Source organism: Alosa pseudoharengus, unplaced genomic scaffold (genome assembly GCF_046254945.1).
Source record: "Alosa pseudoharengus isolate Yale_2024_CS ecotype anadromous, Long Island Sound unplaced genomic scaffold, YU_APseudo_1.1 YU_APseudo_1.1_scf_3, whole genome shotgun sequence".
Lineage (NCBI taxonomy): Eukaryota > Metazoa > Chordata > Actinopteri > Clupeiformes > Clupeidae > Alosa > Alosa pseudoharengus.
The window spans coordinates 13,393,898-13,454,845 of NW_027468718.1; the positions used below are offsets into that span (position 1 = coordinate 13,393,898).

Genomic DNA, 60,948 nt, shown 5'->3' on the forward strand with positions numbered 1-60,948 from the left:
TCTCTCCGCGGTCAGACAGCTCAAATGGCAAAATTTGATAACCCTGGGAGGGCAGGGGGAGGGCTGAGAGATGTCATTGGACTAGCCCAATGTCCGTCAAGAAAATCAACCAATGGGCCGCGTTTCGTGTCTCAAATACCGTCGCGGCCATATTTTTTTTTAAATTATTAATCAATTATGACAGCCCCGGCCCAAAAATGTGCGTCGGCCCACCGGGCATTGCCCGGTACGCCCGATGCCCAGTCCATGCCTGCAATAAAGAGACCAAACAGTACGAGAAGGAGTTATAGTGGGCTACTGACTGTTGTCATTACATGAATGCAGATGGGCATTTTTCACAGGTAATGTGGAACTTCCTAGCCTGGCGGGCCATCCTATATCATTGACATGTATAGTCTGGCATCGAATCATTCACCTCGCTTAATCCAAGGGGCGGGCAGAGAATTGTCTTTCAAACTGCCTAGGCATGCAATAGGCCAGCGCTACGACCATATCCGTATCCGGTCGGCAAAACGGCAAATACATCCTTCTTCGAAAGGAATGACTTAAGTGCATTGTGTTGATCTACTTTCAAAGAAAAGCACAAGTCCAACTCCTCCAAAGTTGACGCCAACGCCGATTCAAACAACCGCTCTTCGTTTGCCATAGCCACCTTCCTTGTTGTTCACCGTCGCAGGATGTCGTTATCCTGTTAAGCCCGCCTTAAGACTCTCTAACGAAATAGAGCGATGTGATTGGCCGTCATCCACGGTGTTAAGCCAATAGAAATTCCTATGGTTCGATACTAGACGTACAAGCTGAGCAAATTAATTTGCCGCCGCTAGGGTGCGTCTAGATTTCTAGGCTAGGAACTTCCCGTTTCTTCTGTCACAAATGAATGTGTTAATACATGTTGCCTAACAAAACATATACAACAGAAAACGTTCTTCTTAACCCATAAATTTGCTAAATCTACCGAAATTATTTGTATGTGGTCGTCACGTTATCTGTCATTGATTTGGGCTACAGCGTAAAACTTTATCTAGCTAGTTTATAAGGTGACCAGTCGGCAAAAATGCTTGTTTGGTGCTGAATGAGACATTTTACTGCACAACAAAATTGATATATGTTGGGCTTAGAGCATTGGATCTCAAAGACTGGGTCGCGACCCACGGGTGGGTCGCAGGAGATTTTATTTGGGTCGCCAGCACAATTTATGTTGTGTAATAGGCCTAGCTTATACCATTTAACCAGGAAAGCTATCAGTTTTCTATTGGGATATAGTTTGTTTACCACAGTGACGGCCCTAGAATAGCTCTATATCTGGGGGTGAACGCGTCGCAGAGGGGGCAGCGTGCATCTCACTCGCAAAAGGAAACATTTCTGTGGGGCGCCTGCTATGGACCTCGCAGTTGCAAAATGCAAGAAACATGAATCAGCAGGGCCGTAGTCACCATAGACATTGAGGGGGACGTGTCCCCCCCAATATTCAAATATGACTAAAATGTCCCCCCCAATATACGGACATAGAAAAATAAAGAAAGAAAAAAGCGCTATACTAGGCCTACAGGAAACCAACACGCACCACCATCTGAAATGTAATCAAACGTAACTTACGCACAAATTAGTGACCTAGTGATGGTTCCAGAGTAGTCTACACCCCTGAGTGGTTTGTCCTGGTGGTTTTCCGTTTTTTCGTTAGTGGCGTGCGCTATTGAAAGCTTCCATTTACTGCACCCTACTGCGTGAGGTAGGGTTGTCAACAATTTCGCAAAAGCTATGCCGGTACAATTTTCACAAAACTTGTTGGAAAGGTGTAGCACAGGCTAAGGAAATCCCATACATTTTTGGAGCCGATCAGACTCAAAGGGAACTTTGAAACATTTTCCATTGTAGCCTATTCTGGCAATGATAGCGAAAGTGAAACGTTTTATTTTAAATGATGCATTTGTGAAAGCCTGTGTCATTCATTTCTTTCACATGTCTTTCAACATAAATAATGCATTCATATGCTAGTAGTACTGCCAGAAATTGCCGTTTATAGGGCTCTTAGAAATGGTTGTTGCATCTTGCATATTATTTAGATGCGCACTCAATCGCGCATCCATGCAGGCAAAACGTAGGAATTAAATGTGGCGATGGCACACAAGTTAATGTGAATCACGGACAATAACCAAAGAAAGGAATTTGCACCTCCATTCACCAATTAAAGGCTGTAGTAGGCCTAGTGTTTCTACATGTTGGCACAAAACATAATTTCTGTCAGAAGCCAGTCTATAATGCAGGGGGTAACATGAGGTGAGTCAGACAGAAGAGGGGCCTGTGTTAGTAGCCTATTCCTGAATCCTGTCCCTTTCAACGTTAAAATTGTGTGATTAGCCGCCAGCATAATAAAATCTAAATTAAAAGACAAAATCTTATGAGCCTAAACCTATGAGTCTAAGCCTTAGTTAAAAAAAATCTTCAGGTGTAAGTAATAAGTCAAAGAACCACATTCTGTGTAATAATATAGAGGTTAACAAAGATAGTCTAGTTTGTCATTTCTTTTTAAGTATACATTTTGAAGACAAATGGAGTCAAACCACAGGTCCAGGGATGGACTACTGAATGGGCTTACTGGGCCCAAGAGCTCAGGAGGTCCTGAAGCCCAAGCCTCTGTGTGAAGTTGCACCAGAAGTCATAATTTTAAGGGTCATTTAAAAAAAAGAAATCTTCCGAGGGAGAATGCCTCAGGACCCCTCTATCTGGAGCTGGAGGAGGGGTGGGGGGCATCTGTGCCCAGGGGTTCATAATCCATCCATGCCATGCCTATATCCGTCAAAAGTTTGGAATACTCTAACTGACTGACTTAACTAACGACTTGTTTGTGATTTTTAATAATACTTTTTGCATGGTAGGAAATGTATTGAAATTCTGTTTGGTGGTCCCACAGACCCCACCACAGATTTGGTCCCCCCCAATGTTGACATCATGACTACGGCGTTGTGAATCAGCATGAACATTAACGGACAGCTGTTTCCGTTGACCGATTAAAATCTAGTCATTTCACATTCTTACAACATAGCTTGTCACATCATCAAAACACAGCCTTAGTATAAGGCCTACAAACAAGCAAACGTTTAACTTGCGGATTCAATTCAACTTTCCAAAGAAACCTCCAGGCTACAATATAACGACTTGAGTTATTTGCTATGTTTACATCGGAATTAACACTGTTATGGATCCATCTCTCTTTAGACATACAGCAACAGCTTAGGCTACTATGTTGAAGAGTGACGATTGCGTAGAATGCAAGAATATCCCCAAACTCTCGGATGCGCATTAAAACGTTATCTTTTAGGTAACTTTCCACGCTGATGGTGCTCAAAATGCAACACAACTGTGTTCAAAGCAGGATGAGGAAAACCTGAGGTTGTGTGTTTGTACAAAACTGAGCGAGAATTTATAGCTTTGAAAATATTTCACATTGTTTCATGTGTAATTGAGATTGCAGAGTTGTGGGAAACTGAGTCATGCATCACCAAACCCTGTAATAGTAGTGGTAGGCCAGACCTAGTCGCTATTATGTACATACGGCAGTGTAGAATGGTTAGGGGGGGCATATAAAAGTTTGAGAACCTGTGGCCTAAAACAATATTGGTGGTTGCATGTTAGATCTGAAGTGAAATGGGTCGCCATGGTCTGTCATTTTTAAAAAGTGGGTCCCCAGAAAAAAAGTTTGGGAAACACTGGCTTAGAGGGCAAACTGTAAGATTTTGCTTGATCTGTATGTTACCTGGCTGATGGGGCACAGGAGAAGCAGCCTGTCAGCAACCATGCCTGTTATCTGAAGACGCTTACTGAACTGCTATGGTGCTGCGCATCTGGCGTGCCCTGCGCACGACCGCGCGAGTTCACGTAAAGGAAGAGAGATAGGCTGGTCGGGTGTGCGCAAGGAGGTGGCTCATTTCGGGGCATTGTTTCAGTCGTTTTTAATGGATCAGGTTTTCAAAAGATAATTTCAAAACAGACCTCAGTAAAATCTTAATAATATTAATAATTAAAAAAAAAAAAAGTTTCAAAAGGGCATTTTCGTTGATAAAGGGCAAACTTCCTAGTGCTTTAGCACCACCTAGTGTCTATGTATGCACGCCTATGCTGAAAACTGATTGGTTGATTTAGCAAAACAGACCAAGATGCTCTCTGTCTTGGATGCGCTTCAGGCACAAACGCACCACTCCTCTCTCTCTCCCTCTCCGTTGTGTTCCTCCGTTGTGTGCGCGTTAAGCTCATATGCACACGCGATTTGAAGCAAAGATTCTAGAATCTTTGATTTGAAGTCCGGTCTGGCTTGCGTGCTCTTGTTCGCTCTAGGTTCCGGGAGATTTTATGTAATTTGCCGGCGTCAGGAAGCCCTCAATATGTGGGAGACTCCCAAAACTTCGGAAGACTTGGGATGTCTAGCTAGACAGCACTTTGTCGCCAGCACAGAATGTACAATGTACCTTAATGTTGTCATGTTTAGCTGACACAAACTCAAAGTAATGATTGATGAAATGTGCATCTCTCTCTCTCCCTCCATTGTTGTTGACGTTTGTGTCGCTGGTTTTACACGTGAATTGTCCTCATGCTGAAAACGTGAGCATAGCCTACATTATTACATTAATACACAGGATTAGATGTTAAAATCCCTTGTGCCAAAATCCAAGGTAAAAACACATTCAGAAGCCCCTGCTCAAGTTTAACTTTAAAAAGCACACTACCCACAAATCCGCCAACAAATGGTCACAAGCACAATGCAAATGGCCTATCCAACAGCAGTAGCCTATATAGTATGCGGCATGTCATTGGGGTTATCAAGTGGGCACCCTCATTCACCGATGTTTCGTTAAGTTAGGCCCACGACACCTCATGAAGGCTTAACAGTGAACCCAGCGTCCTGGAGACACTCCCCTCCATGCTGCCACCATATTACCACATTGCTACATTCTGCTGCGCCTGGCCATCTAACCCCAGGCCTATGAACATTAATCTTCTCCCTCCTTGGCTGACTGAAATATTTCACATTGTTTCATGTGTAATTGAGATTGCAGAGTTGTGGGAAACTGAGTCATGCATCACCAAACCCTGTAATAGTAGTGGTAGGCCAGACCTAGTCGCTATTATGTACATACGGCAGTGTAGAATGGTTAGGGGGGGCATATAAAAGTTTGAGAACCTGTGGCCTAAAACAATATTGGTGGTTGCATGTTAGATCTGAAGTGAAATGGGTCGCCATGGTCTGTCATTTTTAAAAAGTGGGTCCCCAGAAAAAAAGTTTGGGAAACACTGCTCTAAGCCCAACGTGTAATCATTTTGTTGTGCAGTAAAATGTCTCATACAGCGTCAAACAACTAAGCATTTTAGCCGACTGGTCACCTGATAAAGTTTTACGCTGTAGCCCAAGTCAATGACAGATAACGTGAGGACGACCACATAGGCTACAAATCAATTCGGTAGAGTTTGCAATTGCAAATCTATGTGTTAAGACGAACGTTTTCTGTTGTATAGGTTTTGTTAGGCAACATAAATTAACACATTTTGGTCTCTTTATTGTCTTAATTGTATATTGATTTACTAATTGCAGCACAAGTCAAATTTCATTCAACATGTGCGTGTAATTTTTTTTTATAATTAAGTGTTCCACGTGCACTAAAAAGTATCTCCCCCCCCCAGCACCTGCCCCCCAAAATGTCTGTGCACGCCACTGGTTTTCAGTGTAAGTGTGCTTACAGTATATCTCTTTTCTCCCAAACATAATTAATCAGTTCAGTCAGCGTATCTAGGAACAGGAGCGTCATGGCAGCATCAGTGCCCCTCAAAAAGGAAGATTTAAGACCCATTTCACATCAGACTACACAAAAGTGTACCCAATTGTCTCAAAAGATTAAAACATAATGATAATCTTGCACACTGCACTGTTTATAACAGCGACTTTAGCATTGCTCATGGCGGGTTACATGATTGCAAAAGACTTGTTGAGGTGAGTTTAACAAGTGTAATTTAATTTGCATATTACTCAGGCCTATACAAGATGGCTAGTTGCCAAGGCTACATGAAAAAAAATCTACATATTTTACTATAACAATTTCTATCAATAGGCCTTCCTTATTTGGTGTACTTAGACATTATTGAACAAACATCTGAATTTCAGTATCTAAGTAGGTTAGGTTGGGATGTCTGCTATACATTGCTGTTAAAATGCACTTCCAGTATAGTGAGTATTGGCAAAATCATTTTTATGTTGAGGCGTTGGGGGTGTTGTCGGCAGCTGCTGAAAGTAACTAATAAAGTAACTTGTAATCTAACTTAGTTACTTTCAAAATCAAGTAATCAGTAAAGTAACTAAGTTACTTTTTAAAGGAGTAATCAGTAATCAGATTACTTTTTCAAGGTAACTGTGGCAACACTGGTCATCAGCAAATTTCACTATGTGATTGTTGCTGTAGGTTGCAGTGCAGTCATGCGTCAGCAGGGTGAAGAGCAGCGGACTGAGCACGCAGCCTTGATGGGATGATGGCTTGCTTCAGGGAAGTGTTAAAGATGTCTGTGAAGACATCCTTAAGCTCCTCAGCGCAGTCCTTCAGCGCACCTGGGGTGTTGTCTGGGCCTGTTGCCTTACGGGTGTTGATAGCAGCAAGTGTCCTCTTCACGCTGTCAGCAGAGAGGCACAGGGGCTGCTCATGTGGAGGGGGAGCTGTGATGGTGACTTATAGCCTGTGACTGTCCGTGCGGCACACCCTTATTCAACATGACTCCTAACTTTGGTTGAAAGATTACAGAAGCTAGGTTAGCTGTGACAATATCCTGGGTAATATCCTAACAGCTAATGCTATTTTACACAGTAAAATCCGCATTTGAAAGCCTGGTCACCAGTTGCAAGTTTGTATGGCTAATTATTTTGCCTAGACTGCAATGAAAAAGCTTTGTATTTTTGGGTGGCATAGCTGATCTACAAACCACAAAAAGGGGCAAACATGTACATGCTGAAGGGCAAAGGGAATATCACAATGTTTTACTCTGGTCTTTTTTGGGATAGGCTATGTATTGGCAGACAGCCCTAACTGTTGTCGTTGACACACCCGCTCGCTTGACTGCCGGTACAAACAAGTACAGTAGCCTGTGCTTTGACACTCTCCGTGCGTGTATGCCTATAGCGTGCATGTCAGATAACCCTTCCTTCCCCCTCCCCCTCTGTTTTTCAGCAAATCATATGACGACGTTTCTTGTAGGCCTACTGTTGTGCTGGCTGTTGGAATGATCAGCAGCACAAATAAGTTTGCCAAAATATTGGTCGGGACAATTTTGTCATCTTAAATATTGATTAGGACTAGTCCTTAGCGTCCCACCCTAAATCTACGCCCATGCATTTGCCATAAAATGAACATTGTTGATTTGCATAACACATCTCAAAATTTTTAAATTTTCTTTTTATATTCATTTAGTAGATGCTTTTATCCAAAGCCACTCTCATATGGCAATTGTGGTCAGGAATAGCCTGGAAAATCCAGACCCTGATAATCTAGAAAGATTAAGGGTCTGGCCAAGAACAATGTAATGGCCCAACTCGAGGGGCAGCAACAAGCATGCATTTCAAAATCACACTGCACGCAATCGGATAACACTACGACCAATGTGTACTCTCCTCCAATGTTGCAACTCTGTCTTCATCAATTTAGCTGGTTCCCCTGGAATGTTGGGGTAAAAGTATGTGCATCATTGCTCTTTGCCAGAGTGTCTCGCAGAGACAATTCCATTGTGCTCTCGCGAAAACTCTGGATTTCCAGGGTAGGTCAGGAATAGGTTATTCCAAAAAAAGGGATTTGGATAGGGCACAAAGTATGGCACTGAACAGCATCAAGGACTATGTCAGCTGTGGCAAGGGGCAGCCTTGGCCTACTGATTAGGGCTTCAGCCTTAAAGGGATATTCCACCATTTTCCACCTCCCCTTGAGTTAAAGGAGAATTCCGGTGTGATTTTTATCTTCTCGAAGTTTAGCGTTTGCAGCCATCTTGAATTTAGTCACGATAAGTCAAGCGATGAGTAAGAATGAACAGGTATGATAAGGGATCAGATTCCAAAAATAATTCCGTGGAAATGCATGGATTCCAGTTGCTGCTACTGGAAGAAACTGTAATCCATGCATTTCCACAGAATTATTTTTGGAATCTGATCCCTTATCATACCTGTTCATTCTTACTCGTCGCTCGACTTATCGTGACTAAATTCAAGAAGGCTGCAAACGCTTCGAGAAGATACTGTCTGTATAAATCGTCTTGTAAGTAAACTACCAGTGCTTTTTCAAAGTTCTCAATGTCTCGTTTTAAATGTCAGGGCCCTTGGAAGTCTACCAATGAAGTGTGGAGATACATTGAGCCTCGTAAATGGTGTAAAACAGTGATTTATTTGCATGGCTATGCCGATGCCGAGGCACCACCATTGACCGCCTTGTTGGTAGCATCGGCTAACTAGCGCCAGATTTCGGAGTGCAGGGGACAAGCTGAGATGGGCTATGAGACATACGTTCACACTCGGTATCATGTTTCAAAACACTTTAGGTCAAAATCACACCGGAATTCTCCTTTAATTGCTTTTTACCTTTCTCCAGTTCATCCAGTCGTTCTGAGTCTGCCGATACCAGTTTTAGCTCCAGCCTAGCATAGATCATTGATTAGACCATTAGCTTCTCGCCTGCTAGCATCACGTTTAAAAGTGACTAAGATTTCCGGTAATTTTCCTATTTAAAACTAGTCTTCTCTCAAATTAAAAAGTCGAATAAGACCAATGGAAAATGAAACATGGCGATTTTCTAGGCTGATTTGACATGGAACTCTCATTTAACTGCGTTCTAGCGGCTCCGCTGTTATCTTCCAGCTGCAGCTGGACAACCTGGTGGTGCAGTATATTGTCGGAGACCTGCAGCCTTTGAGTAAAGTGGAAAGGCCAGCTTTCATAAACTTAATAAAATATTGCTGATAAAATAATCTGTGGTTCTATATGGGCTGTGGCAATAATTTTGAAAAATAATAGCTCGCAGCAACATATGGAAAAAAGAACTATGAACTAGTTCATTTTTGGAACTGTGAACTTAGTTCAAAATTTTGAATTATGAACTATGAACTGGACAAGTTCATTTTAAAATTTGTGAACTGAACTTTGAACTAGTTCATGTAGAAAGTGAACTTTCCCAACACTGTCTGTCACTTGGCCACTTTTTAGAGTTAGATAGACGGTTAGGCAAACATGTCACGTGAGATATATCCTCCATTGCTGTGACACCAGCACCTCTGGTTTAATATGCTACAGCCAGAGAATGTCTAATAAGGGGAGAACTGCCACTCGGAGAACTTCCGGTTTCTGAACTGGTTGCAGTTCCTCCTGTGGTTCCACATGAGGGCGCTCGTCCACGAGTGCAGAATAAATGGAGGACTATGGAGCTGTACCCCTCAAAATCGACTTTTCTCGGGATATACTTTTTTCCCAAGTAATTTGAATATTGTATTTGAAAGGAAAGGGAAGGCAAAGAAAATACACTTGGTTGAGTATTATAACCATTATATTTTGTAAAGTCACTTAATTGTTCTAAATAGCCTTTCAAACGTGTCAAATGACGTAATTTATTAGCACAATGCTAGCGTGTTATGGGCAACAACGACCCAACCTGTAAGAAATCAAAAGGACATAAGCACTCGATCTTTCAACTTTTTACCTATAACCCGTTGAAGTTACACAAACTACAATCAAATCTGAGATTTGTCAACGACAATCAGGTGAAAGAGACAAATTTAGCCGTCTGTCCATTGACTCCCATTCATTTTGCACTCATGGCGATCGCCCCCAATGGAACTTTGGAACTGCAACCAAAATTCGGTACAATGGGACTTAATACGGAGTGGCCAGGCTCTCTGTAGACGGGCTCTGCTACAGCGTTTTACCTTGATCTTTTCAGAAGTTTTGTATCAGCCACTAGAGGGCACCTGTATGCATATTAGCTTAGTCTTGGCACATAAAGTTTAAGGAAAGATCAGAGCGCTTGTATCCCTGAAATAGACAATATTATCTCTTCTACACAATTGGCAGGCTTGTATGCTATTTATTTCCTAGGATTTGTTTGACTGTGTGAGTTAAAGGCTGAAACTAGATGTACCGCAGAGCGGTACAAAATATAACTGCCGCCCAGTCCTGCACATTCTCTTCACAAAAATAAATCACGCTTGTCAATTTGTCTCCAACTCCCAGTCCATCCCCTACTTTTGTGTATGTAAATGTGTCTGTGTGTGTGTGTGTGTGTGTGTGGGGGGGGGGGTAATGGGGTAATTGTGTGTGTGTGTGTGTTTTTCTGTGTGTGTGTCCGTGTGCCTGCATTCCTGCGTGTGTGTTTTTATGTGCGTGTGGGTGTGTTCATGTCATGTGTGTGTTTATCTGTGTGCCTGTGTGTGTGTGAGTGTTTGCGTGCCTGTGTGTGACTTGAGTTGATCGTAGGCTTAATCAACTAGCACGCTATGGCATTGACCGAGTAACAGTGTCATTATCTATTTATGGAAAATATCCGTTATTTTTTGGCGGAATTAATGTTGATTGCGTAATTAGTCTGTCTAAGGCTTTAAAAAGCAAATATTTGGCTGTATCTTACCCACATTCCTGTACCATTATGGCCGGGATATCATAGTTCCGCTCTCCAGGAAGTTTATCTACAACTCATCTGATGTGACACTCCTCATAGAGCAATCACGTTCTACTTCGATCCCAGCTGTGTGTTAAACTCCAAAGCTTCCGTTTTAAGTAGTACGGTTCTAAAGCCCCCCTTAGCTAGCGTAATACTAACTGTCAGAGCAATAGGCTCATAAGGTCCAAAAATCTTCTCCTTATAAGGCAAAAATCAACCATCCCAGGCGGAAGTACACAGACGCATAACGCAAGTAAGCATTTGAGTGCCCAAATTTGTGACACCTCCAAGTGGGCAGATTAATCAGGATATCGTCATTTAAAAAAGTGAAGTTGCAGCCCTCAACTGATGTTGATGTTTACATATTTGTGTTTTAGCCTGATCCGCCACCCTCCACCTATCTAGTAATCACAAAGTCAGTAGTGTTTCGGCATCTGGGTTGCCAGCTCTGCTCTAGTTACCACATCTGCGGTGTACACCACTCTACAGTATTTTGAAAGTGATTGTAGTACCAGTTTTGGCCAAAATCCTACATACGGTTCCTTTAATTGAGAAAGTAATTAATTTTAGGGAGGAGTGTCTACACTCTAAAACGTCCTTTACATTTCAAGAATGGTCTTCTCTTTAATACTCTGAAAATCACTTAGTCATTTTGCCCATCAGTTGTTCTACCTTGTCCAAAGAAGCCACAATAAACAGTAATGAGATTCTCCAACATCACTCCAGGTGAGAATTACCATCATCACACAGGCACATAGAGGACTTCTACAGGCATGGCAGATATATGGAGGTCCCTCATAATAGCACTGTTGGAACTGATACAAACACCAATCCAATACTATAAGGCTTACCACTGCTAGGTAAAAAGTCATGAGCATTTGAGCAATTTTGAGCCAACTAAATTATAATATAGCTTCACTCCTGAGGTAGTGTAGAAAATTTTGGTAGGGACACGAGCCATTTGGTTGGAACAAGTAGCCATACTGTATGCTTCAACACTTTCACGTGAGCATCAGATAAACCCCTTTCGGTTTCAGACACTCAAATGATAGCATGCCTAAATTGGGTGTCTTGGAGATTTACACTTTGTGAGAATGTCAAGATGAATAGGCTACGTCTTCACAACAAACATAATACGAATGAGTTTGCTAAAAAATGGGTAGGGACCATTTTTTCATTCCAAAATGGGGACAAGTCACCATGGTTCCCTTGCAAACCTACACCCATGCTATGATTTCTAAATGTGTGTCATTCCAAAATATATTTTTCACAGCAGTGATTTGTCATGAAACAGTAGGGCAAGCACAGGTGTTACTAAACACCTGAGATCCAGGTGCAACCAGCATGCAGAACAGAAAATCCAAGGCATGGTTATTACAATTGTTACTCTCTCCAGAGTGAAGTGGCTTCTACTCTAGTATTTTACACTTTTAAATAATGAAACTTAACACTCCAAAATTGACACTAGAGATTTTATTGTGTACCAGACAGTAAAAAGAACAATCTCACATGTGGTGTGTAGTTTTCAGGTTGGTTTATGCCTTCCCCAAATATAAAAATACTGTATGATAATGTTATTTGTATGCGAGAAAGAGATGTATTTTAAGAAAACATTAATGTTTGGTTAAACAACAATGACTAGAGTGTAATTTAACACATCATTTTATTTGACAGCAAAGTGCAGTATTTTAAAATAACATAATAATGTTGAAATCTGGGTGTAAATGAATGGCAAACTTTTAGAATGTTACAGTTGAAAAAAACAGAGGCGCACTCAAGGGCTAATACAATTTGTATTGAGAGCCGAGGTTTTAACAAGGAGTCTAAATACAAAAAACTAGGAAACAAACATTTTGGGCTTAGCCCATTATCAATGTCTCCATTATCAAGCCCCTGAGTGCGCCTCTGTTTTTTTCTACTGTAATACTCAACTTTTGGAGTTCACCCATCAGGCAAAACATTACAAACTTAAGGTGCAGACGCCGATTCAACATTGTTCCTAAACTTTTAGAATGGCCATAATGCAAATTATGTTTGGGACTACAGATGTGAATTAGCTCAAGTCTAACTCTGGTACAATGCATCAAATGGCAAAATGTATGTTAAAAATGGTACATGGTCCCCTAATAAATACAATGAATAAATACAAAATAATACATAAAAATAATTTTTCAGGTCAGCAGATGGTCTTTAAAAGTTTAGTACCACCATTATTGTCACAGTCATACCACCGTGCATGATTATGTTCAAAATAAAAATAAAATAAAAATCCACAGAAAAAGTAGGAGAGTAAAACCAGAGAAGAGACTGAAGAGGACAATACACCCAAAGTTACAGCATCCAACATTCCAGAACATGCTAATCAAGGATACAAGGATACAAGGATACAAGGAAGTTTATTGTCACATGCATATAGTTACTGGAAGTAAGAAATGCAGTGAAATTATGTCTGGTGTCAGCCTATTTGTGCATTAAAAAGTGCAGTAGAAGAGGGGTTTAGTAGATTAAGTGGCAAGGGCTGTAATTAGTTTAAACAGTTTTTGATTGGCTATTCCATCCTACAACAGATCTGATTAAACATAAACTGATATATAATATACATTTTTTTATTTAATTTATATAGTATATTTAGTATTTAGTCTTGTTAGTTTTTCTTATCTTCTACTGTCTCTATTGTACAGTGGAGTTTTGTTATATGTTTATACTTATATTTACCATTTCTGCTGTACAGTAAGTGCATGTTGTGTGTGATGTCTGTATGCCACTGAGACCTTGAATTTCCCCTTGGGGATCAGTAAAGTATCTATCTATCTATCTATCTATCTATCTATCTATCAACATACATGAGCAAATTATACAAATAATATTTTATAATAAGTATAATTATAATATTATTACAGAGCAACTTGGGTTACAGAGCAACTTGGGGTGAAATGCCTTGCTCAAGGGCACAACGGTGGCAGCTGTACATCAACTTTTTATGGCTACTGCATGCAAGTCCAGCTGTCAGTGACTGGGTGCTCACCTGGTGTGCCTAATCCTGTTGACCTGAGGGAAATGTGAAATACAATACAGATAAGAAAACACCATGGAACAAAATAATTCAACCTAGCCATCTAATAATCTTAATCATCACACTGAGATGTTGAACTGGCTCTCTTTCCTGAGAGATTTACGTGGGTGACTATTCTACGACTCTCCAACCTTTCTTCTGCTGACCAATGTTTTAACTATTTTCCTTCATATCTAAGCTGAACAGTCATCTTTAAATCACATATTAAGTGCTCTAATTTAAATGGTGGGCAAAGTGCAAAGTCTGAAGTCTAACTAAAGCTTGCTTAATAACTATGCAAACTCTATTTGCAAATGTAATACCATGTGAAAGGATAAGAATAAACAGCGGCAGGGCAGCTAAAAGCTGTCTCATGCCACATGATGCCGTTACCTCATGCACAAGAACTTTGCTAATAGACCAACTTTGCACTTTGCCCAAACTTTAAATTAGAGGCCCTAAGTCTTGTGAACAAGACTACTGGTACAGTAGTCATGTGAGTACCTGGTAGATGATGATGGCACACTCTATCAGAATCCCAATAGCCACCACCAGAGGGAGAGGGAGCTCCACCCATGTCACCCGCAGGCCCTGCCTCTCTTTCTGGGTCATGTTAGTTCTGTCGTTTCCCTGATCCAGTTTCGGGGTTTGGTACTGCATTTCTGGGAGTGAGCATTCCGGTTTCTCTGTGGAACAGGACCAGTCAGAACGGCACGGTGAACAAATACACAAACTACACCAAGACACAATGTACCAACCAAACCAAACGAAGCAGAGCAGAACAAACAAGTAGGGCAAATAACACAAAATAAATCTAGACCCTTTCATGGAATTTTCATGCATTCTACTTTTGACGTCAGCAGGTTCCTAGAAGGTTTCCGGTTAACAATGCTGATACATTGTAATACTGTAGTAATGCATTGAAGTGTCTAATAATCAACGAAAATGTCAACATTCAAACAAGGACCGTGTTGTTCTGTGGTTGGGTGCTCCCTTTTACCAGGAACATAGTATCTCAAATTAAGGTTCGACATCGGAAATGGAATATGGAATAAGGAAAAATTCTCAAGCCTTTGAAAAGCATTGAACTTCTAACATCAACTGAAAATGAGGTACTTTTTTGTTCTTGGGTCTGTCATAAAACCAATTGAAATAGTTTTTTTTTTTCTTGAAAAGATCACTTAAAAAAGTACATGACAAAATACGGTCATGACATGTTTTTAAAAATAGAATAGATTAAAGACCCACTGCGGCAAAAATCCAGTTTTTCTTGTTTGATATGTTTTTGTGGTGTTTTTCATTTACTTGAAATTTGAGCTTCCAGCCCCCTGACAATGAAAATTAAGTGGACATGTATCACACCATTCCTAAATCTTACACATATTGGCTGATTTCACAACAAGGGACAGGCGACAATGGCAGAGCTATATTATAATATATGGCGGGGCTTCTATGAATATGAAATTGTATATTTATAGTTTATATTTTTGAAATGAGGAAGTAGATTTAACCTAAAAGAGGAGGCCCACCTCTCACCTGGGACATACACCAGGGTGCCATTGCCAAACCTCTCCAGGTAGGGCGGGGGGTAGAGGACCTTCACCACACAGCGGTACATGTCAGTGTCATCTCCCTTCAGTCTGGAGGCGCTCACACTGACGCCGCTGTCGCTCAGCGTGATTTCGCAAACGTTGAGCCCCTGCGTCCGTTTGCTGCGTGCACTGGAGTCGATGTAGTCGCTGCAGACGGTGGCGTTGCCGTGGAGACCCTTGAGAAGCGTCACATGAAGCTCCAGACGCTGGGTATGTGTATGGGGAAGGGAGGCAAAGCGGCACTCTATCTTCGCCTGGCGGTCAGTCGCCACCACGCGATATGGCTGCACAATGCGCAGGGCTACAGAGAGGGAGACATGGCCACCAATCAATCAATCAAACAATCAATCAATCAATCAATCAACACACCAACCAACCAACCAACCAATCATACAATAAAATAATCAAATTCATCAATAATCACAATCAACCAATCAATCCATACATTAATCGATCAATACATGCACAGATCAATCAATACATCACAACAATCAATCAATTAATCAATCAATCAATCATTCAGATAATCCCTATGGAGATTTGTAAGTCAGACTTGTTTTTAGCCTAAGCTGCATCACAGTCTGTGACCAATCAAAAGCTATGGAAGAGGATAAGATTCAAGAACGACTTGTGCTCTAAGTGCAGGCGCGCAGGAACATATTTTTGACCAGGGGTGCTGAATAACAAAATAATGGATGGGCAGCCACATTCCACTGCAACTGCACAGCACTTGCCACTCCGACTCATCAATAAAAACTGCGCGCACACACACCAGACCCATAAGTGCACTTGACTTTACATCATCAAACTATTTCAGTATATTGCTTTTCTGATTGTCAAAACCACACCAGAGATGTTTGGCGTCTCCACTCCACAGCAAAAGTGTCCTAACCACCACGTAACAGCGGTTTCTATCTGAGCGACTCCAATAGTGAAAGAATTTCAGTGTCATATTTCGGTGGCACTAGCTTAGCTGTCGTAGAACTCGAGATGACATGTCTACTGATAGGCAACAGGTCTCACCAACACGAAATTTGTGGATTTGGTCTAGATCAGCCACATTGCCTGACACTAACAGAAACTGAGCCGTAGGCCTACGTGAGGTCGTCGGCTTGTCAAAGATGAATTGCAAAAGATGCATCCTACCTCATCTGTTGTCGTTTGGTATTCGAAATTGGGCTTTTCACAATCCAACGATAAATCCAGCGATTGCAATGTCTCTCCTCAGCGAGTCACGTCACTTTCACTTCTATAGCTAGACTATAACGTTTAATCTATGGATAGCTATATTCAAAGCTATTCATAACCTTTTTTGCTATTTGCCTATTTGATATACAACAATGACAAACTGCGAATTTGTAGGCCTATATTGATAAAAAGCAAGGGGTGCTGCAGCACCCACCTTCCCGCGCCCTTGTCTAAGTGAGAAAGAGACAGGAAGAAACAGACAGCAATGTAGAGAGAGATGAACTGAGAGAGATGCTTACCATTCACCGCAGGTGTGGCTAGGTAGGCAAGGCTCACAATGATCAGAGAGTTATACATGGTGGCATGGCTGTGTTTGCAAAGTCTTAGGGTTTTATACACTATCTGCGGAAGAAAACAGGGTTAAATGGGATACGGGTTCATAGGGAAAAGATCATGGGGATTTCTGTACATTGGAAAAAAGCTTAACTATTTCTAAGAAATCACAAAATCAACCGCAAAATCAACAACAACAACAACTCTGAGTGAAAAAGAAAATGTACACATCCTCGCCTGTGACGTAGAGGATGGAAAAATAGAACGCTGACTCTTGTCAGATGTCAGACAGAGGACTATGGTTAATGCTTTTGCACACTATGGCTGCACAGATGGTGGCAGTATTAAACGATACATGTGTATTGTTTTAAATTTGAGTAAACAACTGCATTCAATAAGAGTTTAATAAAAAGCATCTGTTGAATGAATACATTTAAATGTAGGCTAGATATTTGAGCTAAATGATTGGATTGAGGATAGGTGCAGCCCATAGAGTGCATAGAACTGTCCAGTTCTATCTACGGTGCAGCCATGGTTTAACTGACCAAGATCAGATCACTGATCTGACCAACAGAAGAATAATTTGGAACAATAGGTAAACTATTTGCAATTACTCAGAGATCATCATTTAGTAGACTGCGGTTTAATAGCTGCTGGGATACTGCAGTTCAGTATCTGATCACGATTCTGTTTACATTTACATTTAACCTACATTTACATATTATTTAGCAGACACTTTTATCCAAAGCAACAATACATACAGTATGTCAACAACAAGGGGCATTCTCCCCAGAGCATCTCTTTACCATCTTTACAATCATGCCCCCAGAGTGTAGCACTGTAGCTGCCTGGCAGCTTCAGCTGTTTGCTGCAACAACTCCAGTTAGAAAGCCCCAATTTTAACATTTTATTTTGTACCGACAGTATCCAATGACCTCAAGAAACAGAGATCTATGTGAAAAGTCACCAGAATTCTCTTTTAAGTGACTTGCTCAAGGACACAATAGTGGAAGCTGGGAATTGTCTTGGCAGGGACAGGTATCTAAGTCTCATGACTTAGATACTTACCTCAGGGATCAGTATTAGGACCCTTGCTTTTCTCTATTTACACCACTTCCTTAGGTGAGACCATTCGCTCCCATGGATTTGACTATCACTGTTATGCAGACGACACTCAACTTTACCTGTCTTTCCCACCTGATGACTCTAGCGTTTCCCACCGGATTTTTGCATGCCTTAAGGAAAGAAAGTTCGGCACCTTCAGCTTAATCTCTCAAAAACAGTTTTTGCTGTTTCCAGCTAAAACAGCTATTCCCCAACAGATTAACATCCAGCTTGACTCAACTTCACTGACCCCAACTAGATCAGCACGTAACTTGGGCGTTGAAATTGATGACCGACAACTTCTCTGAGCATGTAGCTTCTATTGCAAAATCATGTCAGTTTATGCTTTACAACATTATAAGATCAGACCTTTTCTGACACAAGATTCCACACAACTTCTTGTTCAGACCATGGTCATTTCTAAACTGGACTATTGTAATTCACTATTAGCTGGCTTACCCGCTTGTGTAATAAGATCATTACAGCTGATTCAGAATGCTGGAGCACGCCTGGTCTTCAATCAGCCAAAGAGGACACATGTAACTCCTCTCCTAGTTACTCTCCATTGGCTCCCTATAGCCAGAATTAAATTTAAATCTCTCACTTTGGCCTATAGGACACTGACTGGATCTGCTCCTAGTTATTTTAATTCAACAATCAAGCCTTACATCCCCAACCGCCCACTGCGGTCTTCTGATGAGCGTATGTTATGTCGACCAGTCATAAAAACTAGGTCTAATTTAAGACTATATTCCTCAGTGGTTCCATGTTGGTGGAATGAGTTGCCCAGTGCTCTCCGTTCCTGTGGTAGTTTTGGATCGTTTAAGAGGGGTCTAAAGACATTCCTATTCAACATGTAATTAGTTGTTTAAGCGCTTATGTGTTATGGTTTGTATAATATTGTTTTATTTTCATTAGGCTGTTAATTAATTTGACATTATTGTTTATTATTGATATTCTCCTTAATGTAGTCTTACCATGTCATTGTTTTTATATTATTGATTGAATGGACATTATGTTTTATTATTGCCTTTCCCCCCTTATTTTTATTAGGCTATTGATTGAATTGATATTGTTGTTTATTATTACTATTCTCCTTATTATTATATTTATTATAATATATTATATTATATTTGACCAACATTCTAATCTGTTCCCTGTTCAATTTTAAATATTATGTTTTGTATTTATGTGTCGCTTTGGACAAAGGCGTCTGCCAAATCCATAACCATAACCAACACAGGACACATTCCCACCTGGACAAGGGGAAAAGTGCTGTGAGAATCATGTTCTTTGATTTCTCAAGTGCTTTTAACACCATCCAGCCCCTCAGATTGGGAGACAAGCTCTTGCAGATGGGTGTGGACGCTCAACTGGTAACCTGGATTACAGATTACCTGACCGAGCGACCACAGTTCGTCAGACTGAAGAACTGTCTCTCTGACACTGTGATCTGCAGCACCGGAGCGCCACAGGGAACTGTGCTCTCTCCAGTCCTGTTCACCCTGTACACATCTGACTTCTGCTACAACACCGAGTCATGCCACATGCAGACGTTTTCTGATGATACTGCAATTGTGGGGTGTATCAGGAACGGGCAGGAGGAGGAGTACAGGAGCCTGGTGGAGGACTTTGTGCAATGGTGCAAACTCAATCATCTTCAACTTAACACTTCAAAGACCAAGGAGATGGTGGTGGATTTCCGCAGGTCTAAGCCCACTCTGCTACCAGTCCACATTGATGGGGTCAATGTGGAGGTGGTTAGCACCTACAAGTATCTGGGTCTCCACCTGGACAATAAACTGGACTGGTCAGCCAACACTGATGCACTCTACAAGCAAGGGCAGAGCAGGCTGTACTTCCTAAGGAGGCTGCGGTCCTTCAATGTGTGCAGTAAGCTCCTCAGGATGTTCTACCAGTCTGTTGTTGCCAGCGTCCTCTTCTATGCAGTAGTATGCTGGGGAGGAAGCACAAGGAAGAAGGATGTGGGGCGAATTGACAGGCTGGTAAGGAAAGCTGGCTCTGTAGTGGGAGCTGAACTGGAGTGCATCACTTCACTATCTAAAAAAAAAATTACCCTGAACAAACTGATCAACATCTTGGACAATGAGTGTCACCCACTCCACAGCACTATTGTTAAGCAGAAGAGCCTGATCAGCTGGAGACTTCGCTCACTGCCTTGCACAACTGACAGACTGAGAAAGTCATTTGTCCCCAGGGCCATTGAACTGTTTAATGCCTCACTTAAGGGACGAGGAGAGATAGACTTCTCTGCATAGTCTGTCTGCCTCTTCACCCCCTCCATGTTTGGTACTGTCTGTCCACTAGCCACTTGTACCACTGTCTTTATGCCTCACTGTTTGCGTGCTATATTAGCACATTAGCACATATGCATAACCCCCCCCTCCATGCCACAGCCGAACTGTGGCCACATTTTCTTAAATAGTTAAATATATAGATATATAGACTTTACTTTATTTCTGCATTGTTGCACTGTTGACTTACTCATTTGCACTATCACCATGACCACTATCACCATTGCACTACCACCATGACACTCATTCACACAGAGCACCTTCGAGCACCTTACCATACCTTACTATGCACAGAGAATCACAGGCTCAGTCCCTGCCTCAGTCATTGCAAGCGCCTCTGATTTATTAATCACCACTATGTGGATACTGTTTTTAGAATTGATTTAGATTAAGTGTTAGTATAATTTGTATTTTTGTAATTTGTATTTTAGTATATTTTTATATATTGTATTAAGTGTTAGTATAATTTGTATTTTAGTATATTTAGCATATTCTTTATCTTCTACTGTCCTTACTGCTTAGTTGTGTTTTTATATTATAGACTTTAATTACTCTTTCTGCTGGTAAGAATGTGTTTGTGTTGTATGTATGCTGCTGAGACCTTGAATTTCCCCTGGGGATCAATAAAGTATCTATCTATCTATCTATCTATCTATCTAATGGAATCCTCAACTTTTCAAGCTACTGCATGCTAGCCCAGCTCCTTAGCCACTACTACGCCATTACCGCGCCCCAGCTTATACAATCTCTTCCATTTCATGCAGCTATACCCACTGAAAATTAGAAACAATAAAGTACCATGTCTTATTAATGGTGCTATATCCATATTATGAATTATATTCATGATGAACTCTGTAGAAGGTTTTTCTTCACAGTGTTAATGACGTTTGACGATGATGATGACTCCCTCAGTTCCTAAGAGTTTCTCATTCTTATCTTGTTCCAGTTATAGGGGATGACCAGCACTGTAATTACCAATACTGTGATACCGAAGATTACTTTGTGGTTTTCCCCCATACCACAGTGCAATCCCTTTGATAATGAGATACTGGCTGTTTCTCAAAGTGAAGGACGGATCCTTCAAGACTGCTTTTTCAAGACTGCTTTTTCTCGCCAAGCACTGTTACAGTGTCAAGGGTGCTTTAAAATTCTATCAAGTACTGAGTCCTTCGTTCTGAGAATTTCTGAGATTTTTTGAGGATGCATGTGTGTATCCTCTGTGTGCTTGGAACACCCACAATCCTGTGCGCACATTTATGGAAGACTTAAAATCTGTACTAAACACGGTAGTTCACTATGTATTTAAATGTAAACATTGTATTATTGTCACAATGTAAAGTAACCTAAATGAAATATGGGCTCAAATAATTTTGACAACTTTGAACTCTCACACAGTAATTGTGTAAATAAGGCATTTAGGAAGGGTAGCCTATTTAGACATTTTCTAATGAGAGCTGTTGCGAGCTAAATATTACACATTAGTTGCTTCTTTGTGGTTTATCTTGCCAAATTAATCAAACATGTATAATTGAATATATACATGTGGGAGAATGACTGGTGTGTTCATTGTTTTTCAAAAAGAAGCGGGCAGGAGGCATGATTTTTTATAAAGCAGACCTGCAGATTCCTGCACACTCGTCTGTTTCATTGTGCATTTTCCGAATGGTAAGAAGAAGCCTTGCCTCGTCTTTGAAGGGGTTTGACTCGTTCTACGAATTCTCGACTTTCAGAAACAGCGATAGAGTAGAGGAAACACAAGAGTGAGTGAGAGAGAGAGAGAGAGAAAGAGAGAGAGTGATGGTGCATTTTTAAAAGAGCGGTTGTGCAGGAGCTGCTCATCGACCACAACCGGTGAGATCATAGCCTCGGTGCTCAGACTTACTGTAAGCATGCACCTAATGGAGCATTTGAAGAATTCGGTTGATGAGAGTGAGTGTGTGTGTGGATGTGTGTGTCTGCCAACCCCTTTTCCAGTGAATCATCTCCAATTATCATTGGTCTTATTGTGCTGTGCTGTGCTGTGTGAAATTACGTAGAGCAGTACTATGGAGGTGACCCCAAATTAGAACTATTAATTCAGGTCCCCTGACCTGTAAACCACTGTGAGCTGAAATCACTCCTTATCACTTACTCATAGTCCAGGGATACGGGTTGAAAAACCCCAACAGCATCCAAAAGCCGTGTTCAGACATTAAGAGACAAGGAGCATTTTGGCGAAGAGAGATCATAGAATGTTGATGAAATGTCGCGACTTACAGGCAATTACATGTGAAGTAACTTTTTTATGATGCAAAAGCTTAGAGACTTGGCTTGCAGTGAGGGAATCACTATGTGTGAACACCGCTAAGAGACTAAGTTTGGCTTGCGGTGAGGGAATCACTGTATGTGTGAACATAAGGTTAACACTAGAATGTGGGGCGACACCAGGGTCAGGGTGTGTATTGGAATAGAACAGAGAAACCACTTCCGTCAAACTCAAATGAATGCAAATCACTTCTGTCAAGCTCAATTAAAGCCCCCCTAAAGAGTTTTTACCTTAAAATAAAGTTTCCAAAATAATTTTGATGGCACATAGACTCTTAATTCAATTCTGAATGCAGAGCCACAGACTGCTGTTGGTAGGCTGGGTGAACAGCCTGATCTGACGGCGGTTTCTATTCCACCCTGCAGCTCAGGCTGGAAACCTGTACATCTCTTTCTCCTGCTTCCGTTACACTTTTGTGGGGGCCAATCACAAACTGGCTTATCCACCTGGCACGCTATTGGAACCTCACCCGGTTCGTTGGTCAGATTGGTGAATGACTATCCAATTGCATACAGAGTCATTTGAACTATGTCCGTTGATCACACCTAAAATACATAGCGGACTCCCCAGACCAATGTTCAATCTTAAAAGATTGAGCTTGGTCTGGTGAAAGCCAGACTATGCTGTTGGTGCATTCCCTCTGTATTGTTATATTTATAGTTTGTTGCAAAGACACACATGTAGTTCATTTATTATTGTGCTTCTCAACTGTAGGGGACCCCAAGAGCAAATGTTCTTTAGTGCTGCTTTAATACACTGGTCCATATGCTGACTGGAGTTAGGCTCAGTGAAAAATGTAAACTATAATCACATTGCATAATCAGACCATAGGAAATAAACTAAGTAATTTTTCAAACCTATTATCAATTTATTTACTTTTTATTTAGTTAATTTGTTATACACTTTGTTTTCTTATTGACCCCTTCATGGTCCACGTCACAGGAAAATGCGTGTGCGTATCAGGGTCAGAAAGCTTGCCAATCCATTGAATTGTGTGTGTGTGTGTGAATTGACTGAAATGTCAAGGAAACGTCAAGAAAAATGATTACTTGCACTACTTTTTTGCGTACTGTATACGCACTGGGCTTGTCAACCAGGTAGTCATATGTAGCGGGCCATTGAATCTCTGGATACTTGCTAACATCATCTACCCATTCTGTTTTAAGCTCAGGATCAGGCAGACAATCGCCATTAGCTAAGATTCATTTATTAAGGTACGGTTTGCGATCCTGGGGTGACAATGAAAGTGCATACCATTGACAGTTCAACATGCCGGTCTATTAGCTGCACCATTGTTCTGACCCCATGCTGCGTGTGGACCCAACCTAGGCTCTGGATGTTTACAGCCATTGAAGGGGTCTATTGTGCGATTCAACTTTAAAGTTTTATTCTTAGTTATTTAAAATAAAGACATTTAGATGAATACAGTTGTGCTTATTTTTGATTAGGCCTAATGAATCCTATTTTATTTTATTTAATCAGATTTGCTACTGTGCGTTTTAACATTTTGAATCTTTTATGTTTCTATGTTTATGTTCCGTATCCTTATTTCTGTCAGGTCCATTAAGTCAAGAACAACACAGGCAATACAAATTCTTTAGGAAATTGTATTGAATATATTACAAATTAAATTTGGCGGTATGGCTCTGTTCAGAGGGTCCCCAGACCTTTCATGAGCACCATGAAAGAGCAGTGAGCCTGGGGACAGCAGCAGCATTAGGGGGCGCTCACACAGTTTAACACTGAGCGAGCTAAACTATTCCCCCATATGAACAAAGCGGCAACTATGACATAAAATGCCTTTGCCATGTTATACACGACAGGGTGGAGCAGGGGAGGAGGTGGGCTGCATAAAGGGAGCAGCGAGCAGTTAGGAATGACTAAAGCAGCTTTAAATAAGGCGCTCTGTTTGCGTGTGGCCATTTAGAAGCGAGGGGAGTGCGAAGGGAGTTGACTGCTGATAAGCTGACGCCCATAGCGGTTAGCAGCGCCTTGACTACTTGGCCTGCCAGAACTGACGCTGACGCTCAATTTGTCCTTTCATGATGACTTCCCATTTGACCACTTGAGCATTTTTATCTGCTCATATGACCAAAATTGTGTGTGAATTGTGCTATGTAAACAAACCTTGCCTAAAATGAGCTACTCAACATTCAGTTGCGACGGGCTTGAAGTGGGTGGGGATGCACTCCTGTCTGGGTGCCTATATATACTGTGTTGTTATAGTGCGTTCATGCGGGTGAGTTCTTCCCAGCTGACGAAACATAGAATATCTTTATTTGTCATTGTCACAGGTACAACAAAATTAAGTGCATTCCTTGTTCAGTGCAAAAGTAGCAATAAATAAGTAAAAAAGTCACTATGGACATAAAAGGACATGAAAAAAGTGCATAAAAAAATTATGCCCCACACATATCCCACCCATACACATCCACATTCATAAAATGTAAAACATAAAGCTATGCTTTGGTAGCACCGTTCAGTGAGATTATGGCTGTTGGGTAGAAACTGTTTCAGCCATTTGTCCTGGTTTTTATGGATCTGTATCTCCTGCCTGATGGCAGTAGTTCAAACAGTTTGTGACCGGGGTGTGATGAGTCTTTCAGGATGGAATTGGCCTTTTTGAGGCAGAGAGAACGGTGCAGTTCATCCAGAGAGGGAAGAGGGTAGCCAATGATTTTCTGCGCTGCCTTAATGACCCCCTGGAGCCTCTCCCTCTGTGCCACAGTGCAGCTTGTAAACCAAACACAGAGGCAATATGTCAAAATACTCTCAATTGAGCAGTGATAGAATGACACCAGCAGCTTTTGAGGGATGTTGTCCTTCCTGAGAACTCTCAGCCTCACCACCTACACACAGTATTTACAATATTACATGATTGTGGGAGCTGCACATGAGCCATTTCATATAGTTTTATGAATAGGCCTTATTGATAGGCCTACTGATGATAAGTCAGATAAAATCCCCTTTAACAGGTAAAAACATGACCAATGCCAAGCTTGGGACAGATGGATTCCTCTTGGTGGCCGTCCCAGTAAATATCATACAGTCAATCTGTTACAGAAATGAATCAGAATGTTTGTTTGTTCACTATTAACAACTCGATGAATTGCACAGTTTTGAAAACAAACGTTCCAGTTATTTTTAACTTTTCTTCTCAGTGTGGAAAATCTAAATATGGCTTCAGCTTACTATCATTCTGCTGGCGTTCTGCTGTTTGCAGTAGTGTGAAACTAGCTACAGCATAGTCTATGAGCGACAGTAAAGAAAATTCATATATGGCCGCTATTTGCGAATCCTTCAAAATAAAAGTCAGAACATATTCATTACTTTTTTAATTAATGAAGACAAAATTATTAATTTAAAACTGTATTGTGTTACCAAAGGGAAAGTAAAGTTAGAAAATAATTAAATAAGACATTTAAATCGAAAATACATCTTAGAATGCTATATTTTTTCTACACCAATATAATTTTTTCTACCTTATTGCCAAGTGCTAAATTAAACTGTGTGGCTGATAAAACAATAAGGTTGTGCATATTTAAAAGGGGGGTGAAATGAAATCTGTATAACATGTACTTTCAGAATATATATATAGATATTTATACCAAGTTCGCCTTTGTAGTACAAGGCAATATCAAGAAATTAGATATTAAACTAGAATAATGTAATCCTATTAGTAGGCTATTAACATTTAAATTTACTTATTGGTTGTGCATATATATTTCAGTTATACTACCTTAAATTTTCACTGGGGTTGTACCCTTAAACTACAGATCAGTACCTTTTAAGGGTACTTTGCGGTAATGACACTGAAATTTCGCTTCACTCTTATTGAGGTTGAATGGAGCCCTGGTTGGGCGAAATGAGAGCGAAGGTTTAACTTTATTCAAATGAGGACCATTCGAGAACCAATCAGGTCCGCGTGTTTGTGTTTGGAGGCGGGAGTTACAAAAAAGTCTGACCAAGATGGCGGAGACTACCTGAGCTGTAACAAGTACATTTTTTATGTGATTAAAATGTTTCTACACGAACATTGGTACTTGTATCAACACAAATTGTGGTTGCCACACAAACTTAGTCAGGGCACAAACACCGCTAAATAGACCACTGTATATGTTAGTTTAAACACTCAAATTTTTCAGCTAGCCGACAGACCAACTGCTAGTATGTTCGGACATTGGATTTCTATTTAAGCCTTGCTAGACAGCTAGGCTACATGCTGCAACACAGGTATGAAATATATTATATGGTGGTTAGATGTGTAAATATCAAACAGAAACCTAAATCCATTTAGAATTATTAATTTGCAAAAAACTGGCGTCAGTGACGTCTTTGACACGAAGATCCCTGGAACTGTGCTTCTAATCATTCGACAGGTCACAAGTCGAGAGGTGTTGTCTACACAACTTTACGAAAGTGGTTGCGAACGTTCGTTGCTTCTATTCTTTCACACAAACATATGGGTATTTGTGGGCGTTTGAAGCCGTTTTTGGGAGGTAACTAGGTATACCATGCTGTTGGAGGTGCAAACAAAGGCTGCATCACCATTGAGATCACATAGTAAGGAGCTGGCTCAAGGGTTATGAATGTATTTTGTCATGTTTAGTTGTATAATGAAAGCACAGCGTTTAGCCATCCATGTGTGTTCACTTCTGGCACCTTGGCTATGAATTTGGTAACTATAGCAGACTATTTGACGTTTTTAGAACACGAAACATATCGGAGGTGTCTAATGAGTTACTCCAGTCTAGATTGTTTGACGTTAATCACTCTGTCACTTTAATCACACTATGATGTATTGTTATTGTCTATCCAAAGTAAAATGCCTGTTTCGAAGTTAACTGATGGTCAAATCAGCCAAAACACTGATTGTTTGCACCTCCAAGTGGTGTGTTCTACCTTGTACATGAACAGACATGAAGCTAACCTAAGCATTGCTTGAATAAACGAAGGCAAGATGCTTGATGCAAGAACTTGAGTTAATGGAACGGCTTCAGCCTCAAGTGAGTCTAAGCTACTTCAAGTCTACGCTAGTTCAAGCCAGGCTATTTCTGTTAAGCACTGCCTTCATTAGCGAGGTTGATGGAATAACCCCAGGGATTTGCACTTGTTTGTGTTTATCCTATGTTTAAATTTATTAACAGGCGCTTTAGAGCAAAAAAACACAACTACATTATATTTTAACCAAGGACCAAACAAAACAGCCCAGAGAGGTAGCTCAATACCCTCAGTATTCCCATAGAAATTCCAAGCAGGGTTTTGTTTTTGTTTGAGGGACAGGCAGCCCCCACTTTGTTTGTTTGCAGTTTTGGGCTGCCTAGACTGGGGGTTTACAGAATGGGTAGCTAGCAGTTGTGAGATGATTGCTGAATGTGAAAAAATGCTATGGGCTTGAAATCGCATAAAATCCCTATACTTCAACTTTAATCTGCAGCTTTGGAGTTAGGCTGCAGGCAGCAGGTGGATACATAACTGGTATGCGTATCTCTTTCGGTAAGGTAAAAGCAACGACCGAAATGCATTGTTGCAAAGAGTGTATGAAACATGCTAAATATCAGGTAATTCCTCATGAGAGACAGAGATGACTCTGAAGCCCGTCCCGAGAGTTGTTATTTAGGGCTTGTTTCACTTCCCTCTTTGGGAATACAGTACAGGATGTTGGCCAAATAATTTTGAGTCAGCCAAATGAAATGAAAAGCCAGAGCTCTGTACACGGGAGAGTGACGTCATGTGTGTCCCACACGATAGTCTAAGTGAGTAACGTATTTTGAATACCTTCGATTACATCAGGATTGCACTACATGTTAGCAGTGGATGAAACAGTTACATGAGGTTATGTGAAGTTGTAAGACCTAAAGTGCCAACAACAACCCACAACCTGATTTACAGTAAAGATGGTTTGATGTTAACTATATGTGCTATAGAACACTATTAAGAACATTGTCAAGACACCAAGAACCTACAACAAAGATGTAAGATGTCTAAAAGGCTACCAAATCTCAAAGGCTAAAAATCCCCTCTTTAAATTACACAATTACACAGATCACATAATATTTTGTCTTCCACGATGGTCTTTTATGATTGAATGATTGTCAGACTAGGTGATCATAGAAACATAAATTCTTGCAGCGTCTTGCTCAGGAGATTGGCCACATTACAAGATCGTGTAGCCTATTTGTAGCCTACTTGTCGTGTGTCGTCATAGTCAACATGGGAGTCGCAGGAGATTCTCTAAAAATTCTGACGTACTAGACTTTGTAGCCTAGAAATCTAGACGCATAGCCTAGAAATCTTGACGCGCCCCTAGGGCTAGTCTAGCAACTCTCCGTTGGCTTGTGAGCTCCAGAAATCGAAACTTAATCAGGACATTGAAATCGTGTATAGAGTCGTTTGGTGGGCTTAACATAATGATTGATTGAGTTGCAACGGTTTGGCTTGAATTCCCTGCTACTTGAAAACAAATATCCTATTGCGTCCTATTGCGTGCAGAGGGAATTTGAAAGACAACTGATTATCCCGCCCCTCGGACTGAGCACTGCGAACGGTGAGTGTCCAGACCCTACATTTTAATGTGGGTCTGGCTCGCCAGGCTACTAGACGCACCCTAGCGGCAGCAAATGTAACTTGCTGTCAGGGTAGTCTAGCAATTCTCCGTTGGCTTGCGAGCTGGAAAAATTAAACTTCGATAAGGCCAATCACATCGTGTATAGAGTCGGTAGGTGGGCTTAACATAATGATTGATGGCATAGTTGCAACAGTTTGGTGTGAATTCCCTGCTACTTTTTTTTCCAAAAATAATTCTGTGGAAATGCATGGATTACAGTGTCTTCCAGTAGCAGCAACTGGAATCCATGCATTTCCACGGAATTATTTTTGGAATCTAATCCCTTATCATACCTGTTCATTCTTACTCGTCGCTCGACTTATCGTGACTAAATTCAAGATGGCTGCAAACGCTAAACTTCGAGAAGATACTGTCTGTATAAATCGTCTTGTAAGTAAACTACCAGTGCTTTTTCAAAGTTCTCAATGTCTCGTTTTAAATGTCAGGGCCCTCGGAAGTCTACCAATGAAGTGTGGAGATACATTGAGCCTCGTAAATGGTGTAAAACAGTGATTTATTTGCATGGCTATGCCGATGCCGAGGCACCACCATTGACCGCCTTGTTGGTAGCATCGGCTAACTAGCGCCAGATTTCGGAGTGCAGGGGACAAGCCGAGATGGGCTATGAGACATACGTTCACACTCGGTATCATGTTTCAAAACACTTTAGGTCAAAATCACACCGGAATTATCCTTTAACACAGGGCATCTGAACACACAAAACAGCAAATCATTTTCATAACAATTTGAGTGTTTTATTTAACTTAAGAATACCCATGTCCTGATCAAAAATCACAGGCCATTAGAAATGATTAACATACGTATTGATCAGATGGACGTGTGCTTATGTTCATTAAAACACACACACAAACACACCCTGACTCCCCTTCGTTGCTTCTATGCCAGCCCCCACTGGAACCTTTCTGACCCTTGAGCTCAAGTCAATGAGGCCTGCAGGCCAGAAATAGCAAATGTAAGTTCAAATCTGGTTATATCTAATAGAACACAAGTTGATACAAGGGTCTATCTCAACATTAGTCAAAGTCTGTTTTATTGTCAATTTCTTCACATGTCAAGACATACAAAGAGATCGAAATTACGTTTCCCACTATCCCACGGTGGAGACAAGACATATTTTACCAATTAAGTCCACAGACAAACATAACATTCAAGTAAACAATATAAAAAGTAAATAAGAAGGCACATACAATGAAGAAATAAGAGCAGCAAAATTTGGGTTGAAATTGTGCAATTGTGCATACAGTAGACAGTCAATATAATAGTGCAAAAGTCAGGCCAATAAATGGCTGAGGTAGTTCTGTTTGACCTAAGTATGCAAGTGGCATAGTGGTGCAAGTTATGTAAGAGCAGCAGAAGTGTGTTCAGAAGTGTTTTCAGGACAACAGGACAACAACAACAAGTTGCAAAGTGTGCAAGTGTACAGTACAAGTGGAGTAGTGCAAGTGGAGTAGTGCAGTAGTGCAAGGCAGCCATTGTGGGTACAAAGTCCAGGATGTTATGTAGCTGAGGGTGGAGGGGGGAGAGAGTTCAGCATCCTAATAGCCTGGTGTATGAAGCTGTTGGTGAGTCTGGTGGTGCGGGAGCGCAGGCTTCTGTACCTCTTTCCAGAGGGCAGTAGATCAAACAAATTGTGAGCGGGGTGACTTGCATCACTCACAATTTTGGTCGCCTTGCGGGTGAGGTGGGTGGTGTAAATGTCCTTCAGGGAGGGGAGTGAAGCACCAAAAATCCTTCCAGCTGTGTTCACTATGCGCTGCAGGGCTTTCCTGTTGTATTCAGTGCAGCTTCCGCCCCACACAGCGATACAGCTGGAGAGTATGCTCTCAAAGGTGCCTCGGTAGAATGTGGTCATGATGATAGATGAAAATATATGTGTTACTATGGATTTATAGTTATAATGTTAAAAAAAGTTATAAAGTTATAATGCAGCGGTCATTTTTGACCAGTAACACAAAACTAGTAAACATGAAACAGGAGGGTTAAGCAATATGTGCAAGGATATCGCCACAGCTGTAATTCGGCTGTAAAAACGAGGCTGAAGGCCGAGTACCGAAGGCAATTACAGTGGCGATATCTTTGCACATCCCCACGACCATGAGTGTCATATTGCTTTTATACAACAGTTCCATTACCAACTAATTTAGTTTAGAGACACCAGAGAATGTTTTTAGAGTGTTTATTTTGATTGTTTTTCAGACCGTCTCCGCCACAAAAAACAGTTGACAGAGCTGACAACATTGTGTTGACAGGAAATGAACATTCCCCCTTTGTGGCTAGGCTACTTGTAGACAATGATTAGCACATTCACTTGGATGGTGCAACTGTTGATACAGTATGTCTGCAGTTCACAGTCAGTGGGGGTTGCAGGATTAATGCACACTAATTTAACTAAGTCTTGTTGTTCTGGGTGTTATGGCTGTCTGATGGTCCTGGTCCCCTAAAATGTGACCACCGCTTTCTGCTGTCCAGAGAGGGTCGCCAATAGCTCGCAGAGAGCTCTCCGATCTAGAAAAGTTTAAAAAAAAATTAAAGTTAGGCTAATTGCCTAGATGACACAAGAACATTGCAAAATAACATTATGTTGAATTTGCGAGATGCGCGTACCTGTGCCTGTCTCATTATTTCCCTGGCAGCGCGTCCAGCATCTGATAGCTTCTCCACCGCCGTCGCTCTTAGGCTGTGCTCTGTGTATCTCACCTTCGCTCCTACCTCTTGGCACATTTTTGACAGCATTTGCCCAAGTTGGTTTACACCGAGAGGGAGATTGTTGATCCAGATTGTTTCGTTTTGGCGAGACATGCTAACCTGACATTAGCCAGATGAATTTCGTTCCGCTTAGCTCCGCCTAGCTTCACTCACATCCATCTGGGACCTCTTCCATTGAGAGTGATTTCTGCAACCGACTTTATGGTTCAGCCGATCAGGACGCAGGGCGGGAGTTTCATAGATGTGACAGCGTAGAAGCGACTGTGAGACTGTTATTAGCGTCACGGGTTGGCTTCGATGTGAGTGGTTGAAGTAGCACGTCAATAGATGACGGACAAGTGGCTTATTCAATCATATGCAAGCATTTTTTGATTAGGCCCAGCCTTCTGAAGCAACACTTCAATGGATCGGTTCCAGATGGATGAGTGGAGCTAGGCGGAGCGAAATTCATCTGGCTAGGGTCAGGTTAGAGACATGCTGCTTCGGTTGGAGATAGAGGGCCTTTGCATCAGGAGGGATTTTCTTCAGGTATTTTGCCAGAGAGGCCCGTGGTTCTCCATACATCGCTCCCCTGTGATTGTCCTTATGTGTGTGTGTGTGTGTGTGTGTGTGTGTGTGTGTGTGTGTGTGAGGGGATTCCCTGGTTCTCCATACATCGCTCCCCTGTGATTGTCCTTAGTGCGTGTGTGTGTGTGTGTGTGTGTGTGTGTGTGAGGGGATTCCATGGCTCTCTATACATCACTCCCCTGTGATTGTCCTTATGTGTGTGTGGTGTGTGTGTGTGTGTGTGTGGGGGGATTCCCTGGTTCTCCATACATCGCTCCCCTGTGATTGTCCTTAGTTCGCTCCAGGGGATCTTTGTGGTTTATTTGTGCCTCTTCGTTAAATGTCAAATGTCATGTTGAAAATGTCGCTGTCTGCCATATTGCTTAATTTGCTCGCTGACGCTTTTTATGAATGAATGGCATGTTGGTGTATAGTTTTAACGGTTGCAATGTATCATTCGCGGAGTGATTACTACTATGGGTACAAGATTTATTGTGCTTATAGAGAGCCAAAACATTGAGACGGTGGGAGACGGTGAATAACCCAATTTTATAAAATGGTGGCGTGATGGAAAATGAGTGTAATTCCCCAAATGGTGGAATATCCCTTTAACCTGTACATAGGGCTTAGAGTACTGTGCTGGAGGCAGGGACATGTACATAGGGCTTAGAGTACTGTGCTGGAGGCAGGGACATGTACACAACTGTGCAGTGTTGTCATCTTTTGCAGGAGCAACAGACACATAATGCAGTATGGGATGTTGGCCATATGATAAGTCAGTCAAATGAAACGAAAAGCCAGAGCTCTGTGTGTATACGGGAGAGAGACGTCATGTGTGGCACGCACCTGCATGCAAAATGTATACATGCACACACATGAGCACGTGCACACACACACACACACACACACACACACGCACACCTGAAACTCCTCTGGGGCAGGCCCTTATGAAGCCTGTGGCTGCTAACAGCGGATGGGAAGCCATCAAACTGCAAGTTTGAAGTCTTTCCGCTGTTACCGTCAGCTTACCCTCAATCACTTGTGCTTAGCTCGTTGCGTTGAGTCAAATGGAACATTTTATTTTATACAAATACATACAGAGGCATCCAGTTCCAAAACATATTATACAGCTCTCATAATGTTGCAGAGAGTTCCATTATTTCCACCGGCCCTCACACAAACATCTTGTCACGTGCATGCATGTCACACATTTTTCAATTTCATAAAACAGGTTTTGCAAAACACCACACACAACTCTCTACCCAACACACAAATCTAACAGGAAGTTACTTGATTTCCATTTTCAAACCCAACCTAAGGACATGGCACACTTATTCACCACTTATTCACACTCATTCACAATTTCCAAAAGTAATAAGCTTTTTCAAAAGTGTGTTTGATTTCTGTCCAATTCCAGATGGTGATTGTTTTATTTTGCTTTGTTATTTTGCTGATGTGCTTGTTGTGTATATTTCTCTAGATGACTTTCACTCTTTTATGGGGATATACATAGAAGCCAATGAAAGACTGAAGAGCTTTAGGTTTTAGGTGTACGTGATGCATCCCAAATGTCATATTATGACAAAAGTGTTTACAATGTGAAGTGTTTACAAATGCTTACTTGGTAACATGTAGTGGGCCTACAACAACACAGGCAGTCAAAAGAACAATTGCACATGGAGTCATCAGAGAACTGAAAAATATACTACCAGTTGGATTGCAGCATTACACAGTTCACCTCTAGAACTAACTTCCAGATGCTCCCCAACTGCTAGTTTTAACACTAAAACATTCTCAGTGGTATTCTTTTAGTCTGATCATATATACACATCTTACACAAGAAGCTGCTCTCTGTGTTTTATGACTTTCATTTACATATTTCATTTTCATTCTTTACACTTGCACTCAGTGTTTTATGACTATTTTTTTATGATGTTTTATCCTATATTTTCAGTATATCTAACTGATGTATTTTTATTTATTTTTATATTTGTATTTAATGTATGGTAGTTTATGTATTTTTATTCATTTTTTTTATTTTTGTATTTCTTATATTTTCCTTTTTGATATGTATTTGCCCTCGTGCTCTTACTCCCTCTTATCTGCTGTTCTCTGTTCTCAGATGATGTAATCAACATTGGGTTGCCTTGACAATGAAATACGCTACACAAAGAGAGCTCACAAAGAGTTATTATGCTACTTATGGTAAAGATGAAAACATTTGCCATTACTATCCCAGGGTGAGAGACATAGAGAGCAATATAAACATTTGCCATTACTATCCCAGTGGTCAAAGAGAACTACACAGAGAGCAATGACACCTACAGGCTGAGGACAGCTACTGCACTGAAGTTATATAGAGAGAAGGAGAGTTATAGGATGTGGTCGCTTTTGAATGCTTCAATGATGCAATAGTTACAAGTAAGTATGAAAGTTTAGATGGGAGGAGAGCTCCCTCTAGTGGTGGAGCTGCATACTTTCATATGTATCTGTTTTCCCCAAACACACCAACTCTACACACAAACCCAGCTATTGTTCACACAAAATGCAAAATGCCTCATCTGTTCTGCACAATGAAACACTGCATTGACATATATAAGCACATCTCAAAAGCGAGCATTTGCCTCATAATGTAAACATAATGTATTTTTTGGATATACCATGTACACATTGTTTGCCTTAACCTAAAGCTCTTCTTTCTTTTGTGGGCTTTTATATTTCCAGTCAAGAGTGAAAGTAAACTGCAGAGAGAAGCTGCTCAAATATACACAAGAAATATGTAAGCAATATTGAAACAGGAAATATACTGTAGAACCCCCCCCCCCCCCTCAAAAAAAATGCTCTTCTGAATACAGTGTTCAGTACAGTACAAGAAAAACATAAAGCAAAATAAAGTAAAACAACTACATTGGACAGAGACCAAATAGACTTTTGAAAAAGCTGATTTTTTTCCAAAGAAAGAAAATACTGTGTCTGTGTGTTGGCAGGGGGTATGTATGCGTGTATAGGCCTACATGTGATGAGTAAGCTTGGCATGAAGGAGCGTGAGTAAGTGTGAATGTGTGAAGCATTTTCATAGGTTGTGTTTGAAAATGGAAATCAATAACTCCCTGTTATATTTTGTGTGTTATGTAGAGAGTTGAGTGTGGTGTTTTGCAAAAGGTTTTTGTGAAATTGAAAACAGTCAAAGGCTGGCTATTAATGTTTTGCAGATTTGGTTTGGTTATGGTGTTTGAGATTTTGCAAAGATTTTGTGGCTAAGCCACAATTTTTTTTAAAAACTGTAAATAAGGAATCTGCTGCAAATGTTTTTCTGTTTGAGGTTGGAGGACTGTTGTTTTCAACTGATTACATGCAAAATCTTTTCCTTATGTAAGCCCATGAAAGACATTTTCATGAGATCCAGAGTTCCTTTGAGAGGATGAGAGAAGCATAAAGAAGGACAAACATCAGTGCAGCACTCCACCAATCAGGCCTTTTTGGTAGAGTGGACAAATGGAAGCAGTTTTTTGCAGGGAGTTTCCCAAAAACACCTGAACGACTAAAGTAATATCATCTGGCCTGATGAAACTGAACTATTTGGCCACAGTTGGTTGGAAGTGGAAGAAACCAGACACTGAGCTGCACTGATGTTTGTTCTTGTTTATGCTTCTCTGATCCTCTCAAAGGAACTGTGGATGTCATTCATAGTGACTATTGGGGTCCTTGGTGACATGTCTGACCAAGGCCCTTCGTCCGGGGTTACTCAGTTTGGCTGAGCGGACAGATCTAGGAAGACTGTTGGTTGTTCCAAACTTTTCCATTTGAGAATGATGGAGGCTACTGTGCTCTTGTGTCTTCACACAACCCTGTCTCGCAGGTCTACAGACAATTCTCTCAACCTCGTGGCTTGGTTTTCACTCTGACATACACCATCAACTGTGAGACCTTACATAAAGTCTTCTAAATTCTTGAATTTCCCCTTGAGGATCAATACATGTACATGTACAAGTATCTATCTATCTATCTATCTATCTATCTAGATGTGCACCAGTGCCTTTCCTAATAATGTCCAGTGATTTCATTTAGGCACAGGTGGACTCCAATCAAGTTAGAAGCATCTCAAGGACCATTGATATAAGTAAGATGCACCAGAGCTCAAATGTAAGTGTCATATCAAAATGTGTGAAAACTTATGTTTCAGGCTTTTATTTTTGAGCAACTTTGGTGGATCAATCTGGGAGGAGTCTACCACATCTACGCCTGTTTTTTTCTGTATTTACTGATCCAGATGTCATTGGCAGAGATCCAAAAAGCTTTTTCAGCAGCACAAGGATAGATAGATAGATAGATAGATAGATAGATAGATAGATACAGTAGATACTTTATAGATCCCCAAGGGGAAATTCAAGAGACTAAAGAGATGAATAGAGACTGCTACTTATAGCAAATCATACTTCTGACACTGACCACTGACTGAATCCATGTATCATCCAATCTTAGACAGAGAGAGAGAGCCTGTGTGTGTGTGTGTATTTGTGTGTGTGTGAGAGTGTGATAGAGACAGAGATAAAGCCTGTGTGTGTGTAACAACTTATCTCTAACAGCCTGTGGCCTGTTTACATATAAATCCTCTGCCCTTACTGAGAAACAGCAGGAGTTTCCCAGCACCACTACATCTCTAAACCACTCATGTTTGTCTGTTGCTGTACCCCTACCACACAGGAAATTTCAAACCCAACCTAATACTACCGTATCATATCCCTTACGGAAATTCATTATGGTTTTAATGCAGTATATGGTACACCATGGTAATGATGATGCTCCTAACCACAGCACTAATGGTTTATGTATAGCAGAAAATGAGCCAAAGGCCAATGAGTTATTGAGAAATATTACTGTAAATAGCATCATTTTTCTTTTAGCAAACATTAAGTTATCCGTACTGACATCTGCAGCTGGAGCCTCGATAGCGCCTTGGTGCAGTAGGTAGCACATCAGTCTCATAATCTGAAGGTTGTGCGTTCGATCCTCACGCGGGGCATCAATGGAGCTGCTGGTGGGGAGGAGGAGTTAGGATGAGGGCCCAGCACTGACAGGGGCCTCAGAGGACCCAGAATCGTGTGTGTCATAGGGCTGACATTTTCTAGCAACGCCCCTGCGGAAAATGGTGCTTATTTATCAATAGTGATAAACCATGGTTATCATGGTTACCCATGAAAACAAAAAACATGGTCATGGTTACCCAACTCGTGTCTCTGTTTAATCCAAATACATTATGGCCAAGAGAAAAAGAGAATATATGCATTTATTGTTTGTGCATATTTATTTTCTTTGGGTATGCTAAGTATACAGTTGAGTTACTGTAAGAATACTGATCCAGATGACATTGATTAAACCAAAAAATGTTATTAGGCTACAGTCAATCACATTGCCAGTGATACAAATACAAGGACAGACCATCCATGCAGCATCCATCTAATCTTAAAACGTAATACTGGAGATCAGTAGTAAGGTGAGAGCAATATAACATCTCTACATGAAAATATTAACAAACCTTTATCTAAAAAAAATGCATATTTACAACAAGACTGTGTCTGATGTTTAGGTGAGCAAAGTGCTTGACAGAGGTTTAAAACATAGATGAACACAGTGCAGGGAAAATCTCAGAAATATAGAAAAGAAGTCACTAAAAAGATGAGAATGCATGCCAAATAGATTAAGGTACATATATTTGCCATGCATTCTCTTCTTTTTATTTCTTCTTTTCTGTATGTATACATTAAAGTAAAGAGAAAACACACTAAAATAAAAGGATAAAATGACAAAGACTATTTCCATCAATCAGACTGCTTTGACCTGCTTTGAGTCACTTCCTGTTGTTGTTCACTATGACCACCATCCATTCCTGCCCTAATTGAGGTCTAGCCACAAAGCAACCACACTATTCCAGTGAATTATAAAAAACATGTTTAACTAGGTAATGGGGGGGGGGGTTGGTAATCATCTCATGACCCCATACTCCTGAGCAGCAGAACAGACGGATATAACACCCATCATCATGCACTTGAGTACAAAGTCAGACGACGAGCCTGCTGTATCTCACGCATACACTAACTCTGTTGAGTGGCGGGGAACAATAAACTGAGACTCCAATTTTTGTGCGTATAGGTATCTTGCATATGGGACTATATAAGGGATCTTGCATATGGGACTATATACTATATTTTTATATTATATATGTATATGCTATTAGCTTCACTTAGACTTATATATTATGATAAACAAACAAATTTACAAACATACAAAACATATGTCAATAGTAGTTTCAATAGCCCCAATACTTTTGAACCTTGTGTGTTTGTTATTTCTCCTGAGGGTTCAGGCTGGGCTTGCTGGAGCTTGTGTGTTTGGGGTTTCTCCTGAGGGTTCAGACTGGGCTTGTGTGTTTGGGGTTTCTCCTGAGGGTTCAGGCTGGGCTTGCTGGAGCTTGTGTGTTTGGGGTTTCTCCTGAGGGTTCAGACTGGGCTTGCTGGAGCTTGTGTGTTTGGGGTTTCTCCTAAGGGTTCAGACTGGGCTTGCTGGAGCTGGTCGGATCAGAACAGCAGGCCCTCCCATTTTGGCCTCAGCACCCCCTTTTGTCTCTTGCAGTCTGCAGGTCTGGTGTTGACGTACTCGCTCTCACTCTGGGCATTGCTTCTCAGTTTGTGCTGGTGGAGGGGAAAACACACCAGTGTGAGAGGTTTGCACCACTTAACCATAGTTAGCTACATCTCCTCTGAGACCTGAGGGGTTTGCACCACCTAACCATAGTTAGCTAGGCCTCCTCTGAGACCTGTGATAAACATTTGTACATCCTACGTCTCTTAAGGTCAATTCAGTTTATGCTCTTTATTTCTTGTGGAGCGTCAGGTGTGTTGTAGCGGCTATTGTTAATGGCAATTAGTGTACCTGTCTACACGGACCCGGTTGGGTGTTGCACCTAGTCAATGAGCGTATTACGATGCAGACGGATTTACGTGTGTATTAAAGTTGCATAAAGAGTATTCAGTGTCTGATTGAACATGGAAGGATGAGAATATAACAGCAGATGGTATTACAACACAGCTGATGCTCCATCAGAAATATACGAGCTGGCTGAAGAGTTTTGCGCGCACCAGACACATTCACACCAAAGATTTGCAACGAGAGGAAATCGTTGCAGAGCATCACTGAAAACAGCGGTGTGAATTTATCGCTGTAAGTTGTTGCAAGAGATTTTTGCAAGAGGTTGGCAGTTGCAAGGTGTTTTCACACCATAGTTGTGATCAAGTCATGTCAGAATTTTGGTCAGAGATGGAAGATGCTTCATCCTCACAGATCTCAGAGACTTCTGTGGTGATTGGTGATGAGCTCATCACTCTTCACACATCACCTGCTGGGTGCAAAAAATGTACCCCCCACCTTACAAGGCAGAGAAGCGTATCTGCTCTCATGACAAATACTGTAAGTCAAGTACACCCCCCACCACCCATCGCATGTGGGATTTATTTGTTATTTGGGAAAAAAATGTTGACAGACTAGGTGGGATGTGAGATGTCAGTAACCTTTCTGTCAGACCTCTTTCATTTACATAATATGGTTTCGTTTTCCAAGGTAACCTTCTCTCTCTCTCTCTCTCTCTGAGTCATTTTATTTCTTAACCCAGTCCTGTTCTAAGGTAATTCTATCCCATTTTCACAATCTGAATGAAATTTCTCACATCAGGCTCTCAGTTTATCTCCACATCATGTGGTGGACAAGGTACACAAATCCTGTACTTGAGTGAAAGTAGAGATACACATGGTTTAATGTTACTCCAGTAAAAGTAGAAATTGTCCTTTCACATTTCCACTTGAGTGGAAGTCCTGAAATGTATTATGACTAATAGAGTTGCATTTACTATTGTTGAAATTATTTGGCACAGACATAGGCATTCATTGAGCCTTTCTCGTTCATTCAAGGACACAATCAACTAAGAATTGTTGTATGTAGAAACTAAAAACAATTTTTTTTTATATCTTATCTTAGATACAGTACTTCAAAGCAACCGCTTTTTGCTTTGTTGAATGCTTTACACTTTCGGACCAAATCAAGTCTATCATTGTACATCTATGTATCATTACTGTCTATCCTCATTTGCTCGATGGCGTCATGAGGCTAGTTATGGTAACATCAATATTGTGAAAGGAGGTCAACAAGGTACAGTAAATAGTGGATATAACAATAACATAGGTTAAGCACACCATTATTTAAAGCCTAGCCCGCTTCATAGAAAATACACATGTAGGTACACATGTATTTGGACAGTCTTTTTTTCCAAAAGGAACTTACTTCAGCTGTCACAAAATGTAGTGGAGTAAAACGAAAGTTACGTATATAACTACGGTTCTATGAATCCTGGATGAGCGCTAGACGGTGCTTTCAAGCACTGGATGATCCATCTCGCGCACACGCAGGTCGAGTGTCAATACCAACAGAGTCACCACCGTGACCTCCGATGACCCACGGATAGCCTACATCTTCCGGTGGCATCAGAGGATCTGTTCCTACACAATCTTCTCGCGAGAACACGAGGGTTCTGAGTGACGGAACGCTCTAGCGGTCATCCAGGATTCATAGAACCGTAGTTACATACGTAACTTTCGTTCTATTTCATCCTTACTGACCGCTAGACGGTGCTTTCAAGCACTGGATGACTCATACCAACAAAGTCACGAGGAACTCCAGCACCTACCTCACTGAGAGGAAGCAGCAGAGTCGGGCAACAGGACCACAGCCAACGGATGGGGAGTGGCAACATTCACCCGGTAGAACCTGGAGAACGTACTCAGCGATGTCCATGACGCCCCCTCGCAGATGTCCTCCAGGGGAACGCCCCGCAAGGCTGCCCATGATGTTGAGACAGCTCTGGTGGAGTGGCACCTCACCCCGGATGGCAGGGGGTGCCCACTTCCTCTATATGCCTGGGTGATGGCGTCCACCACCCAATGGGACAGCCGCTGCTTGGAGAGAGCACAGCCCCTCCTAGGGCCACCATAGCAGAGGAAAAGTTGATCCGACCGTCTAATGCTAGCGGTCGCAGCCACATATGCCCTCAGGGCCCGTACAGGGCACAGGAACTCCAACCTGTCTTCCCCCTCGGGGGGAACAAATCGCGCCAGTTGGATAGGCCGATTGAGGTTTGACTGTGTCAAAACCTTCGGAAGAAGTCGAATTTGGCCACAGGGTAACCCCTGAGCCATCCAGACTCCACCTCAAACAGGAGTCACTCACAGACAGGGGCGTGGAGCTCGCCAACGCGCTTCGCCGACGCGAAGGCGAGGAGAAAAGCCGTTTTGGTAGAGACCCACTTTAGCTCTGCCTGAGCCAGGGGTTCAAAGGCAGACAAACTAACTCAGAAAAAGGGGCACCAGCCTGTGGCTCCCCACTGTGCCATCATCCACCCGAGCATGTCGGGAGGATACGGCTGCTACATACACCCTCAGGGTAGCCGGGGACCGGCAACCATCCAGGAGTGACTGGAGGAACCCTAGAATGCTCGGGACCCCACAATGTACGGGGTCCTCGCTCCTGTCCGAACACCATGCAGCGAACAGCTGCTACCTGTTCTCATACTGCGCCCGGGTAGAGGGTGCCCGGGCATTCAGTATGGTATTACGGACAACGTCCGAACATTCTGTCAGCAGTGGGTTGGGCCCTGCAGCGGCCAAACCCGCAGCTGCAAACGATGAGGGTCGGGATGCCATATCCGACCCTGTAACTGAGACAGGAGATCCTTCCTGTCGGGGAGGCACAGTGGCGTCCCGCTGCAGAGCCTGCGCAGAAGTGGGAACCACGTCCTCCCTGGCCAGAAGGGGGCTACCAGCAGCAGTCTGTGGCCCCGCTGGAGGACCCTCTGTAGAGTTGGAAATATCAACGAGGTTGGCGGGAACGCGTAGAGGAGACCCTCTGGCCAATCGTGGGCGAGAGCATCCTGGCCCAGAGAGCTGCTCTCCTCTGTCCAGGTGAACCAGAGTGGGGATTGGGTGGATTCCTCTGTGGCAAAGAGATCCTAGATGTTGAGGACCACCCCCGGGTGAAGCCGCCACTCGCCCGGCGGGGGCTTGCCACGGGAGAGAAAGTCTGCAGCCTGGTTGCGCACCCCGGGCAGATACATAGCCCTCAGGCTGGCTAGGCGTGTTGCCGCCCACAGCAGGAGGTCCTGGGATGCCCGCAACAGCCGTGCAGACCTGGTTCCTCCCTGGTGATTGATATGAGAGACGGTCGAAACATTGTCTGACCGCACAAGCACGTGTCGGCCCTCATGGCGACCGAGTCGAGAGTCACCCCGAGAAAGACCGTGCTCTGCGATGGGACCAGGCAGCTCTTCGTAAAATTGAAACGCCTCTGAAACGCAAACCGCAGAAACCATCTGTGGCGTGGCGCTATAGACACATGGAAGTAGGCATCCTTGAGGTCTACCGATGTAAACCACTCCCCCCTGGCGATTGTATGCAGGAACCGCTGCCTTCACCGACAAATATTAGCAGGCCAACAAGTACAAAACCACACCTGTGCTGGGAGCGGGGAGCGAGAGCACTGCCTTCACCAGGAGAGGGGGATGGCCACACACAATGGGTCACACAGTGCAGAATAGATGCCGGGAGAGGGAGGCAGGAACCGCGGCCTTCACCGACAAATATTTGCAGGATTACTATTATAATTATTATAAATTATAAGCCTTCACACAAGCTAGCAACGTACCAGCCCCAACGCTAGACTAGGCCAGCGGGGGTAGCGTAGTAATCACAACAACACAACCAAGTGTAGCGGTGGGAGAGGGGCAGACACGCAGCCTTTACCACGAATATCAGAAAACTTAGGGACTTAGCGGGCACAGACCAACCGCAACTAAGTAGGGCAAGTAACAAGCTAGCCGGTAATTGGTGTGAACGGAATTATTTTTTAAAACGAAGGAAGGGAAATATCCAATTCTCCAAATAGCCTTCCCTACTATTTATTTCTGTGGTCTTAGATTTTGTGTATTGTACAAAATTGTACAACACCGCAATAAATGTAAAAAACCAGAAAACAATGTTAAGCATTTGTGGAGGTTTGGGTGTTCTTCCCACAGCACATGGTAAGCTATTTTGTTGCTCTAATTGGTAAGGTCTATCCAATTGAGTGCAGAGGCATCCCCCCCTGTATCGGTTGAAACACGCTCCATAATCACGTCCCAATGGAGCAGTATCAAACTCAAATTCTGGCTATTAGGTTGTATTTTTGTACCTGTATTCCAGATACTGTATGTGTTTGAAAACCAAATTCATGATTAACATGAAAACTTAACTCTATTCAACACCATTAGCCCAGGATTATTATATTATTCGCAGCAGAAATTCCTGATATCATTAAAGCCATTGAAAATGCTAATGCATATATACAACATTCAAATCAAATAGTTAAAATTAGCATGTTTTTGTTCACTCTGGGCCCATATCACCAGTAAAGATAAAACGTTTCAGAGAAAAAACTATGGGTCTTGTTGGGACCTGTAGGTGAATGGAATGAATAAATTAAAAACTGAACATACAGTAGTATATGTGTAAATGTGTGTGTGTGTGTGTGTGTGTGTGTGTGTGTCTGTGTGTGTCTGTGTTGTCTCCTACAGTATATCCCTCTCTCCTTCTCTCTCTCCTTCTCTTTCTCTCTCTCTGCCTACCTGTATCCCCTCTCTTTCTCACTAACCTCCCCCTTGAAACACACACACGCACGCACACACACACACACACACACACACAACCCTGCCGAAGTAGGAAGTAAGTAAGGAACATCAAGACGCAGATACAGGGCTATGGGGTGGAAGCGAGTACGCTTTGGGAAAAGCTTTGTGCCCTCTGCAATAGCAGCACTGAACAACACACAGCGGTGATGGATCACTGTGCCGCCCTCATTCCTCTGTAATGCCAACTGGTGACGGTTTTCCTGTTTGTATCTGTGTAATGTGATGTATATGTGCTGTATATGTGCTGTTGTGATATATGTGCTGTATATGTGCTGTTGTGATATATGTGCTGTATATGTGCTGTTAACATTTATGTGGGTGGGGTATGTGGTAACAGGGTGGTGGGTGAAGAACCGTAACTGTGTGTATCTATGTATTTCATGTCTGTAAGGCTTGTATTGTATGGTAGGTGAAAACAAATGTCCTATGTAAGGACAAATAAACTAACTAACTAACATCTGACTGTATAGCAATTAGGAAATTTGACAGTTTGACTCTTACCCCAAACACCAGGACGATGACGAGAAGCACGACACAGAGCAGGGAGAGCATCACACAGCAGACTGGCCACAGGGCCTGGGTGAGAGGGGCGGAGTCCTGCTGGGTCCGGGGGCACCCCGTATGGGAGGAGTTCAGGTGACCATGGCGACCATGGTGGAGATGTCTAGGAGCCTGGTTCTGACCCTCATCAGGGCAGTGGCCCTCTGTGTGGGGGAATTCAGAGAGTCTGATATTAATACAATCCCCTACAGAAGCATTGGTCAGAGTAGGAAATTATATACAACTTTAAGTATATAAGTATATATACTCTTTTGATCCCGTGAGGGAAATTTGGTCTCTGCATTTATCCCAATCCGTGAATTAGTGAAACACACTCAGCACACAGTGAACACACAGTGAGGTGAAGCACACACTAATCCCGGCGCAGTGAGCTGCCTGCAACAACAGCGGCGCTCGGGGAGCAGTGAGGGGTTAGGTGCCTTGCTCAAGGGCACTTCAGCCGCGCCTACTGGTCGGGGCTGAACCGGCAACCCTCCGGTTACAGGTCCGAAGTGCTAACCAGTAGGCCACGGCTGCCCATAAATGCTTTTATCACAACAGCAACAACAACAACAACAACAACAACAACAGCAAGAAAACATTACTCAAATGTGAACTTCCCATTGAATGTTAAGGTTATGCAGTAGAAATTGAATTGACAGCTTGTTAATCACAGTTATACACAACTGTCAAACATGGCACTGGCAGGAGTTAAATGTGTTGACAAGCTAGATTGAGATTCACATCTTTATTTTTGCATATTCTCTTCTGCTCAGGCTTGGAATTTCACCATTCTGGGGGCAAGGCCACTTGGCCTTCAGTTGGGCATATTTGGTGGGGGGCACAAAGGCCACATGTCAGGGCACCAAGGCCAAAGTTAACTATACAGTAGTAGGCTATAAAAATGATCAAAAAATGATCAAAGTTGCCTATTCACTGCAGTAGACCTGCATCACTGTATGAAACATTACAAAAACATGAAACATGACATATTACATGTAACTGTAAATCATCTGATCATCTAATAAAAACAGATATCTAGGCTATATATAAAATGTATTTTATATTTGGCCTGCTATGAAATCATGTATTGAACAATTTAAATGTAGCACAGCTCAGCTTTAAGAAACTCAAATAGCCTAGATGCATGCTTAGCATTTTGTGATCATTAAGGCTACTTTCACAAACTCTTAGTCAGCTGTCCTCTGATTTACCAATATCTAGGCGATATTTGTAACCATGCGTGTCGAAATTTACTGCAAATTCAAAACTGGATTACTCTGGAACGGCTAACTGTACAGGGGACTGCTTTACACCTTTGTGTTCGGTAAGGTCTGCTGTTTAATCTGATATGTGGTTTGTCATGTGTTAAAAGAAGGGTTCGTGAAGTATTCCACCGAGATGAATGGGTAGGGAGATCATGGACGCAAAACCTTCAGTAGAATGTATGATTAAATTGAATTATATTATTTACTTTTCTCGCGAACCGTTTAACACAGCAATTATCGGCTAACATCGTTTAAAAGCTGAGAAAAAGCTCTTTCATGTGATACTTGTGATGTCTGTGTGATGAATAGCTACTTCGCGAGTAGTTCAACTGAGAAGAATGGGTGAATTTGGACGCACTTTCTTGCGCTGTCACTTTCTCCACTGCGTAAAAGACTAAATGAATTTGCGCTGTGAATGCTAAGGTTATTTTGACAGGCCACAGGCTAAATAAAAATCGCTATTAGTAGGACAAAGCAGAATATTGAAAGAAGGGGGCACCAAGGCCACCGTGGCCTGTAAACCTATGATTTTCAAAGGGGCTTCACGGCCAACGCAAGGGGCTACGACGGCCATGGCCGTCGTGGCCGCCGTGAAATTCCTACCCTGCTTCTGCTATTTCTTTTTCCATGGGATTCAGATTCAGATTGCTAGTGGTTTCTGTGGTGACTGACATGTTGTGTTTGAGATTTTAAAAGGTCAGGGCACTCTGTGTTCCTCAGTAATCTGTATCTGTTCTCTTCTCTTGTGCTGCAGTTCGGCTTTCTGAATAAAAGTGTGTGTGTGTGTGTGTGTTGGGGGGTGGTTCTGGGAGATGGACATTTCCTTTTTTCTTGTGACTTGAACAGACTGAACAGACTTGTGTGTGTGTGTGTGTGTGTGTGTGTGTGTGTTGGGAGGGGGGGGTGGTTCTGGAAGATGATAGTTCCACTTTTTTCTTTTGACTAATAAAGTAGCACGCACTGTGGACGATATGTTACAATATGAGAAACATTGTTTAACAGTTGAAACTTTAAACTTGAAACTTCTTTTATTTCCAGAAGTTTACCCCTTTCCAACACTGTGCGTTGTGGGCAAAAATGTATTACACTATTCTCTGGGTCATTCCATGTCAAATCAGATAAGGTTGTTGCTGCATCGTCTCAGATTTTGTTCAGACCTTGTCTATATCAAGAATGGGTTCCAAAACCAAGTCCTGTAAAATATTTCTGTTCAAATCCTATGTCTTCATATTATTTTCAGGCCCTGAAATAACTTCCGCTTTACAGCCTGAAAATCACTTGTCTGGTAAGCAATGTTTGGGGACTAATATAATAAAAAGTATTATATAAGCAGACCAAACTTTGTAGGGTGGAATACAAATATGTTTTCAGTATGACTGAACCATTAAACATTTGTATGGCATTCTCACTGAGTTTCTAAACAAGATTAAACAAGGGGAAGTTGTGTTTTTCAGTCATTTTCATAGGATTAAAATGGAATGTGGGGTAGCTAGCAAGCAGGCACTTGAAAATCTATATGAAAGTAGCTCAGTGTATGTGCAATGTGTACAAAGTGCCAATGTTGTACCATAGATAAATAAATTGAGTCAAAATCATTCTTGTGCCCCAGGGCCAAGAATGAAAACCCATAGGTATACAATGTAACCAAGTAAGTGTATTTATGCATGAATGAAACATGGTACATCATTGGCACTTTATACACACAATTACTGTTAACTGAGCTATTCCCATGTTGATTTTCGTGTTCCCACCAGCTACCCCACATACCATATTAGTCCTATGAACATTTAAAAAAAATGCAATCACACCTTCTTTTATACTTCATATCTTCATGTGCATTTGTTGCAGAGACCTCAAATATTGCCTCAACATTAATAAAGTTTACGAGCCCCTCAATATCACCAGTTTTGCACTTTTTTCCATATCTAGGGCCTAATATAAAACTAATGAGCCAATTTCCAATGGTCCAATCTTACCGAGAACATGTCTGTCTTCCACCCTACAAAGTTTGAACAGGCCTCCAAGATAAGGCATTTATGAGAGTGTAAAAATGTATGAAAACAACTTGGGGATCAATAAAGTATCTATCTATCTATCTGGAGTTTAACTAAAATATTTTACAGTTCTAGTTTTGGGACCTAAATATTAGGTAGACAAACTTTGAGCAAAATCTGAGATGGTGCAGCAACCATTTTCCTGGATTTTGTCTGATTTGACACAGAATGATTCATCTGTGATGAGAGTAAATGCTCTTCTCTGGCAGGTGTCTGTGTGTGCGCGCATGCGTGTGTGTGTGCGTGCACGTGTGCGTGTGCGTGTGTGGTGGTTGACTATTACCTGTGATGAGAGCAGATATGCGCTTCTCTGCCTTGTAAGGTGGGGGGTACATCTTTTTCACCTCGCAGGTGTACACTCCAGCGTCACTATCGGTCACCTGTGAGATCTCGTACCACACCTTGTGCCCTACGATGTGCAGATACATGCCCTCCTTGACCGCCACCGTGTCATTCTGGCCTTTGACGGTGTGGTTGTGAATCAGATGCCCCTCCTTGTGCAGGAGGACGGACCGCTCTTCTCCTTCCATATTTGCACAGCTCAGGTTGGCAGGGTGGGACAGGGAATGACGCACAACCCTGATGCTGGCTGACACACACACACACACGCACGCACGCACACGCGCACACACGCACACAAAATCACTGTTTAAAATCAAAATTATATACTGTACATAGCACATTTAAACACAGAGAAAACAACTATCTATGATGTAAAAAAAATTTCTATTGTTTACACACCAAATCCTTGCATGTCACACACATTTTAAAAACCTGTCACTCAAACACCCTAACCCCAATACCAAATCTGCAAAGCCATACACTACATACAGCCCCCAAACACCATAACCCCACACCAAATCTGCAAAGCCATACACTACATATTTTATAGCCCCCAAACACCATAACCCCATACCAAATCTGCAAAGCCATACACTACATAGGGCCCTATTTTAATGGTCTAAAACGGAAGTATCTTTGCGCAAAACGCAATTCACTTTGTGGGCGGATCTCGGGCGCTGATGCTATTTTACCGGCGGGATATTTGACTGTTGCGCCCGACGCAAATCTAAAATGGGGTTGTCTGAAGTAGCTACATTAATCATGGGTGTGGTTTGGGCGTAACGTGCAATAAACCAATCAGAGCGTCATCTCACATTCCCTTTAACAACAGGCACGCTTGTTCCATAGCTGATTGCTATTATGGTGGCGTATTTGCCAGGCGCAGCCAGGAGCGTTCACAGCGCTATAATCACTGTTCAGTTGGGAACAGTTAGCTATTGATTTTTCATCTTGACAAAATGTAATACAGAATTGTCACAAAGACATACTTTCCGATGTTTTGGGATCATTCTCACTGAATCACGAGGTTATGAATGCATGGTGATATATTTGCAATGTACAATGTAATCTAACATTACCTCTCTATAGACAATGCATATCTTCTGTCAGTTAATCTCTTCTCTCCCGTGCTGCCGCTGGGGCATTAGGGTTAAATGGCATCGGCATGCAGTTCAACATCACGTCTCCTTAAGTCCTCTAACATTTCCTAATTTATGTCATCAACACATCAGTGATTCGTGAAAATGTGTAGGCTACGCTAGATTTATGCCTATTTTTTCACATGGACACCACACTGATTTCCCTCGAGTGGTAATATTTTTCTTTGAAATTATGTATGGTTTACAGAAATGGGAACTACATTGTATAGATGAGAGGAGCTGCGTTGAGGTGTGCGTTGCGCAGCACAGGCGGCAAAGCAAGGGCTTCGTTTAAGTTGACCTAACTTTCAACTCTGCACAGTATCCCATTAACTGCGTGACTATTTACAATATTTTCTGTAAAGCAGAGTTTGTAAACACGTTATCATCAACTTAATTCACGCACAACATTTATTTGAGCAGGAGAGAGAATAACAATGAATGGATGCAGCAACTACATAAATTGTACAGAAATTGTAACCATACTTACTGCTTTCTTGTACTATCTGTTGCTGGTTAACAGCACATGAAAAGCTGATTTAAGCTAAACTCAAGACTTCAAGGCCATCATGGATATAAAACGTTTTTTGAAAATAACGAAAGGATGGAGGGAACATAGCAAAGCTTGGAGTTATTATGACCGCCGCGCAGCGAAGCGGCGGTCATATAGGTTTAGTCAGATTTTTTTTTTTTTTTTTTTTTTCTTTTTCGCATGTCCAAATTTCTGTCAATGATTCCCGGGACACTGAAAGACCGGGGTAGACGAAACTTGGTGGGCATGTAACCCCATATGGATAGCATGGAACCATCGTTTTTCGTTTTGATCTGTAGCCCCCCCGCTGGACTGCACCCCCCGAAAGGAGGGTAGGGCAGACACAGTTTTCTGTGAATATCTCGAGAACCGTAAGGTTTAGGAGGACCATTTTTTTTGTATGTTGATCTCAAGGGGCCATGTCAACCCATTCCATAACCACTCATTTCATGTATAGCGCCACCTAGTTAAACACAAAAAAGTAAAAATGAGGTGTTGTAATCGCAGGTATCTGTGACCTAACATAGTCAAAACTGCACGAAATTGGAAGTGTAGGATCATTATGACACCCTCTGAATGCACGCCAAGTTTCGTGGAATTCCGTTCATGGGGGGCCACACAATAAATTAATTTATGTTACTATACACCAACTGGCCTGTAGGTGGCCGGAGACAGTTTTCTGTGAATATCTCGAGAACCGTAGGGCCTAGGAGGTCCACCTTTTTTTTGTATGTTGATCCCAAGGGGCCATGTCAACCCATCCCATTACCACTTATTTCATGTATAGCGCCACCTAGTTAAAAATTAAAAAGCAAAAAATTAGGTGTTTTCATCACAATATCTCTGGCTGACATGGTCAAAACTGCACGAAATTGAAATTGTAGGATCATTATGACACCCTCCGAATGCATGCCAAGTTTTGTGTACTTTCGTTCATGGGGGGCCTTACAATAAAACAATTTATGTGTACATTTAGTGACGTACACCAACAAGGATTCCCAGGACACTGAAAGACCGGGGTACACAAAACTTGGTGGGCATGTACCCCCACATGGATAGCATGGAACTGTCATTTTTCGTTTTGATCTGTAGCCCCCCCGCTGGACTGGACCCCCCGAAAGGAGGGTAGGCCAGACACAGTTCTCTGTGAATATCTTGAGAACTGTAGGGCCTAGGATGACCATTTTTTCCGTATATTTGCCTCCAGGGGTCATGTTAACCCAGTTCATGTGCACACATGTGCACAAACAGATACACACACACACACACATTCACAGTAATCATACGTATTATGTATTAGGCATAAGCGAACTAAGCGGCTGCTTGGGGCCTCCTGGCCACCAGGGGGCCCCCAATCGAGTTTTTTTTTTTTTTTTTACATAATAAATAACGTAAACAAGTGACATCAATGAATGAATAAATGAAACAATTATCATTCAAATCAAGAAAATTATGATTTCATGATCAATATGCCTGCCTACTGCTACTGTGTCTGCCAGCCTTTGAGTCACGTGCATAAAGTAGACACCTCGGGTGCATATACAATTCGTGCAGACACTGCATCAAGTTCAACAATCGGAAGAGACGGTAATGTTAAGACAAGTCACAAAAAAGGACGTATCTCTCTGGTGCCGAAAACAGAACGAAGAAAATGACAGAGGAGGAGAAAAACGAGCAAGATACAGGTATGTTTTGCATGATTATTTACAGTATGTTTTGTGCTTGAGGTAGCTAGCTAGCTGTCATGATCTAATATAAGCCATCACCAGAGCTAAATCTCCGCCATCAACAGAGAAATGTCTCCCATTAATATATATTTATCTAGATGTATTTCAGATGTCAAGGATATTGGGATTGTTTTGGATGTTCAATCAAGCATGTACCCTTGCTCTAGGTGGGCTTATTATGTCGTAAATTAAAGTTAGCTAGCTGACTGAAGTGGACATTAGCACTACAGTAGCTACATGAAAACGTAGCTGAAGGCAAATTTACCACAGAGGGATTGTTTCTGATTTCGTACCTGAAAGTGTTGATAGTTTATTACTGCTCTATAATATGTGACATAGTGGTAAGTCTGATAGCAACAACAGACTAAGCCCAGGCTCCCAGTCCCAACCCAACCCACTGACTAGCGCGACTCTGGGCATCGGTAACGTTCCAGCTTCATAGGCAAAGATGGAACAGCAGTGCGCTCTGCTCTAAGATCTTTGGAGAGAGATGGTAGTGTTTGAGAAAATATACCATCTTGGGTGGGGAGACTTCTGTGATGAAAATAAACTTACATTTGATTAAGATAGTGGCAAGTGATGTAGCGGTGCTACCCTAATATTTAGGCTGCAGTAGATCACAAGGATTAAAGTTCTCCGTCGTAGGACGGATTTCCGTCAATTTGATTTTAGAAAATGTCATATTTGAGATCGATGCAGATCCGATGAGAACAATGAGTTTCGCTTTGTTTATGTTGTAGGCCTAGCTACACACTTGTCTCGGGCGTTTGCTTAAAAAAAAAAGAACACGTATGGAGGACTATAACGGTCTAAAAGTTGGATTATAGTGACACAATCGAGACAGCTGATGAGGTTGGCCAATCCGTTTAACGCGAATTCGGAGAAGAAGCGTAGGCTGTGTTCTTTCCGTGCATCAATGTAGACAATTTCTTGCTATCGCGAACTCTTGTCAGGGGAGGTCATTCATTTTGGGTGTCACCTATGACTTGAACAGATAGCCTGCTATGCCACCCGATGTAGGCTACTATTATTTGTTACAGTTTTTAATCAATGCAACTAACATTATGTGTAAAGCGACGCAATATAAACCGTAGCCTATGCAATTTATTATCCCGTCTGTTATGACATGTACAACAATGTTTTTCACAATTTGCGACGGAAGGTTTTGACTGAGCGTGTTAACATCTAAAAATATTATTAATTTATAGCACAAAACCATAACCAGTAGGCCTACCAGAACCTCGCATATTAGCGTCATGATTTGTGTGCGTCTATTTGGCAAGGCCACTAGCTGTCATGGATGCGTTGTTGCTAAAGGAAGGCAGCTGTCAAAAGTTAAAAAATAAATGGAGATGGGCAGCTGTTGGAAACGGGGAGAACTAACAAGCCATGGTGTAAAGAAATGAAAGTGCCAGGGGTTTGCTTTTGCGCGGTTCGCTGCAAGAAAATTGTTTAAATTGTTTATGGATGCAATAGGAAATGTTTTAGCACGCCACCAATCAGAAGACCGCCATAAGGTTAACTTTCGTGCACTTCAGGACATCTTCCCTACCTGGTGCAACTACCCACCACGACAGAGGTAGGCTACGTTTATCTATGGCTGACCGTTTTTACGTTTAGAAAGTAGGCTACGCATGTTCTTTCATAGCGCAACACAACCTGTCCCTCACCATATCGCAACCTCTTGTCAACCTTATACAATCTGTTGCTGAAGACAAAAGCGCCGTCTCCAGATTGTCGTTATCAAATGTGCAGACCTCCTTCATGAGCACACACAGTATTGCTGCTCATTGGAAAACTGAATTGTCTGTAAAACTCAAAATTACCATGTTTTCATTAAATGCGGATGAGGCAACAAATGGAAATATGAACAATGCGTATCTAGAATGTTCTGATTCGTTACTTTGATTAGGAAATGGGAAGTCTTGCAAACTTGATTTTATAGATTTTACTTGTAGTTGAATTGCATATTAACAAGGAAAAAATCTCCCCTTTAAACACTTTTGGCCTGAAGTAATTAAATAAGACTGTGTTAACATAGTTCTCAGTAAAAAAATGTTGCCTGAAATTGCACTGTGCCTATTTACAAGGGCATTGTTCCCACCTTTTTTGGGGTCAACCATCAAGTGCTGGACCTCTATAGAAAGCTGAGAACATGTAGCTTTCGTAGGAAGCAGTCAAGATAACTGTGTGATGTACTGACAAAGAGCTACAGAGGCTAGAATATAGTTTTTCCTTTCTGCCGGATTACAAGCATCTCTGAACTGACCACATTTCAGCCCTCTAGGTCACTTGATATCCCTTAGAAACACAACTGAGCCCTAGCACCAGGTCTTGTGAAGCTGTGTGCAAAAGTTGATCAATATAGAATGAAAATATGAGTGCTTTAGACTATTATTTGCCAAGGTATGCCCATGCATTTTGTAAAATGCCTATGGATACTCCCCATAGGACTTTTTGTTATCCAAAATGCATACTGACAATCAAATGCTTACTGCACATGAACCCCTTTGTGTAGAAGCATAATCCTGGTCTCAAATGAAAGGTAACACTTTGAGGTTTCTTGTGGACTATTTAGATTGTATGTCAGGTGTTCTGATATAGACTGACTACACAAAATATGGAATAATTACAAAAAAGTCTCTATTTTTGCATTTACTTTGTTGGTTCAATGAGTGTGTATAAGATCGACTATACATCTGTACAACTAATATTGGATAATACAACATGAAGATTCAAATTCTATGGATTCTTGTGAATATTTCAGTACCCAATATGAGGCATCTACTTATTGTGCTGCAGCTACACTGCAGCCAGAAGTCAGGGTATCACCAAAAGCGGAGGAGGGGGAGGGGGGCATTTTGGATCAAATTTAATTGAGACATAATAAAATTAATCTGATAATGTAAAGCACTATACAGATTGTACATGAAAGAAGTTGTCATTTTTGGATTCCCAAGAGTCAAAGCTTTGAAATGGTGTATAACATTACTATGCTACATAGCAATATGGTGCATGCAATTGATTTAGAATGTTTGGGGGAGGGGGGTAACGGTCCCGCCGGCGGGACACTGAAAGTTATTTGGTTAAAGCCTTTCTACAATATTGCTGCAGTAGAAAAGAACAGCAATGGCTAATCAGCAATGATCAGGGATGGTACTAAAATATATTTTTGTTCATCAGGAAAACTCAATCAAGAACACTCTCAATTCGTCTTATTCACATGGCGGCACAAACCATAGGATTGTTATGTTCTATGCATTCACCTGTAGGTGGCATTAATTATATAGTAAGTGTACCCTGTAGCCTCGTTTTGGTTTAAACAATGGCCGCCGTGTGAATAAGGCGAATACTCCCTTTACTTTGCTGTTTGCATCTTTTTGTACATTAAAAACCAATAGGTCGCGACTGCAAAAGGGGTGCTATCTAGGTAGATATGAACAACGTAGCCTTATGACTTATGACCTGAAAAAAGTTCAGTCAAACGATTTTTTTTCACTTTAATCCCTGAGATCACCATGTTAAGCGTTCACCATACTGCAATTAAGTATACTCTTTTGATTATGCCTCATTTGCCAATAGAATATGAATTGTTACATGTGGAATTGCTTGTTATTTGAGTGTAAGTAATGATAGCAAAATAAACTCATTCTGCTCGATCAACTATGCACTTATGCAATATTTTTTTTTTTCAGAGACACTGTTGAAGTCCTTTGGAGCACATCTCTACCTCTACCTAACTCTACCTACCAGAAGGTGAGGTTTTCTTGATGGCAAATGGTTACATAGCCTGTTAATATGACACGACACATTTAACATCGTTTTTTTTTTATTTATTTATGTATTTATTTAATCATTGCAGGTTCGTCCACTGCAGAGTTGCAGATGCCTAAAAACCAGGAACGAAGTAGGAATAATTATCTATTTTTTGGGACATTTTATTTTTGATTATTAATGTTTGTCTATTTTGTTTTTATTTTGTAGTTGAAAATTGCTCATTTAATGCACATTTGCGGATTTGTTCAGCAAATCTGTTGAAAAACAAGTCATTAAACTGATGTACTTGTTTACAACAAATACAAACGCTGTTGTATTTTGTTATTTGTCAATTCAACTTCAGTAAACCACCCTTAGTGCTTCACTTTGAATATGAATGTTTCAAATAAATCTGTGATTTTAGTACCCTCTAAGATTAAAAGGTGACAGGGTTGATGTAAATAACAACTATATTAATACATTGGTTTACCAAGCACATGGGGCCAGAAGTCTAGATTGGAGCCCCAAAACATTTTTGGCATGTGAGCAAGGATGGATTACTGAATGAGCCTACCGAGCCCAAGAGGTCAAGGGACCCTGAACCCCAAGTAGTTGTGTGAATTCACTACCAATAAGTCAAAAAGCAAAAGGCTATGAATCTGAACAAATTTAGGTACTGCCCTTCTCCAGCTGACCATCCCAAAAATGCACCAGAATACAGGAAATCACATCTAACCCCCCCCCCCCCCCCCACACACACACACACACACACACACACACCCGTTTGTACCCACATTTGCACAAACAGGGTAGGGGGAGAGGGTCCTTATGCATCTGTGTCCAGGGGGACAGTAGTTCATAATCAGTCGCTGTATTAATACATAACCTCACTGAATTAATTTGTAATATGACATTATAGTGTGAAGTTGTCAATTATCGCCAAGCACAGGTGACTGCGTTGTGGGAGGGGGCCCCCAAATCAAATTCTGCTTAGGGCCCCCAAAAGGCTTGGGCCGGCACTGCGTATGACACATACTCACACAGTAGACATATGTACGCTTCCATGCACAGGCACATACGCAGGCACGCACACACACACACACACACACACACACACACACACACACACACACACACACACACACACACACACACACACACACACACACACACATAACATAAACATAACAAAAACAATCAAGAATTTCTCATAATTATGAACAGGCAAGATGGAGGTGGGGTTGTATAAAATGAATTTTACATGTGAAATCTATGAACTAATCATGTTTTGGTACTTGTTGTCTAGCAGATACCAGTGAGAATTGAGTGTGGATAATGCAATTTAGTGAGACAGTTAGAATCATATAGGCCTTTCAGCGTGATTTCTTTTTGTGGAAAAAATGTGCTGGACTGGGCGGCGGTCATATTTTGTACCGCTCTGCGGTACATCTAGTTTCAGATGGGCTACAACAAGGTAGGCAAAATTATGGTGCTTAAAACCTTACACAATGGTAAATTGGAACAAAACTAAAAGTAACTTTAGCCTTTATAGGGCTGTAAAGTTTTCCAGATTAATAGGTCATAATTAGGCGTTGTTGTAGCCTAAAGATATTGCATGTAGATGTTGTACTATATAGGCTACTAAATATTTAGGTCACCAATGCACGAACAAAACCGGGAAATGGACAAATATTATCAAGGCTTTGAATGTTTCCGTCTGTGCACGGGGGTGTCTGTAGATTGGTGTGCAACGCATTCATTCATGCAGGCCTGTGGTCATGCATGCGCCCTTAAAATAGCATCTGCATTTTCGCCACAGACTTTAGACCAGGGAGTTCCTGGTCTGTGGCGGAATTGTTTTCTGAAACTGCAAAATATCAACAGTGAACGTTTGCGCCGGAACACGCCCCGTCTTTTCGCTGAACCGCCCCCGTGGGCGCAATCGAATTCCCTAATTTACAGGCATGTACCTGTGGAGGGAAAATTCCAATATGCGCTGACTGCAAAATAGGAAAGACAAACGCGCGAGTATACAAAGTCAATTGCGCCGGGACGGAAAATAGAGCCCATAGACTTAATAGCCCCCAAAGGTAGGACACCACCACTTTCTTTCGCATTTCTTTGCCATGCAGGTAAATCTGAATGAATTTGACCATAGCATTCTGTAAAATGAACTGAGTTACTGAATTCAGTCTCACTAATCTAATGATGTATTCAGCATTTAAACATTTAGCAACTGGCTACTGCCTGCCTCAGTGGAAAATGTGCATTGTAAGCAGTGCCGTCTACTATAACTTTTGTGTTTGCAATTTAAGCAGCATAGAACTAGCTCCAGCGGGCAATCTGGTGAGTTTTTACACAACCAAAAAACTTCCATAAAAACCAGATCACACTTCTAATTGAGACCTGCTTTTTTTGTCCAAACCTGTGGCAACATCAGGCTAGTGAAAGGGATTTACGTCTAATTGGAACTATGCTTTTAATAGAATATTCCATCTATTTTGAAAAAAAAAACAGACAGTTCTTTCAATGCCACAAATCTTGGTAGTCAGTCATTGTACATCAATTATTACCGAGCCAATTAACAAACAATTAAACAGATTTTTAATATCATGTTTTACAACTGAGCTATCTTTTACAGTTAAATCAAACAACAACTATAACATCTACAAAACAACCACACTTTACTACAGACTACAGGAAGTGGGTTCAGACTTCATACACACTGTCAAAGACAAACAAACTTTCTCCGACACAGACAAAAGACTCTCAACCAAACATATTCTCCTATTCATAGCATTAATGATCTGATAACCTAAAATTTTAATTACGCCAAAATGCATAGGCTACCGTAAAACTTAAAATTTAAGCCGATTCCCAAATAGACACCTGTCGCTTTTACATGCCTGGTGGTTACATATCTGGATAAATAGAGGCCTGTTTTTTAGTGTCGGGTTGTATTTAATCCCCTAAAACCCGCTAGATCGATATGGACGTTTGATTAAAACGTGTTTCATCTACCACAGCTCTCCCCGGCGCTGAAGCTGTTGTAAACAGATGCAAGATTTCTCTTCTCTCTCTCTCTCTCTCTCTCTCTCTCTCTTTACAAATAACCTTAGTTGGTTTGGACGTAAATGGTGCGTGGGAAAAGGCTTGATCCATTTTGCTGATGAAGGAAGACTGATTTTTAAATGGTGAAACAACATTCTGTACCACTGGTTTGCTGTGTGTATTAAGAGGGGGTGGATTGAGTAATTGATCCATAGTATGGTTCAATAAAAGGGATTTCAAAAGTCAAAGTCTTCTTCTTCTCTCTCTCTGTCTCTCTCTCTCTCTCTCTCTCTCTGTCTTTCTCTCTCTCTCTCACCACTGAAGCTGGTGTAAAAAGATCCTCATTGTGGTCCCCCCAGCTGCCCATTTGTCCACCCCAGTGCCCAGTGCCCAAGACGGTGCCCCCGGTGGATACCCACTGATGCAGTCTTCAGCGCGGGTCTGCAGCAGGAGTGCCAGGCAGAGGGAGACGACTGTGGAGAGTCCTGAGCTGCGGAGCTTCGCCATGTCTGCTGGGGAGCCAGACGCAGAGTGAGGGAGGGAGGGGAGGAAATGAGGCTACACATACCCATGCTGTCACACACACACGCATGCGTGCGCGCGCACACACACACACCCATATGCACACACACACACACACACACATGCCCATGCTGCACACACACACACGCATATGCGCACACATGCCCATGCTGTCACACACACACACACACACACACATGCCCATGCTGTCACACACACACGCATGCGTGCGCGCGCACACACACACACACATATGCACACACACACACACACACATACCCATGCTGTCACACATATGCACACACACACGCATGCGTGCGTGCGCACACACACACACATGCATACACACACATACACATGCACACATACACGCATGCATACATACACACACACACATGCACACATACACGCATGCAGACATACACACACACACACAGACACACACACACAACAAAGAGAGGAACTATAAAGAAAAGTGCACAACACACACAACACCTCTCTGTCTGTCTAGAGAGGAGCGGTCTAGACAGACAGACGTGATGTTGGAGGCAAGGTAGAGCAAGTTTATTTTGTCACACTTTACTTGGGGACTCCATCTTTGCTTTGCTTATCAACAAACCATCTCTTCACACTCTGTTAACTACAATTTTATAATTAAAATTAAGGTTAGGGGGTGACCTTGGTTAAAGTTCAGTAATTGTTTGTCAGTAACAACAAATTGACATACTGAACTTGAATCTGAACTTGAATGTTAACAGATGATCTGTTGAGTCTCCATGGGGCGGACTACTATTATCATCACTTACAGTATACAGCATGTTTCATATATAAAGGAACTGTAATGTACTTTACAGAAACAGATACAGAGCAGGTCAGAGAATGAGCAAGAGGGGGGGGGGGGTGGAGGGTGGGAGAAAGAGAGACGTGGAGGGTGGGAGAGAGAGAGACAGACGTGGAGGGTCGGAGAGAGAGAGAGAGAGCATGGTTTGAATTACGGGGGGTATTGGGGGGGGGGTGAAATAAAATGTAATGTTATCTAATATTGCATGTAATTAAATGCAGTATTACCATCACATACCAACAATTCAGGATGTAATCTAATGAAATACGATTTTCAAACCCTCACCCTCATTGGGCTGTACTATTTCTCTGGTACGTTCAGACTGTGTTCTTTGCTATGATATGATATTAAAACAAATGCACAGTGGAGGCTGCAAAATCCTGATATACGAAATAGGTTAAAGAAGCCCTATTGGTCTGGTTATTCCTTCGCTGTTTCTGGGTTTTCGCCTGATTTGGGCTCGCATTTTTCACGACATAGCTCCCCCTGCAGCTGCGGTAGCAAGTGACGGCTACGCTAAACCCCCACTAGCTAGCGAGATAGCCATCAATAAACCAAGCTAAACACATACAGGGCTCACAATAAAACGGTCGAGCAAACACATTGTTCAAGAGACTATCAAACCACATTACCAAACGGAAGTTCACCCAAGGGTAGGCTACTTACAATTTCAACAGCAACAAAGCCAAGTCGGAGTCCGTTTTGCAGTCTTCTTAGAAACTACACTCTGACTACATTTTCGAGGCGCGATAGGATAGCCTACTTCCGCTGAGTCACATCCGGATGTGTTCGGACCGCGACCAGAAAGTTGCATATTTGTTTTTTCCGAGGAGAAACACTAGGGGGAGACGAAGCACCCACCAAACGACCCAAAAAGTGTTGTAGAACCATCAGAACGACTCTCAACCTGCATAATTAAGGTAATTTTTGCTAAAATTGTTGTATAGGGTTTCTTTTACAAGCGGTGGCCATACATTTG

The 60,948-nt window shown here is 41.8% G+C and overlaps 2 protein-coding genes across 2 annotated transcripts; both read right to left on the reverse strand.

Moving 5' to 3' along the window:
• Positions 1 to 12,122: 12,122 nt before the first annotated feature.
• Positions 12,123 to 16,868, reverse strand: LOC143100235 (cytotoxic T-lymphocyte protein 4-like). Its single transcript, XM_076263214.1, has 4 exons — positions 16,796 to 16,868; positions 15,253 to 15,609; positions 14,221 to 14,402; positions 12,123 to 13,712 (listed from the first exon to the last, which is right to left on the reverse strand). Exons 1-4 carry the CDS (start codon positions 16,851 to 16,853, stop codon positions 13,686 to 13,688), a joined length of 624 nt encoding a protein of 207 aa, XP_076119329.1. The 5' UTR covers positions 16,854 to 16,868; the 3' UTR covers positions 12,123 to 13,685.
• A 20,833-nt stretch (positions 16,869 to 37,701) lies between these two features.
• Positions 37,702 to 59,137, reverse strand: LOC143100240 (uncharacterized). Its single transcript, XM_076263223.1, has 4 exons — positions 59,026 to 59,137; positions 48,343 to 48,648; positions 44,699 to 44,901; positions 37,702 to 39,122 (listed from the first exon to the last, which is right to left on the reverse strand). Exons 1-4 carry the CDS (start codon positions 59,111 to 59,113, stop codon positions 39,009 to 39,011), a joined length of 711 nt encoding a protein of 236 aa, XP_076119338.1. The 5' UTR covers positions 59,114 to 59,137; the 3' UTR covers positions 37,702 to 39,008.
• Between the last annotated feature and the right edge of the window lie 1,811 nt (positions 59,138 to 60,948).

Coding starts and splice junctions, on each gene's coding strand:
- LOC143100235 (XM_076263214.1), bottom strand. CDS start 16,853: ATGTATAACTCTCTGATCATTGTGAGCCTTGCCTACCTAGCCACACCT. Junction 15,610..16,795: donor AGCCACACCTGCGGTGAATG/GTAAGCATCTCT, acceptor CCCTCTCTGTAG/CCCTGCGCATTGTGCAGCCA. Junction 13,713..14,220: donor GTGCCATCATCATCTACCAG/GTACTCACATGA, acceptor CATTTCCCTCAG/GTCAACAGGATTAGGCACAC.
- LOC143100240 (XM_076263223.1), bottom strand. CDS start 59,113: ATGGCGAAGCTCCGCAGCTCAGGACTCTCCACAGTCGTCTCCCTCTGC. Junction 48,649..59,025: donor CCGCGCTGAAGACTGCATCA/GTGGGTATCCAC, acceptor TGTGTGTGTCAG/CCAGCATCAGGGTTGTGCGT. Junction 44,902..48,342: donor CATATCTGCTCTCATCACAG/GTAATAGTCAAC, acceptor TCCCCCACACAG/AGGGCCACTGCCCTGATGAG.